The sequence below is a fragment of the Buteo buteo genome, chromosome Z, assembly GCF_964188355.1.
Source record: "Buteo buteo chromosome Z, bButBut1.hap1.1, whole genome shotgun sequence".
In the NCBI taxonomy this organism is placed as follows: domain Eukaryota; kingdom Metazoa; phylum Chordata; class Aves; order Accipitriformes; family Accipitridae; genus Buteo; species Buteo buteo.
The window spans coordinates 67,018,126-67,090,214 of record NC_134204.1 but is presented as its reverse complement, the minus strand read 5'-3'; the positions used below and the strand labels follow the sequence as shown (position 1 = coordinate 67,090,214).

The following is a 72,089-nucleotide window of genomic DNA, read 5'->3' as shown; positions in this document are numbered from 1 at the left end:
TGCCTTTTTGGTTACTTCTGCAAGCATGCATCTAATTTTCTGTGCCTTTTGATCTGCTCACTATTTTCTCTATATTTCTTCCCAGCTCTGCAGGATTTTCTTTCCTAAGGAGAAGGTATATTTAGGTTATTCTCAGTTCAATCCCATATCATGATAGAAAAACGGCATAAGCCATGGCTGAATATGTATTCAGAAAATCTGAAAACGTTTGAAGTGGGATAAAATAAATAATCCTGAGGCAAATGACATGTTAAAGCCTCCAATTCTGCTAATATATTCCAGAAATGAACAATGACTTTAAAAATACATTGCAACCTTCAGATAATTGTTAATGCACGTAAGTGTTTTGCAGGAAAAAAGACATTTTGTGTTATCTGCAAAAAGCCCTCTTGAGTAAGAGTCCATATCTCCAGGTATTTCTTTTAAAGGGGAACAGTTTAATAAAAATAACAAAGCTAGAAACCAAGAACATTAACTTTCACTTTGCCTAGCTACATGCTAGTACTCTTGCTGTAATTATAACACAGAGGTCATTCCAAAGGAATTACCAGCCTTCAAATGATATGAGACAATTATTCTCCAGGGAGTCGGACAAATTTGTAAGACAAATACAGTTGAAATTTCAGACATCAATCTCTTTTTTACCATAGCATGGGAACAAGGGAGCTGTGAAATGTAATTTTACCCTAAGGCCCAACAAATGATCGCATTAAAATGATTTAAAAAAAAGGCTTTACATCTATTATACCTCAGAAGTGAATGTAGCGTTAGATTTTTCTAAGGCTTCCTGTGAATAAGAGTATTTAATAGAATCTGTAAGAAACAATTCACATGTTTTACATGCCCGTGTTGTTTGCTAGCCTACAGGCTAGCCAGCTGGGCAGTCACTGAGGGCAGCCCCATGCATGATGGCACGGGCATGAGGTGCCATGCCGGGGAACAGCGCGGTGCTGGGAGCTGGCTCCCGCTCCCCATGCATCCTCCCAGCTGCGGGGGCCCAGGTCGGACCCTGCTGCACCACCTCCCAGCTGCCGCATACCTCTTCTTGTGGTAGCCCTGTACAGGATGGGTTTTCCCCACGTGGCTGTGTTTAAGGTGCCCCAGTATTCCCCAAACTGGAGGAAGCTGAGACAGTTTCGTGCACACCTGCGGCAAGGAGCTGTGCCGGGCAGGAGCCTTGTTTCCCTGGTCCTGGCAACCACAAGTGAAAAGTTTAAGGGAAAAAAACTTCCACCCATCTCAAAAGCACCCTGAAGGACTTTCAGTGATCACTCCCAGGCAACTGTGGACCACAAGTGCACCCGTTAATGGTGTGCATTGCCTGAGGGTGTAGGACCTAAAGGTGGTAGCTGTGGACCCACTGCTTTCTACACTTCAGTTCATCAGCTTTATGTAGCCTCCCATCAGCTCAGTTTGACAATAACTGGCATGGCTTGAGCCCATCCAGCAGAGAAATTTGCAATTCATAGGACCCATCCCAAAAATCAGCTCACCTCTCACATAGGATTCATGTGCCCAGGCACACCAGTACTGGTATTCCTGTGCAGAAAGCAGCAAACCCTCCTGGTCCTACTTCCATACATATCTTCTGCATTTACACAGCGTCAGTTGTGCCGACATTGATTGGAGTGGACTACTTATGTGAGCTGAGCAGGATTTAGCTCAGTGTGTGTGCCATAGTCAAAGTGGTGAAGTGGAAAATGCATATTAAGGAACTGCTCTTTGGCTAAGGTTTGATTTACAGAAACCTATAACAGTCTCATTCTTCAGATAAGTGCATTTCTCCAACTGCTATTACTCAAGAAAACAGGCTCCTTAGAAATCTTTACAGCAGACACATTGCAATGTGACCTTGCACAACTTGGCAACGCAACTCTGCATGTTTTTATTGTATTTAAATGGTACTATTAGTTTTATTCATATGTGGAAGTTAAACTTTAGTTTCAGTGTCATTCTTGCATTACACATGTGTTGTGTCCATGTGTGTCCATGTAGGCGCAGGGTTTCTGTGGAGCAGAAGAAAGAAGGGGTGTGTGAGTGAGTGAGGAGGGTGCACACGTTTGTGCATATGTTTTTCCAAGGATGGCTTCCTATCCCTGTGACACCTACTGTCAATAGCTGTCTGAATGATCTCATTAGGTACAGCCTCTGCAAATATTTAGGTTTACCTACTGACTTCCATTGATTGTATAAGAATGCTTCTCAAATGGAACCGGACAAATTAATGAGAAATGCAAACACATCCTTGTTTAAATGACTGCAAAGCAGAGCAGCACCTGTCTGATTGATGAGACGATTGACTGTGAAGAGCTGTGCTGAGCTTCTTTGGTATTTTAGGTAGGGAAAGTGGTCAAAACATGATGTTTCAATTTACCAGACCAAATCATCTCATTCTACCCCCATAACAATTTTCTAAGGTACAGTAGCTTTCCCAAGAGATATATTGAATTGTTATGAAAAAATAGAAAACCCGCATGACGAGTGATAGGCATCTCAAAGTTGCCATGTGGTGTCTCACCAGCAAACACTTGGTCCACCTTATTGTGGGAACACTTTGAGTGCCCCAGCAAGTTCCCAGAAGTATAAAAGTTATGAGTCCCTGATGCTACATAGTTTCCTAAGTTAGCTTTAAACTAACACACTGTTGTATTATTAGACAGGCAAAAATGAAGGGAGTAACACAAGCCAGTAAAAAAAACAGAAATGCATATATGTATTTTGTACATACATGTATCTTTTATTTGACTTAAATTACTCTTACGACACAGGTGACAAATCTTTCACCATTTGACTCTTGCCTGTATTTTATTTTAAGGGCACAGGAAACCCCAATTGCTGAATTTGGTGCAGCCTTGAAGGCTGGGAGCAAAGTGGTGGCCTCTTCATTGAAAGAAGGACAAAATGAAAAGTGAATGTCACTGTATAGTAATGACAGAACACATGGAGGCACCTGAGGGAGGTGTCACATGGGGTGCAGAGATGATAAAATTATGTGAAGATTCCTGTGTATTAAAACCAAAACTAAACTAAACTAAAACCCCATCTCACCAGGTTCTCTTGCTCCTGACAAGTACATCACAAATTTTAAATAAAAAACTGTCATACCTCTTCGCTGCATTGATTAGGAGGAGTAGCTTCCTACAAATATGGAGGAAGTCTTTGCTCCTTACTCTTTCCATCATTATCTGATTTAGGAGAATCTTGAAGTAGATATCTATTGCTTTTTTTGTATGTAATCCTATTTCTTCATAACCATTGCACAGTCTCAGTTTTTTCCATCACCTTTTACTCTATTTATATGAAATACTGATTTGCCATGAGACTGATTGGGGGAGGTGGGTGGGGAATTACCTAAAAGCTCTGGAAATGTCAGTCTAAACAACAGTCAGAGCCACGTATGTCCACAACGACTCCAGAATTCAAAAGAAAGCAAAGCAGTTTAAAGATTTTATTTCTTCTTCTGACAGAAAAAGAAGAAAAACTGCAAAGAGCCATTGAAAGACTGTTTTCACTGTAAATCAGTACAAACAGATTCAAGAACTGCTGTACTTGGATCAAGAGAGTATCTAACCCATAGTCAACCCAATAGTTTAATTTTCAAAACTTGGCTTCCAGTATTGGAAGCATGAGATCAAGCCAAGATACATCGCCAGTAAAAGGCTGGAGCTTAAAGCCAGTGTTGAATTACAGAGCCCAGAAGGTTTACGGAAGTGTTTAGCGAAAATTGTTTGCAAATGGGTTTAGAAAAATTTTCTGCCTCTTGCTGGCTGCTTCAGGATCTGACCCTGTCAGAAGAGCTGAAGTGCTCTCCTCCCGTCATCCTGGCAGAGATACAGAGGATCCGCATGTGGGCAGGCAGGATGCTTAGTGCCCAAACCGACGTCCTCAAATTAAGCTTGAGAGTCTTTCTGGAAGATGTGCTTTAGCCAAGGCAAGTGTTCTCCAGCCAAAGAGGCTACTGGGCCCCATCCAGGCATAGCTGGATGAAATGTAAAGCCCTCTGATACACAAAAATGAGGTTGCATGATCTAATGGTCCCTTCTGGACTCAAATATTCCACCCAAACTGGCTTATTAAGTGCCTTTTTTTTTTCCTGTTTATCAGATGCACTGTTAAGTGGAATAGTTCTACAAGGAATAGGAGTAAACTATGAACAGAGGATTTTGCCCTGAGCAAGGCAGATTTGTATTTGATTTCTCAGCTTTGTTCTTGTATCTGATATCCATTTAAAAGAATTTCATGGGGCCTGCAGGAATTGTGCTAATCAATGGGCAGTAAATTTATGCTTTTAAACAGCTTTGTTGTCCCCATACCCAGTACAGTCATCACTTACGTCAGGACTTGCAGAGGAGTGGTTTTGGCACTACCTCTGTTTCAGGAAAGCCCTGGAAGTAGGTTGCTATTGTTAAATGTATAGTCCCAGCTCATTTCAGAGCAGAACAGAAATACAGATACCCAGCAGCATAAGCAGCTCCTAGAGGTCACAGGGAAACATATTTGCATCTCGTTGAGACGCACTTATTTCTAGTCCCTCACTCACGAATACAGGCAAGTGCTTTCTAGTAAAACTAATTATGTTTGGCTTGTAACAGTATCTGCTGATTTGTGATTGTTGCTTTCTGTGGTTTTTTTGTCATTTGGAATCTTTTTGAGATTTCCTGCTCCTCTTTATACTCACTGAGCTCATGCATTTAGTTTAAATGGGGGAAAACGTACGTTTTCAAAACCTACTCCTCCCCTCTCATGAAAGCCTTGAGTTTGGTGCTGTATCTAACATTCATACAAGCACATTCACTGTGCTGTGAAGATAGAGACCTTATTAACTGTGGATGAGGTGTCTTCTGCCAAAAGTCCCTAGGGAGTCTCTCAGGAGTGCTGACATAGCTCAGATCAAGGGTTTTCTATGAGAATTTCTTAAAATAACTCTGGGGACTCTGTGAAATCATTCAGCTGGGTCCCTTTGCCCGAGACACTTACTGTATCAGGAGGTATTATTATTAATGGCTTATTTCTCTCCTCTGCATTTGTTCTGCTAGGCCTGTTTAGCACCCATTTGTTTCCCAATGCGGTATCCCTAGGACCCAAATTGATAGAGGAGGACCTTGCTGTACTGACAACAATGCAATAGGATATCAAGATTTCTTCCTACTGAAAGACTGAATATTGCAGCTATGAAAGGCAGCTGCTGGTCCCAGCCATGCAAAATGAGGTCCTGTTTGTATCCTTGGATATGTATAGGAACATGTGTTGCAAGCACCCTGCCAGTATGAGTTAACAGGGTCTTATCCCATTCTTTCCTCATTTTTTTTCCTGGAATTCTCCGCATGGCACCAAAACAGCAAGGAGAGTCTAAGGTGCAGATATTTGTACTTCTTAAACCAAGGCTACCTAGGCTGGTAGCACTGAGCAAACAGCCTGGCATCTGTCATCAGCCTGGTCTGCATCACTTTGAGGGATGTAAACCACTGAACATTTTGTTTCATGCTCAGCTTGGTGTGCAAAACAGGTTCTGTACATGATACTGTATTCACCCAGGGTCTTACCGAAGTATCTTGGGCTTTTCCCACTGACCACAGTCTAAAGGGACCTCCTAGGAGCTCAAACAAGCATCTGAGAGGATAAGACATCAGCACTTGAGCTACAGACTTCTGCTGCGCTCAGAGAAAATGTCATTTAACCACTCTACCTCCACTTCCCTGTCATAAAAAGCTTACCCCCCTCTGACCCTGGGCAAGATGCAAAAATACAGCAGAGAGAAACTTTGCACTATTAGCACAAGGCAACAGTAGTGGGCTTTGAAAATCAAACATCAGCTGGAGCCATGCTGCTGAATGCATCCCGGTGATTGCCATGTGGCAGCACCTGTCTCACAGCACCCCTCAGCTTGCCTGTGCAAAGCTTAGCTTCACTTTGGCAGTGGGGTCAGCTCCTGCTCTGAGTTTTTAAGAAGAAGATGCAAAGAAGTCAAAACTAATCACTTGCTCCCCAGCAAATAGTTCCTCACTGGAGGAAAACCCCAAGGCAAGAGCACCCTTCCACATGAGTAATCAATGCTGAGCTGTGCCGGGCAATCTCTTAAAGCTGAAACCTTTTAGCGTAACAAAGAATAAGTGAGACTATCTCAGCAGCACTCCATATGTTTAAAGCCAGCTGTGCACTTAAGTGCTTTCCTAAATAATGGTTTTAAGGAGGCTGGTAGAGGTTGCAGGATCTCACTGATCACAAGCATGTTCTGGTAATGCAGTATTTCTTCTGTCCTTGAAAAGGCATGTCTAATATTACGTGAAAGTTAGGTTTAAACTTCAGTGATGGGCTGATCAGCTGCCTGCCTTTTTATACTGAAAAACACATTGCATGCTTACCTGCAGTACTGTTCTCCCTAATTGATTCTTTCCTGAAGGTATTTCCCACTCCTCCACCTCCTTCCTTCGCTCTGATTAACAATCGTAGCATGATCTCATCAGACCTCGACAAGTATTGATGGGCCGCAGTATCATGAGGCTAATAAAGTGTGTTACCCAGTATTTTCTGGTGACACATAAAAACTCCCTTATGAAAGATGCAGGAGACAGAATATAATATAAATGCCTTTCTAGTAACAGCAGAGTACCGCGGCCCCCGTGGTGCCGGGTGTGAGTGCATTATTTAATGGAGTTCTGTGGGGCAGCAGTGCATGGTGAGGGAAGGCAGGGGAGTGGGGGCAACGTGGGCTCTGGGGCTGGGTAACCTGCCGTGCTGCGGCCGTGACAGAGGGGACAGGGTCAGGCAGGACGCGGAGCACTTTATGGGAAAGCAAAACCCTTAGGCACCCTCCCTGGGTGCTGCCCTAGTACCTGAGCAAAGCCCTCGGAGATCAGGAGACTTCTGCCACTCTGTGTGCGCTGACTCCACTTGCTGTTGCTGTCTTCTTTTCCTTATTACCTCCACAATGCCCTGTTAATATGAGACATTATTAGAGTACGATATCAAACATTCACTGTCTAACTCCATTCCTTTAAAAAGGATGGGTGGAATCATACACCAGGTATTTTGCTCAATTAACCTTCCTCCTATTTACAATTATTCCCTGAGTGTGTGTCAAACTTTAAATGATAAGGGTAAAAAGGTCAAATCTTTTTCCCCTCTCTGCCATGTCACAACACAAGTGTGAAGCCCAGCAAACCCACACGCTATGAGGGCAGCAGCATCAGGTCAAGGCCCTGAGCGAAGCCATGGTCCCAGCTCTGCAATACTCTGCTGAGCCCTCTGGACCCTCAGCTGCACCGGGGCTGGTGGATGCTGGTCACCACCCCAGGGCAAGGCGATGGGGCAGCCCCTCCTCACTGGGCAAGCAGTCGGCACCTCTGCAAGTGCCTTGTTTGCACCAGCCTCCCTGGGGTGACGTGCTTTGGGGTGATGTGCTCATGGAGCCCTGAGGGAAGCTGGGCTGAGCCACTCTCTCTGCCCCCCCCCTTTCAGGAGAAGCCTTGCAGCTCCGTCTTGCAGGTAACCCTGTCTCCCCTTCTCTCCTGTCCCCTCCCCACCCCTCCCCTCCACCACCTTCATTCACCAGTGAACTGATGGCTCCTTATTTTAAAAAAAGTACAGATCCTGTTGCTGAGTGAAAGACAGAGGAGAGTCACAAGGTTAACATGTTGGGGGCTTGCTGGGGCCACTCTTGTAAAGGAAGGAAAGAAAAAAAAATTCAACAAGAGGTACAGTAACAAAGAAAATCCCTTTTCTATCTATCAAGCCCTCCTTCCCCAGCCTCTGTGAATGCCTCACCTCCTGCACAGTCTCTGAATATAAACTTTGCTCAGCACACTCAGGGTAATCTTTTCACATCATAAAACTTATAATCCTCCTAAAGTGGTTTCCTAGGGTTTGAGGTATGATGCACTTATCAAATAACTGAAACAAATAAATCAGCTTATTTAGGCTGTGGTCAGTGTGCATGTAGCTCTGTGTACGCAGGGAGGAAGCCAGCGCCATACCAGCATTTGTATACATTAGCAACAAAGCTGTCTGTGACAAGCTGTCCTCTGCACAACTAAATATTTAGTTGCATATCATAAGTAACTTCTTAAGCGATTAAAGCGAGAGGGTGCTCTCGGTCCGCTCTGGCGCAGGGAGCTGGGGCGTCAGGGCAAGCAGCATGGCAGGCTGGGGAGGAAGGCCCTTGGCACGGTGGTGTGGATGCACTGCCCTGGGACTCAGTGGTGCAGCTATACTGCTCAGGGACAACCCTGGCTCCAGCCAGGGGTGTGCGGTCTCGGGCATGCTCTGCTGTCACCCGTCTCTGCCTAGAAACTGGCTCCGACCAGGGTCCACGTGGCTTTCTTGCATATTTGTACAGAGTTCAAGTTTTCAAATATTTGTTGCTAGCTTTTATTGGTGTTAGAGCAAGGTTTATTTTTAACCGGGCCTGTATTTATGGATTCCCGCGGTTGCATATTTTTTGCATGTGCAAAATTAAACAAATAAAGCAATTTCATATTTAAGAATTATAGCGTATATGCTTCCCATTCAATATAAACACATTGTTAATAAACTCAAAACCTATTAGCTTGTAAAAATTAACTTTAACAACAACAAGCTAGAAAAGCCATCCTAAACTTGCTCCCTGTATGTTTTTCTGCATGTACAATAAGTGCTTTCTTCAGTGTTCAAGCACCATCACAACAGTGTTCACTTAAAATGTTGGGGTTGTTGGGATATAGATAGGTGCAAGAACATCTTGAATTTGATATTTTACCTAGGGAAAAAGGGAAGGAAACCAGCCTGCCTTAGGGACATGGGACCAGTTTTTGGATGTGGGGGTCCTTCCTCCTCTTGCTGCCTCCTGCCCCTTCCCTCACGCTCTTGCTGCCTGGCTTTTGCTCTCCAGAAGGTATTTCAGTTTTTCCTTACCCTGAGGGGAAAACTCCAGAGGAAATTGAACTATTTTCAAGAATATTGACATCATTTCTGTTTTAGTATGCGTCACGTGCAGGCAAAGGACAGGGCAGGATTGGGCCATTGCCCTCCATGGATGAACCACATGTGGGAAGAAGGTTGGAAGCATCTGATGGCGGCGGCACTCAGGGAGCAGGGATGGGGCTCCCCTGCACCCTCCAGTGCCTGGCACATCATTCTGTCTCCCAACTGCCCCTGGAGGGGAGCCCCTTCCCATCACAGTCCTCCCTCCGGTGCCTTGGCTGCCAAGGATGCTCCAGCTGTGCCAGGACTGTCCTGGGCACCCAGGGTTGCATTTTGCATTTTGCAAGGGCCAGTGCAGGGTTTGGGCAGCAGGTGCCACTGGGAGGGCAGAAACCTGGCCCTCCCTATTCCTTGTAGAGGTGTTTGTTTACACCCAGATGCCAGACTGACAAAATGGCTTCAGCTACCAAAAAAAATGCTGAGTTTGCTCTGGTGTTGATGGTGTGAGAAATGTTTAAGACCTTGCTTCCACAAAATGTTTCTCAGCAATTTTGTTACTTGCACCTGGGAGAATAGCATGAGGAAAACAGTAGCACTATCGTCTTCTTTTCTAGAACATACTGGGTTAATAAGAAAATTAAAGCTCAAACAAATATTCACCAGAAAGTAATTTCAGTCTGTCATGGAAATAATCTACATTTATAAGTTATCTAAAGTAAAGTGAGCCATACTAGCCTCCAGCAGGTCTGAAACCATTATGAATTATTGAATAAGTCATCTTTTTTTTATCGTTATTGACATAATACATATATTTGCTTGAAAACATCCGGAGCTGCATAGGCATAGAAGTATTTATGAGCCTGTGCTCTTTATAGCACTGTTTTACAGGGTGCTGTCAACTGCAGAGAGGAAACAGAGTGAGAAGAAGGTTTCACCTCTGATGTTCTTTTCAGCAGATACAGTGCTTCAGTCAGCCCCATCTCTACAGTCCCTTGTCTTCATGGGCCACAAAATAAAATAAAATAAAAAAAAAAAAAGAAGGTGCAAACGGTGTGGCTGGATTTACTATTTTTTTAATGGTTAATTCTTAAACCACTAACAAATCTGCAGTCCTGCCAACTGAAACAATACTGCTCTTGGTAACACAGAGCAGTTTAGGCTTTAAGTTGCCACCAGATGAGCTCTGGAAGTCATAAAATATTAGAGAGCTTGGGACCTAAATACACTCTCAAAGTGACGGGAGATTTGTCAGGCAGTGCTGAAAATCTTTGCATGCAGCAGCTGGGGAGAGGGGCAGCGCCTGCAGCCACAGCAGAAGCTGCCACTGCCAAAGATACCCTCCCAAGCGCTGGGTGGGATCTCCTGTGTCACAGTGCACAATTGCATAGGGGAAGATCTGCCTGAATGACACCGAAATGCTAGGTAAAAAATAGGCGGTGGGAACTGCTGTGTGCAAGAGTGTGCCCACACACAGTGAAAGTTGAATCAGTCCTACCACACTGGGCACATTTGCAATTGGGATGTCATCACTAAATCCTGTCCTGGATGCTTGGGCACCCCTGGGGCCAAACACTGATATCTTCTGGGAGACTTCAGGCTCCCCTCTGGACAGTCCAGGGTGCAAAGTACTTCTGCAGTAAAAACTGCATTATATTTTTTGCCTGTCTCCTTAGGCAGTGAATATATCATCAGTGGCTCTTCAATTTCCCTAAGAGAAAAAATTAGCAATAACTAGCTATGAATTAACAGGAGTGCTTGCTATAAGCGAGAAAAAACAGCAGCATATTTTGAAGAGTTCTTCTACCTGGAATGCAAGCCCAGATGAAGATTTAGCCTGGTTTTTTAATTTAAGTCTGGTGGAGCAACAGACATTGACAACAAATCAGCCTTTATTCAAGTGTGAAAATTAAGGCATAAATTGCTGGCTGCTTAGCTCTCAAAACAATGTCACATTACAAGAAATTCGATATTTTGAAGAGAAACAGGAAAAAATTTATCAAAGTTTTTGTTATTATTGCATTATCCTCCTGCTTGGTCTACTAGCTATAGATACTTGGTGTCTGCTTAAGTGCTTTCCATTCTTCCCATAAGCAAATTCTGGTTGAAGACTATATATCATTTTACTCTTGATCACTGCTAGTATCAGTACCTCATTATGGCAGAGCACTTTTTGAAACTGAGCTATAGCCCAGATAAATGATTGTATGAAGTTTTAAATAAACATACAACATTTATGTTATGTTGTTTCACAGGGTTGATTTATAGTCATTTTCTTCTTCCAGTCCTGAGCTCTGGACATAAAAGACACTGAGCTCTCTGCTGTTTATCCAAGCTAAATCCTCTGTTTGTTCTGCATAAGCGTTCTTGATTCTTTAATATATTGCAGGCTTTAGCTTCAGGTTTATTCCCTCTGGGATTGTGGAATTAGATACATTAACTGACAAAGATAAGGTACGGACATTGTAGCTTAATAGCCATTAAAATAGATACTGAGATAACAAAAATGGAGCTAGAAAGGGGAGTCAAGGTTGTGATATTTTAAAAATATGTATTTATGAGACTCAGATGAATAAATGCAAGATTTCAGAAATCTCCATAAGGAAACCCCCAAATGATGGTGGGATTTTGTTTGGTTGGTTTTTATTTCATAAGGATATGAGAATCAGAAATGAAAGATATGGTGAGACAGGTTACATATTGCCTCTGGTGTCCCCAAAGACAACTTTGTTTCTTCTTACTAAAATGACATTATGTAATCTGGATGCTGAGCCACTGAAATACTGCTCTGTGCTACAGAAGAAAATCAAGAAAGTGCTCTGAGATAAAGCAAGTCTCTTTGCCTTAAGAAAACCCGGGTGGATTTTGTTTACCATGTTCCTTCTTTCATCAGTGTATTTAAATACAGACACACACATATATATGTTCAAACCACACAGGGGTAGTCTATTTTCTTCATACCGCTTTTCTTCATCACAGCCCTTGTTCTGCTATTAAAAAAGCAGACAACACTAAATGCCTGTTTTCTCTTCTTTTGTGAGCTTAAATAAAACAAATTTTGAGCAAAGCCCACTAGTTGCTTTGTAGTTTGACTCTGTATTCATTCTTAAATTTTTGTGTAAAAACAGTGCTGGCATTTAAAGACCTAATAGTTGACACAGAAAAAAGATTTTAAGAATCATAGTCTTTAATGTGACATACCCTAAATCATCTCTTAACCACAGTATAAAAGTTAAGCTAAGATTTTAGAGGCCCTAAATGGACTTTCATTTTTTTCTAAGTCAGGATTAACTTGGTGTATAAGTAACAGACTAGGCGCTTTCACTGCCAAAAATTATCTAACTAAAAGTTTGAATCTGGCAGTATAAACAGCAGCCCTGCCTGTACTCATACAAGCTTGTTATTTTGTGGTACACAAGTTGGTATGTTGTCCGTGCTCTGTAACAGATTGCATTCCATAAAGCATGAAACACGTTTTTATCTGAAACTTGAGTGGTAAAATAAGCAGCAAGCAAAATAAAGACATGGGCAGTCTTTTTAATTTTTTTTAATTCTACAAGCATTTATTTTAGCTAAGATACTTTCCTTTTATAGTGGTGGGATATTTCCAGGAGTAATGGCGCAGATGTTGTGAATGACTTACTCAATGAGCATGAAAGGAAGGGCAAAAAAGAAAACTCAAAACCCCCTCAGCTCTTTGTGAAAGACTGCTTGAATATGCACAACAACTATCTTTAAAAAAAACCAACAAAACCCAAAACTTACTTTTCTGTAGTTGCTACTTTTTAAAAAAGAATTATCTGATCAAGAGTGCTTTCAATATAAAGTATATAAAGTAACATGTAATTTCTCTGCATATTTAATTACCAAAATTTTTATTATTTGTTGTAAACAAACTATTCCAATTTGTTTGTTTGCTGGTGAAATCTGCTATTGTCTTCATCATGTGTATGTGTGGTAACAGAAAAAAGAAAAAAAAAAAAGAAGGGGGTGGGGGCAAGAGACCACTCTGGCAAAAAACTGGGAATTTGTTGCTATACAGGGAGAGGTTTAGGTTTAGGTTTTGTGGGCAGCAGCAATAGTGTCTTTTCCCTGTGATGGCAAGTGCAGTGGAGCAAAGCCTCTGCTTCTCCTCCCACTGCCCTCTGTGGCCCAGCAGCCCCTGAGTTTTTGTGCTGAGCTCCAGACCTGGATGGAGAATTTGTGACCATCTGGTGGGCACAGCCACATTTTGGCATGGGGCTGTGGCCTCCCACTACCTTCAACACTCATTTCCAACAGTATCTGTTGTGTTTGTTAGGATAATAGGGATTTGCTTTTATTAGTATTTCAATACTAATAAGTCATGAAATGATTTTCCTATAAAAGTTTCCACTAAAACCCTTGCAATTACTTATTTGCTCAATAGATGGGATATGGCAAACAATGCTTGACCTTTTCTTTTCCAAACAGCTGTAACAACCAAGCATTAACTAGCTATTCATCAAAGCATCAGTATAATGAGAAATCACCTTCATCTTACCAAGAGAGAGACAAAAGTAAACAGTACTGCCCCATACTACACACCATGGGTCTTGTTCAGGGCAGCCCCAAAACTTCAGATACTTTGCCTTTTTCCTGCTCTCACCAAGTGATTTTATTTAATTCATCTCTTAACAAGAAGATTAACCTAGCCTTTCTTGGAAGGCTGCAGCCTTGGGCTCGCTTAATTTCCCTAGAAATTAGAGAGTTATATGTAAGGATTGAACTATTTTTGCTTTTTTCTAAAGCTTTTGGATGAATTGGTAATTAGCCAGAAGAATGAAAGAAGATACTGATTTATCTACTAAAAAAAGAGCTTGTAAAAAAGAGTAAATAGCTTGTACTCATTTGCTGAAGAAGCATCCCAGTAGAAGCTAGTAAGTACCCCTTTTAGGGCATTAAGATGACTGTATCCAGCACAGATTGAGTTTAAAGCAATTTGTGAATCACTTACACAGAAAAGCTTTTCCCACATTATTCTTGTTTTGCTGATAGGAAGTGGAGGCCCAGAGCCCTGCTCAAGATCAGTCAACACCCCTATAACCAAGATGGGCAGAGAAACCACAGACTTTGTGCCCAACCCTCAGCCTACCTGTGGGACCCCCTTCACCAGCAATTCAGGAGAAATTTGGCCATGTTGCACCAAGTACTGCAACACAAGCTTTTGGTCAGGATGGCAAAGTATTGCTTTTCCCTTGCATGGTGTTAGAGAGAGAACGCCTTCCAAGATATCCTCTTGCTAAGCCTACCTATTTCTACTCAGCCTGTTACAAGCCACTTGCATTGATGACAATATATGTAAATGAAACAGGAACCTGTAGCACAAAAATATTTTTTCTCAGGTAGAACTTTAAGACCATTTTAATGATTTGCCGTATATATACAATAAGAAGATACAGTCATGGGGTGAAGAAAAAAAATCCATCTGTTCTGCAAGATGTAGTAGGATGGGACAGGTAAAACTTGCTGTAGAGGCACATAAGGATGTTGCTGAGGTATGCAAGTTTTTCCACAAATAGCAGTGCCTTCTCATGGAGATATCCCTATGGAGATACACTTACCAATTCCTTGTGGTAGTCATGTGGTCTTGCTTTTTTCACATTCTGCTTAATTTTTTCATTTATTTTGGGTTATTAGCCCTATTTCTTCAGTGCAATAATTGGATTATTATCAGAAAAGCCAGGATAAATCAATAAGCTACAGTATTTATAAGATCATATGCATCCACATTCAGGAAAATTGCAGTAAAAAAATTATTGCTATACAAGCATCAAAAATGTTATATACTCCAAACAACATTTCCTCTACATCACCTGAACCATGCCTGTAGAAGCAGGTAGGCTCTGTGGTTTACAGCAAACATGCATTGATATTCATGAAAACATACCCACAGTATTGGCTTAAAGTGCTGGCTATAATAACAAACTATTAAGCTGTCTTATTTATTTGGATGAAAAGCATCACATCAACTTCATGCCTGGTATGAATGGGACTCAATCTTCACATGTGCATATCTGATTATAAAGCAACTAATAGCTTATGGTGACTTTCAGCCGTGATCTGGATGACCTACTGTATTACAATACTAATCTTGTTGCCAAAAATAGCCTTCTCAGGTGAACACACTGATGGTCTGGTGTCCTGTACAACCAATGCCTCTTAACACAAGATCAATAAAGTTATTTTCTGTACATCCAGAGGTGAAAAACAAAACAAAAAATCCCCCTCACTTATGCCAAGCTACTAAGCAAATACAAAAGTGTTCAAGACTTACCATTGCCACTTAAACCTAAATTCTACAAAACATTTATTAGCTTGATTGCCTGCTCAAGTCAAAATCCAATGTTTTAATTTTGCTGCCCCATTTACATTTGTATTTGTAGACAAAACTTATGATAGTCATAGTAAATCATAGTTCTCTGACAACAATTTTTACAGGTTTTGTCATAGTACAGTTAAAGCTATGAGTGACATGCAATAACTGTTGAAACAGTATTAGGATGTGGACTGTTCTATTAGACTCAATCTGTCCCAGTAAACCCACTCTAAATTTTGATGCCATATTACTTTCTCAATGCAGTTATGTCTCGTAACTGCATCAAAACCCGTTGGTCAAACATTCAGTAAAACTACACTTCCATAATCATCTACTCTCTGTGTATATTGTTAGAATGAAACTTTTTGTAGTAATACATAAATTGTTTAAAATGCTGTCAAGCTACTACAAGTATTTCACTCAGGAAAAAGAAAAAAAGAGTACTGGACTACAAAGTAGTGGGTGTCACTTTTCCAGAAGCATTATTAATGGGGACTATTTTAGTCTTCAGTGATGGGGAACAACACAGGCTGTAGCATTACTTCAAGTTAAGAATAGAAAATAACTGTACTTGCAAGAATTCAATTACTCTGCATTAAAGCCGCCATGGGGTTACTGTACATTTATACATCAGAAAGTCAGTAAATTATTTTTCTATAAATTAGTCTCTCAAAGTTGACATTTTTTTCTTTCTGTTCTGAATGCCAAACTCCTGACTGCTTCTCCACCACAGAGACTTCATATCTGGATAGCCGACATCTGTAAAAACATTTCTAATGAAAACACTACTAATACAACCCCCTGGAGAAACAAATGAAATGAGATCTAAGTATGCAGCCGCCTTTCTACAGTTCTGTCTTTAACAATAGCGGGGCTAGTGCTTCCTATCCAAGCCTTGACACAGGTCATGATCATTTAGGCACAGTAGTAGCAAAATAAATAATTGTGTAAATATGTAATAACTGGTATAAATACTTCAGTAGCACTTAGAAGATATGATAAAGGACTTCCGTCTTTAGTTGTGCATTAAGGTTTATCTCAGTGGATGGAAGGGAGAAGCATTTAAACAGCAGTGAGGGAGAACTATGGATTGAATGCTTGAAAGCTCAGTGCCAGATAAAACATTGCTGCTTTTCTGCAACAGCAGTTTTGAAAATGTATTAGTGTTAAAAGTATTGGATAACTGCTAAAATATTATAGAAACAGTGGTTATAGCTTCACCCCAACAAAACAATGTTTTGGAAAGATCAATAATGTAACTATGTATTTTAAATAATCCAGATTCAAAGCAAAACAGTGCCATCTTATTTTTAAAATAATTTCTCATTTTTTTTCAGAATGCATTCCACTGCTTAAGTAAAGAATTTAGAGACAATTTTTCTGATAAACTATCTAACACCAGGGAAAAAACATTTCTTTGTAATAGTTCTCAAAATCTTAGCTAATGCTCCATATCAAGGTGTATAAACATATTGCATCCAGATTTGCTGCCTCACTTTTAAACCTGTACTAAATAATTTGAGGTAACTCTTTGGTAGTAAAGATTGGTAATAGCAAGTACCCACCACTATAAGAATAATTAGCACATACACAGACAGGAGAGGATCCTCTGCCTGAAGATTATCAGAAAAAAAGAACAAGTGTTTCTAAATGCCCTCATTTTTAGATGGGCTAATGCTTTTCTTCTAAAAGACCACATTGAACAAATACACAATATAGTCAAAGTTTCCTTATCCAAAGCCAACTGCAAAAGTTCTGGGCCTGATTCATAACGCAGATGAAAGCTGGAACTGATTTGGCACGCAACTGATATAGAACAGCCCCCCCCGCCATGCCTCCCATTTCCTAATTTTTATGGGCATTTGGGTTCATGGAAACATATTGGTAAGAGTACTTGTTTTGAAATAATTCCATCAACTTCCCTAGTGAAATCTGGGTGCACTAAAACCAATAGCAGCAGTTTGCCAGAATGCCAGGAAGGCCTAGCTGTTGTTCCTCTTCCCCACCCCCTTTTCTAAGGTGTACTGAATCAGGACTGAACCTGTAAACACAGGTTTCATTTCCAGCAGTTTTTATGCTGGGTAAATGAAAATAAGCTTGTTACCTCATGCATCTGTTTCAAATGGCATTTCTTTTGCCATGAAGAGAGATTAAGATAAAAATTTTAAGAGATTTTTGATTAAAAAACAGTATTTGGTCTTTCCAATGAATAGCTATGAACTTTAAAATGGTTTTGAGAGAATAAAATGGCAAATGGAACCCAACATAAAAATCTTTTTTTTAACAAAAGAGTAATATTGAGCTTATCTCTGCTATAGATATCTACCACAAGTACAGATTTTGTTTCTTGAGTACTTCAGACTGAAGCACATAGACAAATTGTGCTGGAAAAAACCAAAACTGAAATATTAAGCTTAAAGTACTATTCACTTTCTCATTCTAACACAAACAATGAACACTAAGACTAATGAGTATATAACAAAACAAAAATGCTAAATAAATTTTTCAATAATCACAAAATTCATGCTTCTCACCTTGTAAGTAGCAATCTTTCAAGTGACAAAATGGAACCAAATAGCTTAAATTATCAGGCTTACAAATGTTTTGTTTAAAACATAAGTGTTTTGTTTAAAAACATAAGTGTCCTACCTTTTATTTTACTCAATACTTTTATTTACTAGAAAGCTCATCCTAGTAGTTTCTTTTTAAACCCCGCAGCAACATCACTGCCATTTGCTTTACAACCCATGGAAGAGCCTCAGTTAGAAATTAAAATGTGAAATTAACTTTGAAAGTGAGCTTGCCAATTCTATGGATTCAAACACTAAAGACTGCCATATTACCACAAATAGGAAACAAAGATTTTTGTTCAAATACATAGTCAAAAAATAAACACAAAATCCTTAATACTTACTTAAAATTTGAATTTTATTTAATAAAGTAACACACCTGAAAAGTCATAGAATACCACTTCAAAAAAAATCACGAGTTACGAAAATTTAGTCAACACAATCTTTGTGATCTTTAAGTGTAAGGCACCCTCCAGCGTTTGAAGAAGAAACTACACTTCTAGCAAGTGAGCAAGCATTTGAAGCAAAACAGCATGAGTCTTCCTGTCAAGATAGAAGCTCCCTGATTAATTTACAATAATTGCATATGATCATGCACCAGTGGTATGACAAAGCCATGATGTAAAAAAAATTGTAATTACAATTACTTTTCATGGATTTGTATTGGATTTATGAAGGTGTTACTTGCATTGTTAGTGGAGAGGGATCTCTTGAAGCACACTAATTTGAGAAATACCGTAGAGTGTGCAAACTATTACAAAAGCTTTTCTTACAAAGTCTGGTATCGATAAGTGATAATTCCTCAGAGAATATGATCTCTTTGTTTAGAAAAGTTTTAAACAACTTTATAAGGAGCCTAAACAAATAGTTTATTTAACAGGAGATACACCCATGGTATGAAGGAAGAAAAACAATGCACCTAGAGGCAAAGCCAGATACAGTATAGAAAAAAATTTTATAATTAATACCATACAAAACAGGAAGATCATATGTATACAGCCATGTCCATGGAAGTTCACTGACTTTATGTAAAGCAAAAAATAAAGGGAATTTTTGCATTGGTATCTTTGTTCATTCTAAAAGTAACAAATCCTAAGATGTTTTCAGTACTTGTCCTTCAAATAGAGAAACATTTGTGCCTACAGGACAGACAAAAATGCCTGTTGAAAGGACAGTGTTGTAAGTTAATTAGCTTGATCCACACAAATTATTTTAAAAATACTGAAATAGAATGAAGACTGGAAACCAAAACTTTTTCAACTGTGATTATGCACAAACTAACATTTCTTGTGGATTTCTCTTCTGGCATTTAACACCTTGAGACTGCGCCCTGTTCATACTGCCACAAGCAAATAAAACCTTACCTACAATTTAAGTGGAATGAGATAACATACTTTAAAATACATGTTAAGTAACTGCAAAATGGTTAGGGCTTGATTAAGGAAAACATCTTTAATTAAAAAAGTTCTTGTTTTATGTATGTGTTCAGAATTTAAAGTGTATAAATTCACGGAGTTAGTGCTTCAAGCACCCTTCCTCATTAGGGATGGATGTAAGAATTTTGTATTTCTGAACTAGGTCTTTAACCTCCTGGGTTCACCCTTACAGGCCTATGTGCAAAACTGCTAGGGCAACAAAGGGATTTTCATCCTGTACAATGAGGCTAGTTACTTAATTGATTCAGTTTCAGTTTCACAGGGTTTGAGAGTTCTGCCCCCCACCAAAACCCCCCTTAATTTATTACAGAACTTAGTTATGTTAACTACAGTTGGAGAAGCAAGAATTGATTACTTTGTAATTTAGTAAAAAAGTGCCATTTGGTTGGTGCTGCACAGAATTAAGAGTTCTGCCAGGGAAAACAGCTGATGCCACTTTTCCCACATATAGCTGAAGAGATCCTTTTAAAAACTGAAAGAAATTATGACAACATTGACCAAAATATTAGAATAATAAAAATATTACAAGTAAACCTAGCCAGGGTGATGCAAAAAGAGGTAGAAAACATTTCAGAAGAAAGTACACAAGATAAATATATTTACACATATCTACATATGAGTATAAAAACATTTAAAAACAGCCATTGCCCCCAGAAAACTTACAACTGTGCTTAACTTCACACGTTGCAAATATTTACATTGACTTCAAAAAGAGCTAACAATAGTGTGCAAAATTAAGCATGACTGTACATATTTTGCAAAGTAGTATAGGTTTATAAAAATCACTTTTGGCTCTTTTTAACAACTTTTTGTATGCTTTTATTTAGCAATGTTCCTTTTCGCAATAGCTTCTCTGATTTGACGATCAAGTTCACTTACAATATGGTCTTCATGATTATATACTCCTGTTCTCAACAGGGTATCCCTCTCTTCTATCAGACGAGAGAGATAATCATCCGTGTTTTCATTTAATTTTCGAGAATGAAGACTATCCACTCTACCAGCAGAATTATCTCTAACATCTTGCAATTGCTTTCTCTCTTCTTCTTGTTGTTTTAGCCTGATGTTGATAAAAAGGAAAGAATCAGAGCATGAGCCATATTAAAAACTGCTCTGATTATTTTCATATTAAGTCCTTAGGTTATTTATCTGCTGAAGTACTTAGTAAAATAAAGAAATCTATAAAAGGTAACGAATTATCCTCTCTCTAGGCAAAACCAACTGTAAGTAAAAGAAATGTTAATATCATACTTAAATTCTAACAATACCTTTTCTACATGCATGTGTAACTATAATGCTTCCTACCAAGGCCCCTATTTTGATAATGCAAACGGTACATAAATTAAAAGTGTTCAACACACAGAACTACTGCAGACAATTTTTGGAGGACAACATTAGGTAGATTCAAAATTTTAATGTATTTGAAATATGAATATTACATGTCCCTTTCTTTTTTTAATGCAGCAGTTATCTTTAGAACTGAAAGTTTAAAATAGAAAAAAGCGTGGTACTGTACAACTATGACCATAACATAAAAAACAGGGTACAGTGGCCTTAAACATAGATTTTCTGTACTGCAGTAGTGTTGCATTTTATAAATGTGCAGTCTTTACCTAAGGGACACTAAACTGTGTTCTTTCACTGGAGTGACAGCCAATTATAATCTTGATTTAACTGAACCTTCTACTATTTTGAGACAGACAGCAAGAAAAGAGAAGGGGGGAAGAAAAAAAAAAAGGAATCTTACAAATGCTTTTATACCTGTTCAGCTCATTTCTGATATCCTCCAGCTCTTGTCGGTCTGTTTTCCCCAGCTCTTTTTCTTCTGCTGCCAAATAGCGCAACCTCATGTGCTCCAGCTCTTGTTGCTGCTTTTTAAGGTGAGCCATTGCATTTTCTTGTTCACGCTAATGTGGGATGGGGTGAAGACAAAACTCAGTTGACTACATGATTACAGGTAAAAGTGCTAATTATAGTGACATGAGTAAAACTTCAGGAATGAAGTCATGACAATTAAGTCTCCAGCAGTATTAGAAATGCAGGAGTTAAACAGAATATCTTAGCTGTTGATATCGATAATGCAGTAAGACCAGTGACTATGACAATTGCAATAAACCTCTCCAGGCTGGATCAGCTGAAGCCCAGTCGCAGGTATCTTCCCATTAACAAAATAGCAAAAATGTTACAAACCCTTTTACAAACTCTGGCTTCAGCTGGTCAACATAAAACTTAGGCTTGTGGAACTGCTCAAGATACTGAGATTTATTCCTTTGCTACATGGTATGTTACATTATAACCTTTTTTGAGAAAGAAAACCCAGAAAAATGCTAAATAGCTGCAAGAAACTTCCATCATCGGCCCCATAGGGCCTAGTGTCAAAGCTTCAAGAACTATTTTCTGAAATTGCAATTTGTGGTTTAAAAAATAAGGCTTGAAAACAAAACTCTGGTGACATTTCCTTTTACATTTGTCTGGCTCTATGCGAAACCTTAGAGAACTGATTCTGTGGATTTAATCCAATTAATCTCTCCATTCTGTAAGTTTACTTGGTTCTATTTTTTTTTTTTTAAGCTCTACACAGACACTGTAACAAAACTATGGTTTGAGTCCACTACTACTTTGTGACATTAAAGTGTCTTAATGTGAAGCGTGGTCCTCTTTCCACTTGTTTTCCTCCCAGTTGTTTTCTGTATGACCTTGTGCACTAACTCAATACAGTCAGTCTTACACACTGAGTGAGACAGAAGACTTGAGGTAAAATAGCATTCCTTCCTGTAGCTAAAAAATAAGGCAGGAGGTTACAGAAACATCCTGGATCTAGACATATTGTGAAGTGCAAGGTTACCTTTGTAATTTTGACATTGCTTTCATCTGAATTATTTGATTGTTAATATAATCAGTTTAATATTTATTATAGAGGTAAAAAAAAAGATAATTTTGTTTGATATGTGTGAGCTTCTTCATTATACGGTCCACCTAATAATATCTGGAAGAGTCTAGTCAGACAGTTTCCTGAATCTCAGCATCTTAAGCACTCCCTGTTGATAATCAATAAGTGATAAGAAAATCTGAATTTTTCAGGGAATTGGTATAAACAAAGACTTTAATTGTTAATGTGAACAGGCAATGCAATAGAGAAGTACTTGACAAGAAATCTTAGCATGTATATAACCTCCAAATACTTTATTTTTATACTAAATCCAATACACCAGCCAGGCAAATTAAATGTTAGAACTGCAGCAAGACAGGCCAGAAAGCCTGGAGAACAACTTGCTAAAGAGATACATACTAATAATAAACCCAGAAGCAGGAATCCTGCCAAAGAGTCTACAGCTGATAGGTGACTGAAGCATAAAAAAAAGGCACTCAGGGAAGATAAGGCCATAGCTCTTCCCTCCCCATCAAAAGTTCGTTGCACAAGAACATTCCCATGTGAGAGGCACCCTTTATGTGGGACAGGTTTGGAGAACAAATCTCAGACTGAAGTAGAATAGGTTTTAGAACAGCAATCTACAAATACATATAGGAAACATTAATAAGTCACTACAGCCAGCTGATATTTATACAAGACTTTTCATGAGTTCTAGAGAAATTAAAACACAAAGTTGCAAGACTAACTGGAGGTGTAATCAGTCACCAAAATTGGTGTTGACACCGCAGGAATAACTATTTCCCCATTTTTTATTTTATTCTTTCTTTAAACAGAGGCCTTAGGAGTATCCAGGAACTACCAGCAGGACTTACTTCCACAGTGTCCAAATTGGTTGAAATCATAACTAAAACCAAAACTAACAGGTTATATGGGTACACCAGGAAGAATTAATCCAGCTTTTGTGGAAAAGTCATGGTTCCAACTAGTCTTAAAAAACCGCCAAAAGCCAACAAAACACCACACCGAAGAAGCCACCTACAACCAAACACAAAACTAAGCTGCCACGGAGAAAGTCCTCTCAGATTACTCAGGGTTTAGAAGACCAGAGAAAGGATAGCAATTGATCATTTCCAACAGCAAGAAAGTAACAGAGGACTCCAGCAGAATCTATCTACTCTTTGCCATATTCATAAACGAGGAAGTCATTCTGGAATAAACAGTTTGCTACGAATATAAAATTATTCAGTGGGGAAAGGTATGTGAAAGAGTGGGATATTATGCGGACACAAATACGAATTAGTTTGAAAAGGAAGCAGATGAATTAAGAATACATTCACTGATGTCTGTTAAACATGACAGCCTAAATGCAACTGCTGGCTCATAATGTACTTAACTAACTGACTCAGGGCAGCTGGAGGATATTCAAAAGATATCCAAGCCAGTTTCTTGATCTTGTGCACCTACTGCTGGGCCTCTGTACAGGCTAGACTGGTATTTCACATCAGTTGGCTAGTTTGGTTTTTTCCATCCAATGAAAAGCACTGGCTGAAAGTCAAAACCAGGTAAATTCCAACTAGACACATGATTCAAGTTATTAAAACAGTGGAAGTTAATCACTTACACAATATAACAAACATGTTAGGAGCTTCTTAAATCACAGAATGTTTTGAATTAAGATAGACTTTTTTTTTTCTAAATCCCAGCAAATATCACAACAGTATGCTCTGATTTCCAAATAACTGGATAGGCAACAGCATCCAGACAGTAAAGCCAAATTTCAAGTATACAATGGGCTATGAGGAGGAATGGAATTATTTTAACTATTTTGATAGTTGTACTTATCTTGGGTTGTTCGCTTTGCTAAACGCAGGCAGTAAGATAAAATGCTGAGCATGACCTAGTTTCAAGTAGGAAGGTATAAAAACAGTACAACCTAAGTTATAGTACAAGTAAATAAATGGACAGCAAATCTAATTATCTGAATTATCCAAAATCTAGAAGTATGAGGACAGGCTAATATTTACTTCCACCACTATTCGTGGTGCTCTCATTTGACCTTTTAAGTTAAGTCCTTTTCAAAATGAAGTTAAGATATTGCTGCATTTCAGAAAAAAAAAAAAAAAAAAAAAGTTGAGAGCAATACCTTAAGGCAATTATGAGATCTAGAATTTTGAGTATGTTAAATCACCTTTGTAAAGTTCTATTTAGCCTCAGGAGAGGAGTAGTTGCCCTGTGCATGTAGAACAAGCCCAGAAATTTCTACTTGTCTGTACCTGCAGGTAAAGAATTCAGTAATTCAGTCTGGTGACTAGCTACTTCTCCCGATTAGATAAGCCTAAAGAAACTTGGTATACATATCCCTGTAGTAGTTACAGTACAGCCTGCATATCCCAAGTTCTGGTTTGGCAATTAATTTGTCTAGTACAACCTGGTTTTCCAGTTGACATTATCTAACAGTGGTAAGAATCTTGGAAGTCACACAACAAATTATATAAGAATGCAATTTACAAGCAACATGCCTCATCTGTAGGGAAAAAACCCTCATTGTTGTGGAGGATGAGGCTGACATCTTCCTCTTAGGTGATGTCAAAAATCTAAATCTTTTACAGAAGAGAGGACTTCTAACTGCCATTATCTCCTTTTCTAGCCTTTCTACCTACGCTGATTTGTAGATACGATTAGCTTCAGTCCAATGCATTGTTGCAGATGGTGAGGAACCTTTCGAAAAAAAATCTCCTTGCTCTGTAGTTTGGTTTATTCATATTCTAATTGTCCCATTTCAAACTGGGACTACTGTCATGGGAAGCTGGGCTATTAATTTTAGTCTGTCAAATTTGTGTATCTCAGTAATTCTATAAGAGAATTTTTTTGAAGGTATGTTGGGCAAACATCACCTAAAAACTAAATACTGGAAAACTCATGGAAAGCAGGGTAGCACGTAGTACTAGCACAGCAAGACTTTAACACGCCAGCAGAAAATGACACCCCTGCCTACTAATGAAATGGATCATAATGTGACATGTAATACACAGAAATCAAACAGGTGTGACTACACTGAGTAGAAGTCTTATAATCCAGTCCTTCAGTTTGTGGAGTGTATTACTGAGATTTATAAGGATTCTTACAGTTGCAGCTTCAGAGGAAAGACATAACTGCGTGCTGGCCATAAGCAACACGCGGGACTACAAATTTCATGACAAATTGATATGTTACTATTTGAGGCAGGAAAGTTCAATGATCCAGAGGTTTTTGCTGTTCAGCAACATGCTCACAATGGCAATCCAATAGCAAAAAAAGGCATTTTAAACAAACTCATAGCAAAAGTATACATTAGAAGTACATACAGTGAAGGTTAATAGAACAAAGTCTGAAGCTCAATCAGACCAGGAAGAATAATATTCCTAATGCTTTCCTATTGATCAGGATGGATCTCATTTAATACCTTCATTCCTTACGCCCTCACTAAACTAGTTAATTCCAGAGCCGTAAATTTTTTTGATTAAGAAACATCATTAGTGATGTTTAATAAAACCAAGAAAAGGACAAAAGAGAGAATGATGCAAAAGCCAAGGAGAAATGTTGGAAAAGCAAGGCTTTCCTGAAGAATCCTTTGTTCAGTTCCTGTTCCTTTTGATGTTTTTCTCTGGAAAAATGTCCAAGAAGAGAAAAATAATCAGTGTCACTAATGAGCTTGTCCACTGCTCAGGATAATATCCCTAGATTTGTAGGGAAGTGAGTTTGAATATAGAGTGCTAAATCCTTCTTTTCTCCACAGAAAAGAAGAACTCTTACCAGTACGTTTTTCCTCCAAGTTAACTTTGGGTAGGACTTCCTTTCAGATAAATGTGATTAGAAATTCAATTTGATTACCAATACCATTGTGATGTATACATGACAAATATTTTGCATTTCCTTGTTTGGGAGGGGTGACAGAAAAGATGAATTTTAGTCCTGTAACAGTTAAAGTCAATAATGTCTGTAGTGTGCCATGCCATGACCCCGAGTAACGACATTTAAGCCCAATAATATTAAATTAAAAAAATAAAAATCAACATTTTCTGAGGCAAGATTTCCCTAGCATTCAATTTAAGACAGTCCAACTTGAAGAAAAAAACCAAAACATGAAAGCCAGTGAGAAGCAATTTTGCAGATTCATTTGTGATGGATCCTGTGTGTAATTTAAGTTACACACTTCATACTCTGTGATTTTCAAATGTCCTTCCCAACATTAGTCTCTGACAATCTGTAGGGTGCATAATAGCAAGCTTACTCTATGTATACCATCCATAGCAGAGCAACAGAAACCCATTTCCTAATAATCCATCAATACAAGAAGATGGTGAAGAATTTACAACTGTTGTTTGAGAAGTGAGGTATGCTGATTTTGAATTCATTTATATACAGTTCTGTTATGATTTGTTGAGGGACCATAAAAAGACTGTCTTTTGTTACCGTGAGAGAAGGAAGGATTTCTTATTCATCACATTGATGAAACTGGTGCCACTTTATCAGAGACATTCAGGTATTAAATCCACTTTTTACTTCAGAGTTTAGCAACAAGCACTATTTTTTTTTAAACCGGAGAAGGAACCAAACTCTACTGCATAGTAGTACTTGAAATGTAGCAGAATTTACTGTAAGATCTTCCAAAATGAAAAAAACCCCAATATTAATAAAACACTTCTGCACATTTAGGGTACTAATAAAGCAAAGTCCAGCATTTCTAAACCCACTTGTAACATCTTCATTTTATTCTGTGTATACTGAAAAACTAAGTTATAATTGAATACAGAGGTTTTTTAAAGTGTACCTCAGTGCACACAGGTTTATACATACATACTTACAGACTTAAAATTCTCAGTCAAGACTTTCTGACATACTTTACATTTCCAGAGAGAATATGCTCCTGTAATATATCCTGAAATAAGGAACATTTCAGACTTATCCCCAACTGCTTATTGTAGCCAGCCAGGCTGTTTTAAGACTCAGTAAGAACTATTAGAATTTTAAATTTTAAACTTATAGAATTTTGCATTTTAAAATTTCAGGTAAGGAAACACTCTGGAACCATCAGCTGCTGGACTAAAGGCAACTTTGTGGATAGAAAATAAGACCCACTAGAAACTCAGAACACTTGGAAACTTCACTTTTGCATCACCACCTAATTATCATCAGCCACTATCCCACAGCCAGGCAGCCACAGATGAACCAAGAGTATCATGTGCAATTACTCTGACAATTATTTTTGCAATATAGTCTCAGTTCGCCCAGGTACCTTCTCTCCACTATTTCCTCAGCACTGCTAGTCATGCTATTCCTTTTGCTCATTTTCTTTCCATTTCCCCCTCAGTAAAACTTATCACCAATATTTCTTTTTCTTATTAATTTGTTATTTTGCCATCTTCCTCTTACATCCCCATAAACAAAACAAATCCAATCCAAATAAAGAGACATACTAGTTATCAGATCATTTACTTCAATGATTTACTACCTTTCTTCATTAGTTTGCATCTCTAATGTAGTGCTTGAGACATGGAATACTGTTTTAGGAGCTCGCATGGTGGGAACTTCAATCATGTTTTGAAACCTATGATACTACAGGAATACCAACATTAAAAAAAAATTAACCAGTAAAAAAACCCTCAAAATTTCAATTATAATCAGATCATAAAAGAATCCCTGTATGACGCCAGGTGTTCTAGTTAAGAGGCTCTTCAATCAAGGAAGCACAATCTTTATTTTGCTATAGCTGCCTATAAATCCAAAAGGGAGATGTAAACATACATACACTAGACTAAACAATGGCTAAATAGCAGCCACTATTCACTCTCCCACTCACACATACCATGCAAGTCTGTGGGAAAAACTTACAATTGAAGCTAAGGAACTCAAGTAAAGTTTTCTGAAAATAACCCAGAGCTGACAAGTCAGTAGGAGGGCCTGGATGGTTTCAAGACACAGTTTTTAACCAAGGCTTGGACCTCCAACTGTTTTTTTAGTTGTTTTTTTTTTCTGTGCCCTTTTTTTTTTTTTTTAAACAAAGATTTAGATCCCATCCTTGGCTAAATTACTTATAAATTAATCAAATTAATTACTGAGTGGATAAGCAAGACACTGGACATGACAGAGTGAATGTCAGCCAGCCGACACGGTCTATGTTGTTTTAAAGAAATGCATCATTGTGGGTTTTAACAGATCTGTAGGGCACAAACACATTAAAAGACTAAAATAATAGTTCTCCCAGAACACTGAGTAATGTATGCATGTACATTTTGAGATTTTGGTTTTCTAGATTATAACAGAGATTATTAACTGCTGAAAATTACATTTCTGCCAGCTTTAATTTTTGTTTTGATACATTGTTTCTTGCACTCCAACAGGTACTGAATTTAGCATCTAAGATCTCTGTAAGCATATATGCAATTTTGTGTAAAAGGTTTGATTGCTCTCAAAAATAATGCTCACATACATAAAAACTATGGAAGTCTTATTTGTGTAGTATTGAGATCTTCCAGTCAGCAAACTTTGAAAGACTGTTTTTGAAACCTCTGGAAATAAAATCTACCTGGGTGCATAGATACATAGCTAACTTGCTAACATTTTTGTCTTCCTAAAGCTGAACAGCGGTATTAATACAGACTTGCACTGAGTAACAAAGAGGGAAGAAAAGTAAGCTGAGTAAAATCTATTTTCATGCAGCTTTACAAACTGTGTTTAAATTCAGCTAACTTCTATATTTTGTTAAGCACAGGTAAGCATGATGTATACGTGTCCTCATGTACTTTTTTTGGTTACCACTGGCACTACGTTTAGCATCCAAAACCCTAGACACTGAGAAGTTTAGAGCATTTTCTATTAACAGTCCCATACTTTTCTAAATTATATACTGCATATCTCATATTCTGCAAAATATAAAACCATCACAGATGTGTGCTAAGAACTAGTTCCAAAGTAAAAGGAAACTTTTTAATTAAGGAAACATTGACTTTTATGGTTGCAAATCAGAAGAGCATTTTACTAAATGCTTAGCCTGTAGATTATGCTTCTTTAATTCACAAATTGACTGTACTAGGTCACCTTTGAGTAATGGAAATCTCTGTTTAAACATTTTTTTGGCAATGGGCACAAAGCATTAGATCTCATTTCCAAGACTTACCAGCTGCGTTTTGTCATTAACATTTATTAACAATCTAAGATATGGCTTTCAGCGTCTAATCCTCACTACACAAATGTTTTGTATAGTTCTCTAGAGAGCTTTGGTGTGACAAATTACTGGCACAGATTACAGCCCTGTGGCTATTCACCAGAGGCAATGCAAAATTAACATGGTACTAATCCAATTTAAACAAGAAATTGGTCAAACTATGCACAATTGCACAAATCATCTGAACTAAAGCAAATCTAGAATTCCTAAAGCAACAGTTTCCAAATTCATATATAAAACACAGTAAATGGTTTTTGATCAGCTCTGCCTCAACTTTTATTTGGCTCTTTAAAGTCACTTAAATCCTTTATCAATAGACTAAGTATAAGATGAAGCACAGGAGTATAAAAACCACAAGAAACTAGTTTGATAGTGTTTGTTCTGTAGTAGAAAAGTTTTAGGTAGCATAATTCACTGTACATGCCAACTTAGTTTATGTTTCAGACTTTCAGCAAGAGGCTCAGCTGAAACCATCTACATATGTTACTAAATCCAGATAGTCAGGTCTATGGTGATGAAATCTATAATAAAAATCTGGTAGTGATATGAATCAGTGTTAATCCGGCAAGCAACAATCTTCTCTTTTATTCTACAGGAATTTTTAAATACGGCAGTAAAGAAAAAATGGCCTGGACATTTCATGGCTGCTGAAGAAAACTTAATCAGAGAGATAAGACTTATATTCCTCCTTCTATCATCTTGTCAAGCATCGATGTTTCAGAAATTAGGATGACAATTCTTGACTCCTTTTATCACTAGGCAGAAAAGGACCAATTTGAAGACAGCAAATAAAGATGAGTTTTTAAGTACTAATAGTGATTATACAGCACATTCACTCTCTTCAAGGAGAAATACAGATTAAAAAAAGTAATTATCAGTTAGGAGAGGGTGGGCTTAGGTTCTTACTCTCCAAAAACTAAATACTCTAGCAGTAAGAATGAAGTAGGAACTATAATCCTTAAAAAAAAAACAAAACAAAACAAAACAAAGCCACTTTTTCCTCAGTCAGGAAGTAGGTGTAGCTACAGGTAATAAACAGTTACTAAACTTGAATTCTGAAGCTTTATATCTGTGTCAAGGTTTGTTCAGCAACAGGGATTAATGATTTACTAATTTGTTTGTCAAGGCTGATGGAAATGCTCACCATTCTTAAGTATGCTGTTTAGCTAATGTTTACAGTAAGTCATGAAAGACAGGCAATGACAGAAATCATGGAGGCATATGGATTCAGCGAGGGTGAAGCTGCTACTCCTGCAAGTTTGAACTGAGTATTTTCAAGGCATATGTTGTCTAAGACTGGGTCTGATTCTATCTCAAACCACTCAAGCAGAAAACATCACAAGCAAGAAAGCTGTGGGAGGAAGACAGACCAAGCTCTGCAGAGGCAGGATGGTGGACTGTTTTTCAAACCTTGCTTTCCTCGGCAACTGCAACTACCCCTGCAACCACCAGAGGGGCCCCTGAGGGACAAAGCTCTTGATTATGCAAGTGCGAGGTAGCCCTTGATTGACAGCACCCCCTCGAAATTTCTGGAACCCCTGACTGTGCAAACGTGAGCTAGTCACCACCTCTTGGGTAGTCCCAGACTGACTGGACCCTATAAAAGGTGAGCGCATATGCACACCTTGGTCGACCCACCACCTGAGGACCTGAACTGCTGAACTCCAGGTGAAGACGTCAATGTGGGATACAAAGGGTGGTGAAATCCTCTCCTTTTTCTATCTCAGCTTTTCTTTTCTTTCTTTCTCTTTCCTGTCTCCTTCTTGTTCTAGGTTGTTTAAGATAAGGAATTGATATCAGTACTGCCTATTACTTAATAGCATCTTTACACCTATGGCTTCCCATTGTCCTTGTTAAGGTAAGGAGTTGCCATTGATACCAAAGCCTCCATGCCTGCAGTGTCTGTTCATTGTTGATGAGTGTTAGGTTAAGGAGACAAAAAATAAACAATTTTTGTCTTGAACCATTCCTCTGAGTCACATGTGCGACCCCACTGCCTTTTTGCAGCTCTGCCAAGCAGAGAGCACCCTCTTGGGGGATTCAAAAGATTCACCTTCCCCACCACCCACCACATGGGACAGGACATATGTGTATGACTATATATACATACCCACACAAGCTCTGTTAAAAAACAGCAGTAAAAAAGCATGCCACATTAGTATGAGATTAGGATTTCCAAAATCAGGAGAAAGTTTCACTTCCAGTTTAAATTTTCTGCAAGTTTACTTCATTTTACAGCATTCAGCAAACCTTAAACCATTGTTTCTAAAATCTAAGATTTTTAATCTTTGATCTTCATTCATTTTACAATTAAAATACAGAACAGTTAGGACTGTGACTGACCAAGATGGCTGGGACAAGAACAAAATATTTTCTCTGGAAGTGCTGACTGACCATTATAGAGAATGAAATTAATAAAAATGCTTTCCATTTTTAAATCATGCCTGCTTTTAACTTTGCCAACCTTCTTTGCAGACCTGATCCTTGGTCTTTTCTGAGGTCAATGTCAAACTCAAATCAGTTTTGCTGTTCCATTTTTGTAAAAAGCATAGCTCAGAGCTTTAATTTTGCAAAGACAAACACTAATAAAAAGAAAACTGCCAGTAGTTAACAGTAATTATAAATAGATTCCAACACTACGTTAACTTGGTTGTCTCATGTGACAAAAGAAAACCTGCATACCTGTTTTAACCTTGCAAGTTCTTTCAAAGCCCTTGTCCATTGTTGTTTGTAGTGGAGCTTTGACTTGGTAGCTGACTCTAATTTTCTTTCAAGTTCAACCTAAAAGCAATTAAAATCATATCAGCTGAAGCAATAACAGCAGTAACAATCACTGAAAGATGTATATATACAAAGGGTCTGGTTTAAGAAAAGTGTTTATGTAGTGTAACATACAACATCATCTAAAGCTGTTATATAATATAACATAAATATTATGGCACATGAACATTTTCTTGTTTAAAATATAGCCTTATTTTTATTGGATAGCCATCTATACAAAAAGAAAAAGATTAGTTTTTAGCACTAAATCTGCTGACGTAACCTTTAAATTTAACATTCTCAAATTAGCACACACCCCCTTTTTTTTCTTCTTCAAAGTAAGATTATAAACACTAATTTAACAGAAACACTGATGGATAAATCTTGCCTTTAAAAAGCGTGTAGATTTTTTTTTTTCTTTCCTGTAGCTGATGGAAGATATGTGCTACATCCTTTTCTCTGAAATAGATATCTGTTCAAACCATTCCTTAAAATTTATGTATCTAGTATGAATCTTTGATCTTACTGCCTAAATGTATCTTTGAAAAAATGCTACATACTAAAAAAATTAATTGTATTCTGTGCAAAAAAATTTAGTATTAAAAGACAAATGAAAACAGTTATGAAGCACATAGAATACAGTAACCTGAAAAATGAAGCATTTTTAATTAACAACTGAGGCAATGATATTTGCTTTTAATCAGACAAATATTATTTACCATTAATTTTGTGAAGGTCTTAATGCACTGATTTTTTTTTAAATCTAACAAAAATAGCCAATCTAAAAATATTTAAGCTAAGAGCTTAAAAAGTCTGTAGAGATAGAAACATATTTTGAATCATTTGCTTGCATTATTAGAAGTCATTCAAACATACAGTAACATGCAAACGGGCCATATAACTGAGTGAATTTTATGCCAAGAAACCTGGTCCAATCTTTTTCAGTTTATTCGGTCAACAATTTGACTTAAACCTCATAATAATTCTGAGCATAAAATGCCCATATCTGTGGTTTTCATTAAGCAAATATCCTCTACTAAAGGCATGTATGGTTTCTAAGAAATCAATTTACGACAGTGATTCCATTCCACTGATAAGTAACACAATCTCTTTTCAGAAATACTTAATAAAAAAAACAGTGCACATAATGGAATGCCAGTCTAAATTAATTCTCACAAGAAAATCTTCATCCTTATTTAGTTTTATAAACAGAATGCTCAGAGTCCCCAGCATAAATCATGATGGTAGCAATTTAAATATATAGGTCAGGTTTTTTCCTGCCTTAGTCTCTAACACTGCTGCTTCCTCTATAGAAATAAGGCCACTCAGCCTTATTTGTGTCTGAGTATTTAAAGTCTGAAGAAATTGTTGGAAAAAGCCAAACAAAATGGACAAATTAACCAGTTTATCATGCAAGTTTATTCTGCATCTCCCTTATCAGTGAATGGACCACTGTGACAGTTTTTATAGACTAGAAAAATCCAAGATACCTTTTCTAAAGTAAGAAGATTTATTTCTGATTGTAGCTGGATTTCTGGTTTGCTACTTTGCTGTTCTTTGTATTGCTGGAACTCCTTCTCCAAAATTTTATGCTTATTTTCTGCTTCATAAAGCTACATTAAAGATATCAAGATATAATGCAAGTTAGCAGAAAAACCCATTCACAGACAAAGAATTAGGTTACAGAACTTAAGTTACTCCTTAGTCCCTGGAACAAACATCTTATGGTCAATTATCCGACATAAAACAGACACTGAAAGCTACACATTCATAATTAATGTTTTCTTAATGATGGCATACAGTAATGTTTTAATAGGAAGAATTTTAAAGAGGATCTTTGCTCAGTACTAGAAAGAAAAAACAAGTCTGTCCTCATATATGGAAGATCAAGAATTATAAACACTGCTGTTCACATTTCTAAAATGACTTGCAGAAGAAACACAGGAAACAAAACTATTTAGATTTACACACATCTTTTAAAGAAAGCCAACAGTGTTATCTACTATATGAAGTTTTATTACTTACTCAATTTCACCAGCATGACTTGTTTAGGAACGTCTGGAAGAAGAAACAACTAATACTTTGTACAGCCAAATAATGATTTAGAAGAAAGGCTCAATGTGACTAATGACTTAATGTACCTCTGTCCTACTGTGTACTTCCATGGTCTCATGAAGATTTTGTAGAGAGCTTTGCTTTTCATCTTAAAATGGCCAATTTGAAAAATGATACTAATACACAATTACTTTGCTACAAAGAAAATAAGTCAAATGTTTAACAGCATTTTTTCATTACACTGTATTAAAAATAAGAATTTTTTATGTTTTCTAAGAGTAGCTTACATACTTCTTCTGTTAAATGTTATTCACCTATAAATACCTTAATACACCTGATTGAACTGATGCATTCCATCACACAATATGATCTCAAATGCTGCACTTGTATTTATGACGAACTACTTAATGCAAGTATTTCCATGAATTGTATCCAGCAAAATACTGGGTGAAAATGCTTCAGAAAATGCATTTCTCTTTCAAAGCCTACAACTTCTTCTATTAGTACATCAATATTTTAATTCTTTGGATCTCCTAATTGGGCTCCTCTATTTTTCTTCCAAAACTTCGCTTTTTGTGTCTATCATTTTTACAGCATTGATGTGAGAAAGCAAAGATGCTTCCTAATGAGCCACACAAAAACGTGGTTCACTGCAGTTACTTCTCAGGTATAACTGCAACAGCCAACTTTGACAAAAGATACTATTGTTCCTCACCTTTCCATTTTTACCAATAGCAGACATACAGACATGACACCTATAACAAAGACAGTAACTAATTTCTTTAGCTATAAAAAATGCCAGGTCTCCCTAGAACTTCTACAATAATGTTTAATTTGTTGTTTGATTCTGAAAACACTTTCAAAAATTGAATTTCTCATGAGACCTCAGGTTGTGGACTGTTAGGGAACTGCACAGATCACACAAATAAAGCACAACTTCCTTATTCAGGAAGTAAGAGTGATGTTCTTTAAGGTGGATGCTTCAAGGATATCCTCTTGCACATAGTGGGCCTTACCTCCAAACAAGTCAGACAATTAGAGAACTCTACAATTCAAGTGTGAAAATTATGTATTGACACATCTCCTTAAATGGTAAGGAATAAGTCAAAGCATACTGTTTAGAACTACTATAATTTACTCCAGAACATTCCTTGTTAAAAAAACCCAAAACACACAAACAAAAAACCCAGACTCAAAAACGTAAAAGAAGAGGCCCATCAGAACTGGTACCAACAGGAATTTTCTGCTTGTGCACATTACAATAGGGAACCATCCTACAGAGAGACTCCAAAGCAAACAAACAAAACCCCACCCCACACCCAGCAAAGCAAAACAAAAAAGATTGTCTTATGCAAAATACGTGGTAACAACCACCTCATACTGAAGCATGAGGGAGATTCAGAATAGCAGGAACAGCACAAAGAAGGACAGACAGGATGATCAGCTGGAAGGAATGGCCTTCATACAAAGACAAGACATAGCAGGGCTCGTGTTTGGAAGAGACAGTATGACAGACAACTAAGCAACCACGAACGGTATGTAGCACAAGCACTAAAGGATTCTTCACAATTATTAAGCAACAAGCTTAATGTGAACAGAAAGAAGTTTTTAAGTATACAACACATAATTAAACTTTAGAACTCACTGCCACAGGATGTTGCAATGCTAAAAATAGAAATACTTTTTAAAAGGGATCAGATGAGTTCATGAAGAATACTTTCACTGACGGCTAGTAAATACAAAATGCTGCCTCTGGCTAAGGGTACCTGTAACTCTTGATGGCATTGCTGGATATACCAAAATTTTATTTTCTCATTGTCCCAGTTCTTATTTTCTTGCTCTCTAAATCCAACCATTGCTGCAACAGAACACAGAACTAACTAGATCTTTGGTCTGATACATCTGTTCTGAACAGGAAAAAATAAAGTGATAGTGATGGTATTGCAACCTAGCTAAAAAAAAGTTACTGAGTCAAAAGAATGAATTTGGAAGATGTGGCCTAGGTGGTGGCATTTGGCCACTTGAGGCTGAAGAACTTAACTTACAACTTACAAATTGGCTATCTTGTCTGGACTGATACAGCATTGGTAGGTGCCCACAACACATCTACGATGCAGAAGTGATCCACTTACCTCTTTAAAGAGGATTGCATTCTGCAGTTTGAAACTACTCATCTCAATTTAATGATTGTTCAGTAGAACTGCCAAAATTAGCATCTTCTAGATTAGCAGCATTTTTTGTACTTATATTTTAAAAGTTCACTGTACTGTGGTTAACATATGCTGACTTGAAAAGAAGTAGGTTAATATCAGTGTTTAATATTAAACTAAAAATCCCCCCCAAAACCCAGCACGACTCTTCCTAATACAAAAATACGCGTTTGGCTGATACAGTTCTTTAACTAGTCAAAGCTATGGTGGGATTACCACTATCACATATCATAAATGAAAAGCACCAGAGCAAGCAATTCATCTACACATGCACATTACTAAGATTTAATCTACTTAACAACAAATTGTCTAATATTGTGACTGCTCAAAAAACCTAGTACTAACTTGTAGAATTTTACAGTATGCTTTAACAGTCAAGAAAAATAGCTAGACTAGCCTTGTCATTAGTGCAAAAGCTATCTTCCAGGACAAAAGAACGTGGTCTAGATTTTCTCAGTTCAATGAAACTACAACTTTCTGAATAGAAGGTCACAATAACAAGATAATTCCCCCCCCAACTCCCTCCTCAATAAGGATAATAGAAATACTCTTTTGCAATGGAAGAAAAAAATGGACAGCATAGTCAACCTACCTGGATGTTTTGCTAGATGTTAATTGCTAACAATTTATTAAGTTACTGAAATGTATACTACTGTTCAGGTTCCACATGTACATTTGTAATTGCAGTTTTATCTTCAGTGTTAAAAAAAAAAAAAGAACCAAAACCAAAACCACTGCATTGCAAACTGGCCCTACTACTGAGCAAGGCTGACGGAGATGGATCCCAGCACATAGCTCACCAAACAATGAAGATAAAATGTTAATTACAAAGTTGCCAGAATGCACTTGGCTCAAACTCATTGCTCAGCTTAGTGTACTTATTTTTAAAAATGGTTACTTAAGTAAATGGTTAAGACAGAACATTTGAGTGTACTTACCTGCTGCTGTGAGCGAAGCTTGTCTTCTTCCAGCTGTTTGATTTTTGACCTTTCTAGCTCAACCTGGTGTGCACATTCTTCTCTGGCTCGCCGCACAGAATCCTGTAGCTCCTGTAGAACTCGTTCATGCTCTGCTTGCAACTCCTTCTTTACTCTCTGAAGCTTAAAAATGAGACATATTTATATTAATCCATAGGTGCAAGACCTTTATTTTAAGAGCCTTTCTTACAACTGTTACTACTATTCATGACAGAAAAAACTGTTACACATTTTAGAAATTAAACAATAGAAATTCCATTGTTATCTCTATGTTTGCTATATACTCTTTTATTGGCTTTCAGTTTAACTAATGACCTGCAAATTACTGTATTTGGGCTACAAATATACTCTGGCTTGACTGTTTTAAAAAACGGTGCTATCTGTATCCCTACTGTACTTTCTATGTGGGATTGCTAAAAGCAAATTTTATATCCACCTTTCTCCTACAAACTAAAAAGCTAAATATACCCCTTAACTGCAGAAACAGTGAAGTCATGGCTACAGCTAAGATGCCTTTAGATCAGTAAGATTGCACTCTTCAAACTGAGCATGTTGAGAGAATTTGTCATTGAGCTAAACAGGAAAACAGTCCTTGACATGTTTGAACTTTCTAGAATGATGTTACTGGCCCAGATAACTGCTAGCTGAATAGAAACCTCTCCAAATAGCCCATTTATCAAACTGTGTAATTGCTAAATGAACCCTACATCATTTTGTCTAGACACTTTTGGAATCCACTGATTTTTACTATCTCTAAACCCTCAAGTCAGAATCTCACTAAATTTAGAGCAAGTTTTGAGACAAACACATATGAGATTCAAAATAAATACTTTTACTCAGACTGAAATGCACTTGGCCAAACCTAATCACCAGATTTTTAGCATAGATAGTATCTGACTTTACATTTAACATTTACAGCACAAACTGCATCCTGATAGCTTGAGATAGCTTGTGTACAGACAAGGACACAGGCTCAACCAGCCAGTCTCTGTGTTGGGAGCTTTCTTAACTTTGTTCACAAGCATTGGAAGGATTGCTATGGTAAAAAGATTAATCTGAGCTACAGGAGAAAAGGGAAAGTTTGTTGGACTGCTAAATCACCACATCTGTTTACCTATATAATTGTGAGTTTGTTCTGAAGTACAAACATAGGCAGTTTATTTTCTTTCTTTCTCTTTTCATATGACTAGCTTCCCTGAGGACTTGCACCCCATTTCCTCATCTTGAGGGTGTTCAGTGGGATCTAGAAACAGTGGTAGTTACTGGTTTCTCCCACATCTTCTTTGGCCCTGTCACTATAAAAAAAAAATACGAAATGGGAACTCTTATCAGATTGCTGGATAACAATGGACAATTGCAGTTTCTCCCAGCTCTCCTTGTTACCTTCTCCTATTTCAATGGTTAATCTAGCAATTATTGTTTGAAGTAAGGCACTCTTGTACACATGCACAATGTTCACGTGACAATACTAAACTTAAAATTGAGATATGCTAATGTTATATAAATGTCTCCACTGACACTGATTCTGTTAAGAATAGAAAATATACAGTTCTGTAATTCTAGCAACCCACTTAAAAGTTCATTGTATTCCCTTTTCAGTAAAAAAGTGTAGTTGTAATAGAACTTGGCTTAAATTATTAGTGCTTCTCTATATATCAGTAGGAATGCGGGCACTTCAGTTCTTATACACAGGTCACAATTGTCTCTACATGAAACCTTAAACCTTAGAGAAATAGCTCACGTAACTGCATTGTTTAAAATCACCAAACACTATTTACCTCTGATTCAGCACTAAAAAGCTGTCGTTCTCGCTTATCTAGATCTCTCAGGGTTTTCTGAAGCTGTTCTTCCAAAACAGTATATTCTGCTACCTAAAAGAACAACAACAACAAAAGAAAAGGCATTTTTTTTCTTGCAATAATGTTTAAGGTGGGTGAAGAATTTACTCTTGCTATGGTATAAAATATTGACAATTTTTGTTTGGAAGTTCACATATAAAACAAATCGCTAGCTCAATGAGGAAATCACAATGGAGAGCCTTTCTTTCTAATAAAATAAAATGCACAGCTGGGCTGTAGAAGTGCTTTTTGACCATGCAAGTGAAAGGCAATTAAAGTTAAAGAGCCCCCAGAGAAAGCAAGCTAACCAAAAGGATTCCTAACAAGTATTCTATGATTAAGGGTTGCTTTTAATTTTTTGCACTGTTGTAGACTAGATGCATGCATACCAGTAGGTGTGAAGACTAACCACAGAACCTCTGTTCTACGTCATACTTACAAAACATCTTGTCAAATTTTATAGTGATGTGAGATTTATAATGAGACTTTCAGCAAGTATAAGAATGAGTTTCCTTACCTTTTTCTTCACTACTGCTTCTCGCTCTCTATCTCTTTTCTTCCATTCTTCTGCAAGTGCTTGCATATGGGCCACTTCCTTCTTTTTAAGCTTTTAAGAGGAGAGAAAGGAAAAAAAAAAAAGGAACAAAACCCCCAAACCAGAAAACCAAATCACAACTGTTGGAAGTGCAACTCTAAAGGAGAGAGTACTAGCAGAACTAAGCCTTGAAGCAAAAGAATTAAAAACTAAGTTTTGTACACTGACTTATATAACTCAAGGTATGATTCTGATAGTGAAAGATATTTCTTACCCTTAAGTATAAAATGCAAAGCCAGCCCAAGTTTGAGAAAGTACCCTAACAGACACAAGATTCTTAGTGTCTTTTTAAAAGAAGCATGCAAATCTAAGAACACCTAGAATGACTTCAAGAGTAGAAACACAGTGATAGATTTGGACTAACAATAAAGAAATGCAGTGTTAATATTTAACATCAATAATCTGAATCTTGAGTATCTACTGTACTTCATAAACAATAAGGGGAAATTGTGAAGGCGGTATTGTGTATTTCACGACCTATTTCAGTCACTTAACAGAAAAGAATTAACCTTCTTCCTTAAGATTATGGAAGATATTTGTGTATATCTGAAGTTTTAATATTCTACATGAACAAAATTTAGCTCTTATTTGAAACAGTGGCAACGTTTAAGAAAAATGCAGTTAGTATTCCTCTCACCAATTCTGTTAAAGCTTCTCTGGCAGTCATGCAGTTTAGAAAACTGAAAGAGTAAAAACCTGATTTTCAAATATGTCCTCTTGCATTTCCTTCCACATTTCTAACTCCAGTGCTGCTTTGTATTCAAGAGTTTCCCGAGGTTCTGGATGATTTTCTGGGGTACGACGAGGCTGAGTACGAGGGACATGCTGTTGTTGACCAGCACCTACACACTGATACAATAACAGTAGATTTTTGACTGGAAACCCAACTTTTCAAAGAAGTGTTCAAGGAAATAGGATAAGATTTATGTAAAATTTACTTGAGATGAATCTGACACCAGAACTTCTTGCATTTTGACAAGCCCGTAGTCTTCCAAAGTGATAGCATATGAAAGCTCTGCTATTCTGTTGCCTGACCTATGAAAAGCATTAGAATGTTATTTTAATGAAAACTGTCTTAAAAATACAGAAAGTGAATTATAAGACAACACACAAAACACCAAAACAGAAGTGCCAATAGGTTCCATGTAAGCTCAGAAACTCTAAACAGTTGCCTAAGTCCGAGCCCAAACACGCTCTACCATGTATATTGTTTTAACTTAGGGACTGATTTATACACCTAGAGTAAGCTTTCTGAATTTAACAGATAGCTTGTCATTGGGAACCTATTTAACTAACAGCTTACTATAATCAACACATACCTGTAACAAGAGAATGATCAAAAATCTTTCTAACAAATATACCTGTTGACTACACGCATTGCTGCTGACTTCATTCTAAGATACTCAATGAACCTCATTAGTCTTGCTTTTTTAAATATTAACAGTCACTTTCTAGTTATCCACACTGTAGTAAGTCACTTAGCATATCATGTGTGGTATGCCATCCTTGGATTACTAAAAAACACATTTCTGGAAGCTTCAGCACAGAGAACTGACAACTTTAAATCCACTTACAGGTTAAATAAAGACCTGCTCTTGTACAGTGAAAAAATGTCTAGGTAAGAAATATTTTAATTAACTAATTTGAAATTAGTTGCAGTTTCTGCTTAAGTAGAAAAGTTTGTCTCTGGCTGTCTCATCTCTAATCATAGACAAAATGTAGTAAACAACAGTGGTTTTCTACACAGATATTAAGAAATATGCACAAATCATGTAACTGAAAGTCATCACTAGTCTAACATGAAAGTACACTGCAGTGTAGACCTGTATTTGGTCAGGAACAAAACTATCATTTCAGTTATAACTACTCAGTGATGCAAAGGCAATTACACAATCACTTGAAGCCTGGAAGCTATAAAATTAGGTATCAAGCAATTTGCAACAAAAGGCTGTAGGAATTAACCATGGCTGTAGTTTTCACAGAAATTCTCTTCCAGCAAATATAAATAGACAACACTAAAATATTTTTTACAAAGGCGCAATCTTCTATGCAGCTGTTTGCAAGGGAAAAAACCAACCCAAATCCAAACATTTGTACTTCACATAATTTAACATAAATTACTGCATTAAATTCTTACAACTTTCTATCAGTCACTGATTAAAAAACAAAACAAGATTCAAGGTTGCGGACCTCAGAAATCTGAGCAATTAAGTCAGTTTAACATATAAGTGTAAAAAGAACATTACACAAACAAGAGCAAAGCTAGAAAGGAATCAGCATAGCAAAATGCAGACCTAATTACATTTTGAGAATGCCATCTAGTGGTTATTTTGTGCAAAACCAGGTTTCATTTTAATGAACTTCCTATTCGTGAAAATCTGAACATTAATGTACATTGAGATCATAAAGTATAAGTCTCTACAGAATCAGGCCATAATGGCTTTCACACAAAAATTCAGAGATCAATTTTCTATCAATTAGGGAGAAGGGGGGTATCCGTCTTTGTGTCAGTATGCTGACACATGGTTTCCTGTGTGTCAAATATAGCATATTTTAATTATCTGTAGGATTAGAAGTTTAAAACCGACCTCAGTCTTAATAGCAATTATATTTATTTCTAAAGGCATAATCAAGTTCCATTATCACAAATTAAAGATGAGGGTCCAGACACTGATTGATAGCACAGTTCACATCTTCAACAATGACACAGAACAGAAGTAACTATAAATTTAAGTTTCTTCATACACTTAAAGAACGTTATTCCTCTGCGTAAATGAACATTTATCTTCAGACACAATATTAACCAATAACCCTGCTCCTTCTGATGTACACAAGGTCAAACGCCTGCTACAGAGTACAAACCTGAAACAGGAAACCTCTCTATTCTCTGGATGTGCATGTCCTCCTAACTTTCACTGAAATCGGTTGCTACTAAAAGCACAGTTCAAACAAACAGTCTTAACTATTTTCTGGAATATCAGCAGCTTTTTGTAACTCTTAAGTAACTTACTCAGGAAAGTGAGTCAATAACATTTTTTCCAATTATTTATTTCTTTACTCTGTCTGTGAAGCTTAGCCAATATCATGATTATATAAAGGTTTATTACTATGACTCTGGTAGTGGTGTGGGGTTGCACAATATGCCTGTGGCAATTTAACTTTTAATCTCTTGGATGCCTATTCCCACCCCATATTGCAGTACTCTGGAGTCTGTTTGCTTATTCAAAAAGGTAAACAGGAACAGCTTGCCCTTTCTCAGGGAAATACTAAACAAACAACTCTACAAAACTTGCTACAAAGTAAGTAATTTTTTAAAATGGTTTTACCCTTGTGCTGCTATGACACTGACTGTTTCATTACAAGTCTGACGCCAGCATTGTTCACCATTACCACCCAAGAAACGGGTTTTTTCCGAAGCCAAAACATTTGAAAGCTGAAGTCTCGCCACTCCTAGAAGTAAGTCTTTAGCTGTTTTATCCTTGTGCCACAATTCAACCAGTAGAGGTAATCTAAAACAAAGAAGTGATTTTAGTGTCAGGCATAACACAAAAGAGGAAGCATTCCTATTCATTTGGGAAAAGGACCTCATGTTCTAAAAGTAACTTCTCATATCAGTGATGGTCACAATTGTCAAACAATGAGATGGGTTTACTGTCTGTCTCACAGAGGAATGAGACTGAATGACTTTGTATCTTCTCCATCGCTTACTCACTTTGGTCATATTATCGTTCCTTTCTCCAATTATTAGAAAGAACAATGCTGCAATGGAAGTGATTGACTGAATAATGTTAATGGACCTAGATCATCTACATTTATAAATACCTATAAATAAATTTTAGTCACTGCCACTCACAGTACATCTCCATCACCTCTTCTTTCAAAATGCCACTATTTTGGTGATGCTTTATTCCACATCTTAATCAGTTATCGAAAGCTGGTGGGAGGGCTGAGAAAATTGTGCCACAGCCCTCAACACTGTACTCGGGTTCCTAGGTACCTGCTGTATTTTCAAAGTTATCAGACAGTCATTGTGTATTAAAAAGAAAAATAAAATACCTATTTCATTTGAAGTAATGCTTTGTTAAAACCATGCTATTGACCTTTAATTTAACAACTTACAGCAACAGCACTTGTTTCTGCAAGCAATGATCCCTGCATAAGTACTCAAGAGATAAAAGCAAGAATTTTAGAGTCCCTGACTTTAAATATAAGTAACAAAGAAACTGGAAGAGCAGTGTATTAAATATTCACTGGCATTAGCACTTTGATTCTTTACTAAATTCTCAAACTGATGATCAAGTAAAAAATTTGAACTTGTGACTGCATTTACAACAAAAAAATAGAAGAAGTGTAATTAAGATAAAAATAATGTGAGTTATCACCTAAAGAATGTATCTTGAAGCTGATGAGGTATAGTTGCAAAGTCAAATGCACAGTAGGACTGTGGAAGAAAGACTTCCATGTTCTTTCTGACTTCTACAGGTGGGCTGGTCATAATAGGCACTGCACTGCCAAAAAATGGGTAAGAGTACCTAATAAAAACAATTAAAAGAAAATCAAATAATAATTTAATAAGTATACTTTTTTCTTATACCTTCTGCAACAAGGAAACCAGTTTAGACATCTTTTACTGAAGCATGACTTGTATTAAAGTTAGTAAAATTTGCACAAATACATTCAACTATAGAATTTAGTTCTCAAATATTCATGTCTTCATTTACTTCAGCACTGATCCAGCTTCATTTATATTTGCTGTTATTTTGACAAAAAAGCTTTAATGACCTGTGTGTTCACAACCATATGAATTAATCTTTTATTAAAATTCTGCAATTATTATATAAAGTGAGGAGAGAAATAGAAAAAAGGAATATTATATTCAGATGTAGATTGCTGCTTAAGAACATTTGTAACTATATTTCAGCAAAGACTGGTCTAACACACAATAACTGATAACTAAGCATACATATACACAGTGTCAGAACTATTTGAAAAATTCAGTCACATTTGAAGAATTTAGGTTTTAATTCCCACAGTTTTAACACTAAAAGAAAAGTCAAATTGTTTTACAAATATGATTTACAATGTGGCCTGAAACTACTCTACTGGAACAATTCAGTGTATGATAAACTACAACAAAGGGGAAACCAAAAGCCTCTTGAACTTCACTTTGCTCAAATTGATGATGCCAGCTGTCAGCTAAGTAACTAATAAAATAAATGCTGCATCAAATGCTGCCACTTATAAATGTTGATACTTCAACTGTTTGTGCAAAACCATTTAAAGAGCTTGATTAGACATGAATGAAATAATGCTCCCAATATAGAGTGAAAAGGCAATTTTTTTACCCTGCAACTTTTCTTAGCATTTATGTGTTTGGATGTTTCTCCTCTTCAGTTTCTGCCATATTCATCACTGACTGCAAAAACTGAAGCGCCTGAAACAGCAAAACCTATTTGTTGTCACTGTTCTGAAAAAAGTTAGTTTTTGGAACGTTATGTGAAAAAGCTTTTTATGTGACAAAATTCCATCCATTGTACGTTGTTTTCCACATACTATTTAATAATACAGCCTATACAGAAAAGCACTAATGATGCAATCTGTATTTGTTGTGTTTTGAACTATTCCAACCCTCTACCCCAAGCCCACCTTTTCATCCTAGGTCAGCGAAAGCTTAAACTCTTAAGATTCATTAACATGAATAGACTTCCTGATGACTAGTTAAAAACATATTGAACCAAACTGTGTCAGAACAACAAATGCAAAGCAAATACAGAAGTGCCTCCACAGCTACAAATATTCAACCCTTTCAAACAGAATCACCATTTAAAGATATGTTTCATCACGTACACCAAAAGGCCCCTAAAGGAAACTAGAAGGCAAACTGTGAAAACTGCTATGAACCAGTAAGTTCACATATGCCATCAATAACTAATATTCCATGAGTAAGAACCTTTTTTTTTTTTTTTTTAAACAACAAAATCATCCCTCTCTTTACAAACTCTTAATCCTATACTCTAGGGAAAACCTAAAACAAAACAAACAAGTTGTCAAAAGAAACTTTCTTTCTTCACTGGCAATGTTAAAAAACCAACCAAACTCCAACCTTATACAGATACTGGTTTCCATACCCTTACTGTCAATTGGTCCTTCACCTTTTTAGTTCTTATTCCTCCAACTTAGCATTCATCTCCCAGCTAACACCTGCTGATTCTCCAAAAGCGATCCCATACTTTTCTTTCATGTTGACATCAGTAACAAACTAATCTCTAAGCAATTGCTCCAGCCTAGCACTAGTAGTTTTCTACTTTTGCTTCAGACACAAAACTCACGTATCCAAAAAGCTTGTCTTTTTTTTAAGTCCACAAATTAATTTAACAAAAAATGCTACTTCTCCCTAGTAAGCTTTGCTTCTTGTATGCAAAGACTATCAAAAAACCCCTGATACTATCTCTCACAATGATAATGCATTTGCTACACTGGTTCTTCACTTTAAGACTAGAATGTACTTCCTTTAGATTCATCATCACACACAAACAAGGCAACCTGTCTCTTATTAAAACACTACAAGGAGTTCTTGGTGGTCACATGGAAAGCTACAGAAATCACTCCTTCGATCATCTGCAAAGGCAGCCAGAAAGTAAGGAGATGAGTAATCCTTTTCCTCTAAGGACTGAATGATGATCTATATTGTCTGAGGTCAGATATTCAAATGAGATTCAATACAAATTACTGTGCAGGTTAAGTGTTACATACTATCTTTAACGCTGTAACGCTCAGAAGTTTAGTGATGAGCCAGATGAACATTCCGAAGTATTTCGCTATTGAAAGTCAGCTACATAAAAGGCATCAGGCAGCATGCTGCCAGCAACCATTCATATTATGAAGGTTTTGTATTCAAAAGAAAAATACTGTTATTACTAAGAATAAGACCAACAAAATAAGCCATACCTTAAAATGCAATTTATTGGAAAACCAACTTTCAGACCACGTAGACTTCGTAAGTCTATTGAAAAGCAAAAATGGTGAGAGGCTGCTGGAATGACAATTTTCTGTGCTGACACAGGCTCAGAAGAACTGGATGCACCCACAGGGTTGGGCTGAGATGCAGCTACTGGACCATTATCAGCTGAAAACACAGAAGAGCATTTGTGCACATTTTTAATAATTTATTCTACCCAAAATAACAAAATATATTAAAGATAGGTCTCACATTTTAAATGCAAGTATAGATAGGTTGCTTCCCCAAGAGATTTCAATTCCTTGTAATATAAGCTAATACTATGAAAAATAGTCACTCTTTGTAAGGTACTGCTTCCAAAGAAAAAACACCAAAACCCCAATAATCTTTAAATCTTCTTAAAAGATTCTGTAATATTTTTTTCCTTTTTTTTTTATTACTCTTCAAAGGTATGTGTGTTTATCTCACTGAAGAAAAGGTTAGATTAAGATCCAAATATTAAATTCTTCAGAAGGATGATATAAGACTTCAGTTTCAAGAGTTTACATAATTGTTCCTAGCCAACTTGAGGGCATAGAGAAGAGGGGGGGCTTACAAAAAAAAACCATTTGTGGGAACTTAGCTTGCTTTGAATTAACTAACCTCTTTAGTTGGGGACTGAAAAAGACAGAGCATCAGGTCAATTACAGTGCTCATGTAAGGCAGCATCAACTATTGGTCCCAAGCTGAGGTTTAATTATTGAAATAAACAAAAAGGCTCTAGCTAGGTCTGTAAAGCACATCTGCTTATGCCCTTTGATCAGAACCCACCTACTGTGACATCCATTTTATAATTTAGAAAGCAGAAGCTACAGTGAGTGCCTGTCCAATTCCATCCAGGCTTCCCAAGTCCTTGCACTGGGACCCAGTACTGCCTTCAAAGAGTAAAAGGTCAAACTAAGAGTTTTACAGACAGGGTCTTCAAAAGGTATCCTCCAAAAATGTTTAGGATAGTAAAGCAGAGAAAGAGGCAAAGAAACTGTCAGAGAACTCAAATGCCTTTTGTAATTGCTAGGTGTTCTGATCCTCTTCGTAATTATCTAAAATATTTCCATTTTTGTCATTTTTAAAGAAATATATCAGTGCTAGCATTGACTTTATTTTTTTCCTGCTTGTTTTTGAGTGTTTTATTTGCATTAACAGTAACGATACAAAAAGAAAAATTCAGTAATATTTCAACATCAGCTAGGTAGCACAACATAGGAATGATAGTTTTCAGTGATTCAGGTAAAATGTCACTAGATTGCTTGGTGCAATGAAATGGCTGAATAGAAGCTTAAGGCTGTCACAGACAAGAAAACACAAGTTGCGTGCAGCCTACTGTTAAAATTCATCTAAGTTGTACTATATTCAGATTTCATTCACTATACTAAAGTTGATAAATTTTGCATTACTGGAATGTTGCAGATCTGGCAATAGAGGTGACTTTGCTCTGCTCTGCAATTTGAAAACTGGAAGCTCTTCGGTATACTCTTTGTTAACCTCTTGGCAAGATTCAGCCACCAGCCCTGAAAGATGAACATGAAATGACATGTTTTACACCTCACCAAACCAGAGAGTTATAAAATTATTATTACTATTAACAAAAACAGCACAGTCCTGGATTTCTTAACCACAGATTCAAACTAGCTGCTGGGCTTACAATACTTTTTCTTGACACATTCCGTATAAATGGAAGCCATTGCTTAGATAAGATCAGTTAGGATTAAAAGAAAATTTGGCTGAACTAGCAGGCAAATCCTGAAAGCATGTTCTAGGACACAGATTTTCCTCTACAGAACTGCATAACTTTAGGACCAATCTCAAAAGAACAGTTATACAAATATCATTCAAGAAATAATTATTTGGCTTTATTCGTAAATCATCTCTTAGGAAGATGCCTGTTCAGTAACATTTAGCGAACCAACATTCTTTCTTCTGAGCTTTACTCTATCATTATACCATTTCTTCCCCTCTCATCTCTGTTCCTCTTTGAGTTCTCCCCAACCCAGTCCTCAAATCAAAAACAAAACAAAGGAAACCTTCGAAGGTTACGTGGGCTACCAAGTCCCTACAAAAGGATAATTTAAAAACAAATAAACAACAAACCCAGTTGCTTGGTTTTGTCCAGGAATCTGCAGTGTGAACATCTGTTTTCTCAATTTATTATCCACAGAGTAAATTCCTTAGAAATCTTAAAAATCCCACATTTCCCCTGCCTTTCTATTTAATAAATGTGAATGTTAGACCATTTCATATCCTCATTGAGCAAGTCAGTTCCTTCATGGGTATTGTACTGAACATTCCCATTCCCAAATTCCGGGAAATTCCAAACATTTCTGGTATTAACTTTCAAGCTGATGACCATCCACATCACTTGTAATCTACACACCACCAAATCCCCAATCTGGCTCATCACAGCACTTTCAAAAACCACTGTGTTCAAATGAAAACATTTATTCTCCTCCTGTTACTTGTTTTATGTAAAAAATTCTTAATTACCTGAAATTCATCACCACAAATGAGTAGTACAAGATCCAAGACTACACTTGACAACTGGGGAAAAAAATTATATAGCACATACCCTTTTTCTTTAGTTTCATGCCTTTTTCAAACTTAAGAGTTTCCACTTCACTTTCTGTTGCTTCATCTTCTATTGAAGAAGAATGGTCAGCTTGAGACAGGACTTCCTGGGATCTCTGCTGCAGGCTCTCTGTTTTCCCACTAGTAGGTGAAAGAACTTTCTCCTGTGGCTGTTTAGGTTCAGTTGGAGCATTTAAGGGAATCAAAGGCTAAATGAAGTGATACAGTTTTCTTATTGATCATGGCTTGCACTGAAAAATTCTGTCTACAACATTTCTACAGTTTGAGATGATTTTTCCAATGTAGAAAAAAGAAGCACTGAAAGGTTTATTCATATAAAGCAACTGACTCTTTCAGGTTTTCTTTTACATACTTAACTGTCAAATATGGCTTAGAAATACAGGGGGTTTTAACATGAAACTGCAACAGTGTCTATACCAACAATAAACAAGTATGCTATACCTGGGCATTCAAGCTCTCCCTTTGCAGAATTACAGACACCCCAACAGCAGGAGCCATATCCAAAGGCAACTGTGGCAGTTTCTGTTTAGCTCTATTTGGTGGAACAAGGACAAATGCTCCTTCTATTGCCACAGGGTGTTGATCAATCTCAGCATTTCCTTTCTTCAGTAGTCCAGACAGGGGTATTTCAGTGCTTCCAAGAGACTGGTCCCCACAGCAAAGATGTATCTGTATACATACAGAAGTGCTAGAAAGTAACCAGCATTGCATTTCCTCTTGAACTGCCTGTTTACTCTCTACTAAAGGTAGCATAAATACAACAAATTAAAATGATCATCCCTAGTCCTGTCCCTGTATGCTCAGAACAAGTGTTCTGAGCAGTAGAAGAACAACTACAAAATTTCGGTATTGAGCAGGTTGGATTTGCTAGCACAGTAGCAGATCACTGCACTGGCCTTCTGAGGGCCTGTCATATCATCCCTTCTGGAGGACAAATTCAATAGTTTGTGGCTTCTAAACACAGCACAGATTCTTGTCCTTGATGTATAGCCATATAAAATGCATGACTGCAAGGTAAAGAGAAAAAGTTATTTGAAAGCTCAGCCTTTGTGCCCATACTTAGACACCATTTAAATAGCAAGGATTTTTGGTATTAAGTAACTGTGTTCTTAATTCCTGACAAGAATCATTATTCGTTTTTCAAAACTTGACTGAACTCTTTCTTCCTTCCACAGCTTAATATTTATACACCTAAGTAAAAGAGAGATCTTAAAAAACCCCAAAACACACTCTAAGGTAATTTATTTTCCTCAGTGAAAGTTACCCTTTGAAACTTACATACCAACTTGCTCTGTCCCAAATAAGAGTCACTTCAGTTCTGTTTTAGCAGATCAGAATACTGTATTCTGATTCTTAGTATTTATTACACTTAATGAAGACTTCAATGCTAAAAGTTGTCAGCTGCCAATATACACACCTGTGTGTGTATATATACAAACACACACACATATATACAAATACAATCATACACAATATATATATCCCCCGTCCCCCCCCCAGTCTGGCAGCTAGTACTTTTTATGACTAAAGTCTTCATTTTCAGAAAAAAAAATATATTAAATATTAAGGAACAGAATAGAGTGCTCTGATCCTATATCATGAATTTTAAAAAGTTGAGTGAGAAGTCAGAGAAAGAAAACTGTAAATCAAGGTGTAGATCTGACCTCATGACAACTTTTGTTCAAAAAGTCATTCTTTAACATGATGAAAACATGTGTAATTATCTGTATGTGTACATACATGTAATATATGCTATATTAATACTTTGTTTCAAGACCATAGACTAAAATTAAATGCCTAACACATCAGTGCATAAGTTTCTCCAAAAACTGTCATTAGAAAAACACTTGAAGTTGAGACAAAAAAATTCTGAAACAATGTAAGATTTAAATAGAAACATTCTTAAACTAATCCAGATAACAAAACTAGAATGGCCTGTACAAGTTTAGAAAAAAACCCAAACTTTAAAAGGGTCCAGTTCCAAGACTTCATATAACAAACACTGTCATATTTACCAGCTATGTTATTAGAAACCCTATACCACACTCAACCAAATAGTCTCTTTTTTAATAATGAGTTAAGTGTGAGCCAGACACAGATTGCCATAAACACTTTCAATACTACCCAATATTTAGAATCATTTAGGTTGGAAAAGACCCTTAAGATCATTGACTCCAACTGTAAAGCTAACACTGCAAACTCCACCACTAAACCACATCCCTATTTAAAGGAATAGCTAAAGATAAGCAATATCCCCTAACAGCCCAAATACAGCTGTAGTATATTTTAAAATCATATTTGGCTAAGGAGTGGGGAAAAAAGCCAGACCTCCCTTATTATTCACAAAGCATGCTGAGGACAGTGATTTTGGAACTTCGGCAAGAGTGACCTGAGCAGCTGGTGTGGCTGAGGTTATCACAGGCAGCATGAAGCAAGACTGTGGGCTGCATATGGTCTGATTGCAGAGCAGGTCCCACAGCTCAGAGCTCTTGAGAATGCCACAAGTTCTTTGGGAATATAATGTTTCAGCAATACCTTTCGTCATGACATGTAATGCAGCTTACTATAGCAACCATACTAAAGAGACTGTGCTCCATCAGAGCTAGGAAACTTGCTGCTAGGGTTTCCCTCAAATCAGCAAGAGAATCAACTTATATTTGACCCAAAATACTGTAATACAATCCAGTTTTGGAAAGAGAAATGCTTTGCACTTTCAGCTGAAGCCATATTCCATTTATTTTATTTTCATTATTTATTTTCATTCACATTTGAGAAGGAATGGCTTACCTGCAATTTTGACTGTGCACAAAGATAAGCTTGAAGGACATCAGCTGTACTACGTATTCGAACTGAAGCTCTTTCTGGCTCAAAGTTTGGATTAATTAAATCAGTGAAAGGTTCATTTGTGACATCATTTCCCAGTAATGAGTAGTAGAAAAAAAACTCAGGCTGTCGTTCAGGAAGCTTCATAGTACTAGGAACTAACTAAAAGAGATACAGAGAAGAAGAATGTATCTCTTTCATTAATGTACAGTCAAAGTAATCCTTAAGCATTAGCTTGGAAATTAAAGAGCTTAAAGTGATCTCAAACTACCGAGCAGCTGACCAATATCCTAGCTTGCACTACACACAGAAAATAAAAAGAAAACTTCTATATTCTTACTCAAACTGAATCAAAAAAGAAACATCTTACTTTACAAGCATACCAGTAACTTGTAAAATGACTCATTTTTAACTACCTTTAAGATTTATCAGCACCAAGGGCTGTAACCGACATCATATATTCAATATCAAGCTCTGCACAAATACTCAGAAATAAGCAGTGCCTCCACAAAATATTTATAGTGTAAATAAACAATGCAGATTAGATACCAAGTTACTGTATAACTTCTGTGATTGAATAAAAGACTGGAACAGCCAGAAACAGCTACTTCCTCCTGCAGCCACTGCAACTGTGAGTTCAATGCCTAAAAAGGTACAAGGTACCCCAGAGTGATCACTGTAAATTTACTTCACAAAGCCTTATAATTCTGATGTGGAGAATTATTTTCTCTGAAAAAAGATGAGAAGACTGAGGAGAGTTTGTCATGCACTGTGATAAAATTATATAAGATCAATTAAAATCATGCTGGCTTGGAGTCGTGACTTTCACAGTAACTCGGGCATGCCTATATTTTTTAAATCAGACAATGTGTATCAGTGTGCTACAGTACAGCATAAACACAGCAGCTGAGGTCTAAAGCTGAAATAATCACATTAGCATGGCATTTCATCCAAGCTAATATGTCCTTCCCTTAGGCAACATATAATCTCTACTCTTGCACATATCATATGGATCTGAAAGGTATTTTGTTTGAACTTCAGCACATGGGCATCACATTGAAAACTGATATTATCCATACACATACTTTTTATACTATATTGTAATAAAAATCTGTGCATTTCACAAAAGTGCATAATTTAAAGTAAATGCAGTTTTAGTGCTCCAAAAGAATTCTGATCTTTCATCTGTAACTTGACATGTAAGCATTACATAAAGTTTTAAAATCCAAATTAATGTATATTAATTCAATATGGGACAAGGCTATTTATTGCAAGAAACTTACAAGACAATAAAAAATCCTAACTAGAAATAAGGCATGGGAGGGAAAAAATACAAACATAGGATAGTACTTCTTAAAAAATACACATAGCAAAGAAACAAACCTGTTCCAACTGTGTGGCAAATGCAATGGTTACAGACAGGACAAAGTAGTCTCTGCAATACTCTGCTGGTCCAATTTGATGATAGCCCTCTTCTTCATTCAAGATTGGTACAATACTTTTAGGGTCTAGTCCAGAAAGATGGGCAAATGCTCAGAGAGAAGAAAAAATTAAGTAACTTTTGACCTAATTAATTGATGCAGGAATCTTTATATATAGTTATAATTTTACCCTTAATTATTGTACATCTAGGAAGAAAAATTACAATAAAGATCTTGATGCTTGGTTCCAAAGCATTTCAACACAGAGAAATCCTTAAGTATACTTAGGTATAGCTACAGTGGGCACAGATGTTATTTTGAACACTATGCTAGACAGAATGCTAGTGCCTACTTTTCTTTAATGTTACAGTGAGTAACATTACATTGACTGGAACTTCATTTCATTAGGTTAGAGTCTACCATGCTGTTTCTTTATTGTACTCATGAAAGGAAATGCAAGACAATAACTGCACAGAACAACTTGTTCAACTATTGAAAGAAGTATGCTGTCTCACTCCACAGACCTCTGGAATGTTTCATTTAAAGACTTTTCATCTGAAGTCTTCAGTGCATAAAACACTGTTTGTATTCTGGTTTACTAGTTTCTACTCTCCACTCCCAGTAATTCAATACATTTCAAAGCACCTCAGGTTACACCAAATAGGAATAATCACACAGCACTTTTAGTTATGAACGAAAAGGCTCCATTTCAAACACCGGAAACTTTAGACCACTTAGGTCAGTGAAACAAACAAAAAGATAAAAATCAAAGCATATGAATCCTAAAAGGAAAACATCTCCTTAACTATTTGACTAGACTAGAACTGGGTAGTCTAACTTTGTCATACCAATGCTTGGAACATTAACTTTAAACCTGCAATAATCTACATGGTTTTTTTCCTCCATTGCCTAAATATGGTATAGACTAATCTGGAGATGACAAAAGAAAGGGAAAGCTGGCAAACTTGTTTGTAACAATTATTCCACAGAAAGCATGAAGGGGAAGACAGTGGTAGGTGAAGGCAAAAGGGATTTCTTGTATTTTCTGCCAGTGTCATGAGGGTTGGAGAGCTTGTGGGCAGAAAGATCACAAGGGAAGTGTAGATTAACAAATCATTTACAGTAGTTCCTTGCCTCCTTCACAAACTTTACAGCATGCAAAATTCCCTGTGCTTTGTTGTGAACCTGAAAGGATGGAGTAAGCTAGGCAATTACACTGGAACTGCAATACTGCCTTGACCACTCTTGCAATGCAGCCAAGTCATTGAAGTCTGGGCCAGAAACGTAGTGAAACGCTTACTGCCACTGACAAATGAAAATATTGCACTACTTTATAATTCCAAGCCCAAAGTACGGAAACTGCATTCTGTAAAGAAGCTCCTTTCTTATTTCTTTCGTTACAGAACTTTCTAAAGCCCTGAAATATAAGTAAAATGCCACAGGAGTAAACTATGAGTCCCTGATTCTGATTTTAAAGATCAGTTTGTTTGCAATTCCACCCACCTGAAAGTCACACAATTACCACAGTAAAGCATCCTTGTAAAGTTATTACCACAAGGTACATTAATCAGCTGTAAAGGATTTGCATTGGAAATGCTATGAAATTAAAATTCTCCTGAGACTTAAACCAACACATTTGCAACAAGTGATACAAATTCAAAGTGAGTGATATCCGTATTATGTTACTTACCCTTCCCTTCTCTAGGGGGCGCATCCTTTGCTTTAAAACCATCAACCAGTGCTTTTGAATCAGTCTCCAACACAACACCTACTTGTATTTCAGATTTAAATTTAGTGTACTTGTTACTAAGCAGAGGATACCATTTTGGTGCCTACATAATTAAAAACAAAAATAAAACCAAAAGCATTTAAAAAACCCAAGACAATAATATACTATTGTTACAGAAAAATGAAACTTGCTCTAGCATTTCTACTTCTTCATCTACAGAAATATACCTCGGTTTTTATTTCCAAAAATTTGGTCTAATTTGAGTAGACTATTATACTAAAAGATTCTATAGAATGATTTCTGGATGACTAGCTGAACATACTCTTTTCCAAGTTAGCAAGAAAAATATGCCATAAATCTTTAATTAGAAGAGAAGAATCTTCAAGTTCTCCACTGAAAGTGCACAGTAAGTTATATGGTTCACAAATCCTTAGGAAGTGTGATGTCAAAATAAGACATCAGGGTCCTGTTATGACCCAAAACAGAGTTATGTTTTGATCAAGAACAAGGAATTTTGATTACATTCATATAAACTATTCTATTATGTTTATTCTATGTTGTGTTAAGGGGCTAGAACTTCAGATAATGTAACACATCTTCCATTGAGGCCCATAAAAGCCTTAAGGCTTGATTTGATGATGGACACTCAATTCAACTGCTCAGTATCAACTGCTTTGATAATTTTTTCCAGGCAATTAAATCATGGAATTGCTTAAAAGTATTGCTTTACAAGTATTCCAATTCTCAAATTCGAAAGTGCAAGGTTACTACACAAGTATTTTCATTTGCCCATGTTCTTATGTAAAGTCAAGATGTCTCTCCTCTTTAATAAATTAAAAAAAAGAAAAAAAAAAGACAAGTACACAATCAACTAGGAGTCATGCTCCAAAAGAAGACTCCAAAGTTTTGCCGGTGCCTTAGTTAAAATTCTATCTGTAACAGTACTGTTGTCAAAACATAAGTTTTTAAAGCTTTATGCCCCATAACATACCTGTTTCTTTTCCTGCACAGCTCTTAAATCAAGTACAATATAGCCTATATTCTCTTTAGCTGAAGATACAGGATCCAATGCAAAACACTGGAGTTTGATAGGTGTACGCTGCAGCCTACAAGAACAACTCAATTGAAATCCAAAATGTAAAATTTATCTCTGCAATTAGTTCACAAAAAAAATTCATAAGTTTCAAGCATACCAATGATACAAAGTTTGTTACATAACTAGTTTTAGTAGGTCAGAAACTGAGTTTATACTGAACATTTAAAAAATCATCATTAACTGAGCGAACAAACAAGTGGATTAATTTTGTAAAAGTGTATTGCAGTTTCACAGAGCCTCAAGTGCTATTAAAAAGACATTAGTGACAAATAAATTCAATCTCATCCGCGTACAAGAAATAAGCACTGCACCTCACAGGAAATGGGAATTTCACTTTTGAGGGTATCTTAAAAATAGGACTTATGCAACAGATTATTGTGCAAAGCACCTAACAATACTTAGAGGCACAAATAAGGTTCTAGCATAAGGTATATTTAGGCATTTTTCTTTCGTCAAATGTCAAAGATAATATGGCTTTTTTAACTTCTTTGAAAATACGGAGGTAACGCAATCTGTCAGTCAAAACCAAATGACAGTTATGGAAACCTTACTTAATTTCTCAGCTCTTCTATTTGACATTTCCAAAATTATTTTACATAGGCTTTTCAGGCTTGAAGTTAAGGTAATTATGTATCACAGTATACATAAGAAAGCCTGAATCCAATGCTTGAACTATAGCATTATTAATTTGCTGGAAGCTGTTGGGTTTATTTCAGTTGTGTAAAGACATACCCTTTAGAATTTTTAAACATCACTTATTTTGCCATGTACTACTTTTCTTAGTTGAGGCAACATTATGGTAGATCAGCATACAGCTAAAAGAAAGTTTCTAAAAAAAAAATAATCAGATGACAGTAACATAAAAATTGTATTTCAATAGCTGTAAACACAAGAAAATGAAATTTTATCTCCAAATCAGACTTAACTTTCTGATGTTACCTGTGCTGATGAAGTGCTTTCCTATCAAGTTCCCAAGCCAATTCTGTAGCAAATTCTGGCTGATTGGTATGCTCTACAGGATCAGTAGCCAACTGTTCACCATCAAACTTGGCTTCAACTACAAGCACATGCTTGGGTCGTTTTGGAAAACAGCGTCCTGTAAAAGAATGTAATTGCCAAACACCATCACTAAAAAAAAGAAATGAGAGCTCAAATTCATGCCATAAATCAATTACATAAAAATACATTTCCCATATCATCTTCCCTGCACTTACTCTAAAGCTATGTTCTTCATATTTAAAAAATAATGTCATCCCACTATGCAGAAGAAAGGAAAACACAACATGAAACAGGCTATTTGTGAAGCATCCAGAAATAGCAAGACATTAAGAACAAAGAACAAGGAGAGAAAGAAACGAGGCAACTAGTATGATTTCATTTTGAGAAATCTATGATTGAGAATAGATCAAGTGAACAGGTGAGAGACAGAGATTGAATGCTTTACCTCTACTGCAGAGTTTATCACTGTCCCACATCAAAGCAGCAAAACACGGTCTAATGAAAGCAGTGAAAAGTATTTTTCCAATTGTTAAAAAAAAAAAATAATCACTCCTTGTCATGGTTTAACCCCAGCCAGCAACTAAGCAGCACACAGCCACTCACTCACTTCCCCACCCATCCAGTGGGATGGGGGAAAGAATCAGAAGGAAAAAGGTAAGACTCATGGGTTGAGATAAGAGGAGTTTAATATAACAGAAAGGAAGAAAAAATAATTACAACAATAATAAAATTACAATATTAATAAAAGGATCGGAATATACAAAACTAGTGATGCACAATACAATTGCTCACCACTCACTGACTTGATGCCCAGTTAGTTCCCGAGCAGTGATCCCCCAGGCCAACTCCCCCCAGTTTATATACTGGGCATGACATCATATGGTATGGAATACACAGTTGGCCAGTTTGGGTCAGCTGTCCTGGCTGTGTCCCCTCCCAACTTCTTGTGCCCGTCCAGCTTTCTCGCTGGTTGGGCATCACAAGCTGAAAACTCCTTGACTTAGTCTAAACACTACTTAGCAACAACTGAAAACATCAGTGTGTTACCAATATTCTTCTCATACTGAATCCAAGAAATAACACTATGCCAGCTACTAGAAAGAAAATTAACTCTATCCCAGCCAAAACCAGGACACTCCTAGATTAGGAGAGTGCCTAAAGCTGTACAGAATTTGTCCTGGGTCCAGCATCACCCAGTGTTCTGATTAATAATTTAAACGACAAAATGAAGTGAACATCTTTAAAATTTACATGTGTCACAGTGTGGGGAGGGGCTACACGCATGTCAGAGGACAGGATCTTATTTTAAACCCACCTTGCCAAACTACATGAATGGACAGAGATCATAGGATTTACCTGACAAAGTGAAACCACTCAGCCAAAAAAAGGAAACAACTAAACGACCCAAACCAGAAGAAAACACCCAAACAACCCAAACCCCCACACTCACACACTAACTACACCTCAGTAAACATAATCTGTAGAAATATAAGATGAGGAATGATCAGCTAGGTATTCAAGTCAACGCTAAAATGAGGTTTACAGTACGTTGGTAACAGGGGATAGAAACACCAGAACATCTACCTAAAAAAAAAAAAAAAGGAGGGGGGTGGGCAGACACGTGAAACGATCCTGATCATCGTAAGACATCGGCTGGACTCCAATGTTTTGGTCCAAAGCTTTCCCGAAGTGTGGCCCAGCTGAAAAGACTCCACAGCCAGCCAGCGAGAACCGGGCCTCCACAGCCGTAAGGAAGGGCTAGCGATGCTGCTGCCTGTAGCTCAGGGAGGGAGAGAGCACTAACGCCATGCGGGGCGTCTTTGCCTGCATACGGGCTCGATCCGGCCGGAACGGCGGCGAAGGACTGCCTGCACCCGCGGGGAACGGCAGCGGTACGAGGTTTAAACGGCAACACGGGCTAGGCGAGTTTTGCAACGCAAAAAAGACAGATTCCCCGCCTCCCCCCGGCAAAAAAGGATGCTTTCATCGTTCATTTCTAATAATGTTTTGGGAAATACGCCCCGAAACAAACCGGGGGTGGTCCACCCTGGCTTTAAGATACGTACGCCCACAGCTTCATTAATACAACCAGTGTATTAGATGCAGCTTGGCTTATCCTGCTCACTCCATCACAGAAAACACACCCGGAGGCAGCGACCACCCCCACTTTCCGCCCAGGACGGAGAGGACGACCAGCCGCCAGGAGGCCGCCACCCCGTTTACCTTCCAGGACGGAGACGACGATCAGCAGCCGCTCGCCGGCTCTGGAGACCATCTCCCCGCTCCGCCCGGGGGCTACCGGGCCGGCGGACGGGAAGCGCAGCCGCTCACAGAGCGGAGGACGGACGGGGAGCCGCCGCCGCCGCCGCCCCCCCCCCCGCAACCCCGGCCCGGCCGGGCCCTGCCGCCACTCACCACCCTTTTACCGCCTCAGAGCCTTTAAACGCCAACCGCCGCCTGCCGCCTCACTTCCGCCTAGCAACGGCGGCCCCGCCTGCCGCACAGCGCGCCGCTTCCGACACGGGGCGCGGCGGCCCCGCCCCCGCCCCGCCCCGCCGCGCTGGCCCCGCCCCGCCAGGCGCCGTTACCTGCCGCCGGTGCGGGCGGCGGGGGCGCGCAGCTCTCCCCGGGGAGACGTCTGGCCGCGTTGCGTCATCCGTCTGTTTTCTGGGGTGGGAGTGGGGCGTTTCGGCAAGGCCGGGGGTGCTGCCAAGCAGCTGCGGGGTGGGCTGTGGCGCAGCGCGTGCGTGTGGTGCGCTGGTTTTGTCATCGGCAGCGCGCGCCGTGCGCGGCATCGGCTCCAGAAAAAGCGGTCGAAAACCTCACAAACAAGAATGTAATTACGGCACTGCAGTTTCCGCAAGCGCTTTGTAGTGCCAGTCGACAAATAACCAGCTACTTTAAAGGCATCTTGCCTATTACAGCAGCGAAGTTCCATTATTTTTTCCCCACTGCGATGAGTGGCAGGGCAGGACGATCTGAATCTAGTTCTAGCAAAACGCAGCGTTGTTGTGCTTAGATAATTTTTAAGGGATTCTATCTTCCATGTGAAGTAATAATCGGTTAAGCAATAACACCAGGAATTAGTGTCCCCTGGCATCCCAAATTACTTGTGTAACTTGACTATGAGGCAAAAGAAACCGTTTTTATGTTTACAATCTTAGGGTTATTAGATAGCCTAGCAAAAACTTTGTGCTTCCATAAAGTCCTTGTGTTTCAGTAACAGGCCTACTCCAGAAAGATACCGAGTCACGATTCGCAAACGTCAGGAGAGGGAAAACCCCTTTGCTTTTGCACTTTATTCTGGTTCTGAAGCACTGTTCAATGCATTTTCTTATTTCTGTGTTGAAACTGCCTGAGGTCAGTTCAGGCTGGTGCTTTTTGTTGTGGCATCCTCTATTCTGTAACACTGCATTTGGCACGACAACCCTCTAGGTTTACAGTCTGAGTTCTTAAATTTCTATTACCGCCAGCTTCTGCAAACCAGGTTGTAGATGGTTTTTAAAGAAGACCTAAAGGCAGACCTCTGAAAAGTAATTTTGGCTAGGCAGGGAACATGATCACAGAAGATGACAAAAAATGTACAATTTACCTGGAAGCTTTTTTTTACTTGAAAGTTGATTTCTCTTGGTGTGATTCCTGGAAATAATATCTTCTGGTGACTTACATGAGTTTATTCCATATCATAGTGCTGCAGTTTGTAACCAGAATAAACTGCTGTATCAGTAAATAAAGATTTTAAAAAATAAGTTGTTTATTCTAGAAATTAAAGCCAGTAGTGCTTTCTGGCTGAAAAAAAAATAAGTAAAATTATCCCTTAGTGGGCATGTCCTTTTCCTTACAACAGTCACCTATATTTCATCACTTTTTGTTCCCTTCTATTTTTGGCCTTTCTTCACTTCATATTTTCCTGTATTTTGTCTTTCTAACCTTCCTAATCCCGTGAAAGATTTTTCCACTTTCATTCTTTCCTTCTCTGCAGCCCAGTGCCCCAGACTGGTATCCTCCTCTAAGGACAGTCTTCATAGTCAGCTTCTTTCCTTTTTAATTCTTTTTGCTTTATTATGTACTGCTTACCTGAATAAAGACTCTTGTCATTTTATCATCAGTCTTTTTTGGAAAAAATAATCTGAAGTCCCAGAGTTCTCTCTGTTAGTCATGTTTTCTGTGATTTTATTAGTTTTGGTTGCCCTTCTCTGAACTCTTAATTAGCCCTCGCCCTTCTTCATTGACAGTGTCTGTAGATGGGTAGACTACATCAGGGCAGGCTGCTTTAGTGTTTTCTACAACAGATTTACTGCGTGTTTTCCTGCATGTTCTCTACTTTCTTCTTGTGAACTACTGATGGAAAAACAATCAATTCTTCTAGTAACTGTTCCTGGATTTGCTTTTTGCCCATTTAGCAAGCTTAGCTGGTTCAGCACAGGGTCAGACAAATCCCAGAGCCAGCACAACAGAATGAGAGAATGTGGCTAACAATGCTGGTTTATGGGTGTTTGTGTCTGCACACGGCAAAGCATGTGGGATCTCCCCTTTTGGCAACTGCTAGCCATTAAATCAGGTCACCTACCTCATGAAACTTTATCCTTAGACATTCTCTCCTGGCCCTAGCCTGACTTTTATCTCTATGTTACAGGTATTAACTGTGCCAAGAGCCTCATCACCATTAACCTTTCTCAGTAAAGACTTTTTAAAAAAAAAGGGGGGGTGGGAGGAAGAGAAAAAAGACATTAAGAAGACAGTAGGACCCCTTGGTCTTACCAGCTTCATTTGTTTTGCAGTACACCAAGTCTTTCTCTATTCTTCCTATCGTCACCAAAGACTGTTTTCTTTTGACCCTTTCATAGTCTTGCCTAGTTGTGTCTCATCTTACACATTCGCCTGTCCAGGTGCCAGGCTACAGGCTGTGCCCTACTCTTACGCCAGTACGGGACAGCAGCAGCGAGCAGAGCTGTGGGAGGTGTGCCCAGGGAGAGAAACTCCTCCGCTTAGTGACAGAGCTCTGGGAGGATGTGAGTGGGTTGAGGAGTATCAGGGAGTACGAGAGAGAGAGAGACTACTGGAATCACACCCCACCTTTGCTGGTACACACCTGTCAGGAAGACAGGACACATGATACAGGGGATTCCCTATCCTCTCTTCACCCAGCAGAACATGGTGACTTAAGGGATGGGGCAATGGTGGCAAGTTCCTGCCAGGCACAGCAGGCGCATCTCCTCTGTGACCACCCCGCCTTCCCTTGCACAGTAGGTATGAGGCTCTGCAAGTGGAACCGAACAATGATGAGGACGATGGTTCATCTAGGTCGCAGGTGTCACCAAGGTTAAGGTGGCCTATACCCTGCGTCAAAACCACTTCCATAAAGAATAAAAGACAGGTCATTGTCACAGGAGACTCTCTTCTGACTCGAACAGAAGGCCCAATGTGCAGACTGGCCCACTTCCTAGGGAACTCTGCTGCCTCCCTGGGGCCCAGGTTAACGATGTGACGAGGAAACTTCCTACCCTGGTACAGCCCTTGGGTTATTATCCATTGTTGCTTTTTTGTGTAGGTAGTGATGAAGTTGCAATAAGAAGTCCAAGGGCAATCAAATAAGACTTCACCACCTTGGGACGACTGGTTAATGGATCAGCACAAGACGCATTCTCCTCTATCCTTCCAGTTGCAGGAACTGATGAAGGAAGAAACAGGAAGGCCCAGCAGATCAATACCTGACTCTGAGACTGGTGTGACTGGCAAAATTTGGGGGTTTTTGGTCATGGGTCAATCTACACAACACCAGGCCTGGTGGCGACAGATAGGGTACACCTGTCTTAAAGGGGGAAAAGGATTTTTGCGGAGGAGTTAGCAGGGCTCATTGAAAGAGTTTTAAACTAGGTTTAAAGGGGAAAAGGGTTAAAACCAGGCTCGCTAGAGATAAGCCTGGGAGCAGCAAGCCTATGTTTGAGGGATGGTATGCTAGCGAGGTCCTTTGGTCTGCTCCGCAGTGTGTTGATGTGGTGGCTTGACCCTGCCTAGACACCAGGTACCCACCAAAGCTATGCCAGCACTCCCCCCCTCAGCTGGACAGGGGAGAGAAAATACAATGTAAAACTTGTGGGTTGAGATTAGGACAGGGAGAGATCTCTCACTAATTACTGTCATGGGCAAAACAGACTTGACTTGGGGAAATTAGTTTCATTTATTACCAATCAAATCAGAGCAGGATAATGAGAGATATACCCAAATCTTAAAACACCTTCCCCTCACCCCTCCCTCCTTCCCAGGCTTAACTGTACTCCCAAATTTCTACCTCCTGCCCGCCAGTGGCACAGGGGGACAGGGAATGGGGGTTCTGGTCAGTTCATCACGCGTTGTCTCTGCTGCTCCTTCCTCCTCAGGGGGAGGACTCCTCACTCTTCCCGTGCTCCGGCGTGGGCTGCCTCCCATGGGAGACAGTTGTCCATGAACTTCTCCAACACGAGCCCTTCCCACGGGCTGCAGTTCTTCACAAACTGCTCCAGCGTGGGTCCTTTCTACGGGCTGCAGTCCTTCAGAAGCACACTGCTCCAGCCTGGGTCCCTTCCACGGGGTCACAAGTCCTGCCAGCAAACCTGCTCCTGCATGGGCTCCTCTCTCCATGGGGCCACAGGTCCTGCCGGGAGCCTGCTCCAGCGCGGGCTTCCCATGGGGTCACAGCCTCCTTTGGGCACCCACCTGCTCCGGCGTGGGGTTTTCCACGGGCTGCAGGTGGAGATCTGCTCCACCGTGGACCTCCATGGGCTGCAGGGGGACAGCCTGCCTCACCATGGTCTTCACCACGGGCTGCAGGGGAATCTCTGCTCCAGTGCCTGGAGCATCTCCTCTCCCTCCTTCTTCACTGACCTGGGGGTCTGCAGGGTTGTTTCGCTCACATATTCTCACTCCTGTCGTGGGCTGCAGTTTTTGTTGCACAGCAGTTTTTTCCCCTTCTTAAATACGTTATCCCAGAGGCACTACTGCCATCACTGATGGGCTTGGCCTTGGCCAGCGGTGGGTCCATCTTGGAGCCAGCTGGCATTGGCTCTGTGGGACACAGGGGAAGCTTCTGGCATCTTCTCACAGAAGCCACCACTGTAGTGTCCCCCTGGCTACCAAAACCTTGCCACGCAAACCCAATACGACTGAGTACACTGGAGCACGTTTGAAATGTCCCTGTACTAATGCCCACAGCACCCTAGCCATCTCAGTGGAGGCAGGGGATGGAGATTCATGCAGCAGCAAAGACACAAGGGTTGTTGAAGTGTTAGAAACCATGGAAGCACCTGAAAACAGTCACACAGGAATTAGAGCTTCTCCCCCCAAAAAGGCGGCAGGATCAATACCCCAGCTGAAGTGCATCTACACCAATGCACACAGCATGGGCAAGAAACACGAGGAATTGGAACCCATTGTGCAGCTAGAAAACTATGATGCAATTGCAATCATGGAAACATGGTGGCATGACTTACACAACTGGAGTGCTGCAATGGATGGCTATAAACTCTTCAAAAGGGATAGGCAAGGAAGGAGGGGCAGTGAGGTAGCCCTACATGTTAGGAAGTGTTTTGACTATCTAGAGGTTGACGATGGTGAATAAAGGGTTGAGTGATTATGGGTAGGAGTCAGGGGAAAGGCCAACAAGGCAGATATGGTGGGAGTCTGTTACAGACTACCCCACTAGAATGAAGAGGCAGACGAAATATTCTATGAGAAGCTGGGAGAAGTCTTGCAATTGCTAGCCCTTGTTCTCATGGAGGACTTCAACTTAACAGATGTCTGCTGGAAATGCAATACAGCAAAGAAGACAGTCTAGGAGGTTCCTAGAGTGTGTGGAAGATAACTTCCTGACACAGCTGGTGAGTGAGCCAACAAGGGAAGGCACCCCGCTGGGCCTGTTGTTTGTGTACAGAGAAGGACTTGTGGGTGATGTGATGGCTGGAGGCCATCTCAGGCATAGCAATCATCAAATGATAGAGTTTTCAATTCTCGGGAGTAGTAAGGAGGGTGGTCAGCAGAACTGCCACCTTGGACTTCTGGAGGGCAGACTTTGGCCTGTTAAGGGGCCTGGTTGACAGAGTCCCTTGGGAAGCAGTCCTGAAGGGCAAAAGAGTCCAGGAAGACTGGATGTTCTTCAAGATGGAAATCTTGAAGGCACAGGAGCAGACTGTCCCCATGTGCCAAAAGACGAGCCAGCAGGGAAGAAGAGTGGCCTGGCTGAACAGAGAGCTTTGGCTGGAACTCGGGAAAAAAAGGAGAGTTTATGACCTTTGGAAGAAGGCGCAGCCCACTCAGGAGGACCACAAGGATGCTGTGAGGTTATGCAGGGAGGAAATTAGAAGGGCCAAAACCTGGCTAGAACTCAATCTGGCTACTGCTGTAAAAGACAATAAAAAGTGTTTCTATAAATACATGAGCAACACAAGGAGGGCTACGGAGAATCTCCATCTGGTTTTGGATGTAGGGGGAAACACAGTGACAAAGGATGAGGAAAAGGCTGAGGTATTTAATGCCTTCTTTGCCTCAGTCTTTAATAGTAAGACCAATTGTTCTCAGGGTACCCAGCCCCCTGAGCTGGAAGACAGGGCAAGGGAGCTGAATGAAGCCCCCATAATCCAAAGGGAAATGGATAGTGACCTGCTACACCACTTAGACACACACAACTTGTGGGAGCAGCTCAGAACACCTGGCATTTGTTTTCAAGAGTGAACGTTAGCATTTGTTGTGCTGCATGTTTGCCAAGCCTTTGAAGAACTAGCTTTACAAGGTCAGGTTAGAGGATGGCCTTGCATATGCCTGGGAAGATGTGGCTGAAGACAGGCGCGCGTATGTGTATGGAATGTTTTTATCTTTAACTGTTCTAAGGACTGGCAAACATCCCAGTTGAGCTAGGTATGTGCTCCTGTGTTAGTAGTATTGGCTGTATGCTGGTAGTTCTTTCTAGATCTTTGTTGAAACATGTATAAGTTTGATCATTTTAGTGAAATAAACAGAATCTTGTACAGATAGCTTGAGCACTTAATTCAGTTACCACACAAGTCTATGGGACCAGATGGGATCCAGCCAACGGTACTGAGGGACCTGGTGGAAGTGCTCACGGAGCCCCTGTCAATCATTTGTCAGCAGTCCTGGATAACTGGGGAGGTCCCAGTTGAGTGGCAGTTAGCGAATGTGATGCCCGTCTACAGGAAGGGCAGGAAGGAGGATCTGGGGAAGTACAAGCCTGTCAGTCCGACCTCAGTGCTGGGGAAGGTTGTGGAGCAGATCGTCTTGAGTGCCATCACGTGGCACGTACGGGACAATCAGGTGATCAGACCCAGTCAGTATGGGTTTATGAAAGGCAGGTCCTGCTTGACTAACCTGCTCCCCTTCTATGACAAGATGACCAGCTTAGCGGATGAGGGAAAGGCTGTGGATTTTCTTTACCTGGACTTTAGTAAAGCCTTTGACACCATTTCCCACCGCATTCTCCTGGAGAAACTGGCTGCCCATGGCTTGGACAGGTGTACTCTTTGCTGGGTAAAAAACTGGCTGGATGGCCAGTTGCCCAAAGCATTCTGGTGAATGGAGTTAAATGCAGTTGGTGGCCGGTCATGAGTGGTGTTCTCCAGGGCTCAGTACTGGAGCCAGGTCTGTTTCATATCTTTATCCATGATTGGGGTGAGGGGATCAAGTGTACCCTCAGTAAGCTTGTGGATGACACCAAGGTGGGCAGGAGTGTTGATCTGCTCGGGGGTAGGAAGGTTCTACAGAGGGATCTGGACAGGCTGGATCGATGGGCCGAGGCCAACTGTATGAGGTCTTCAACAAGGCTGAGTGCTGGGTCTTGGGGAAAAGTGGCTGGAAAGCTGCGCGGTGGAAAAGGACCTGGTCGTGTTGGTTGACAGCCGGCTAAATACGAGCCAGCAGTGTGCCCAGGTGGCCAAGAAGGCCAACAGCATCCTGGCCTGCATCAGAAATAGTGTGGCCAGCAGGAGCAGGGAGGTGATTGTTCCCCTGTACTGGGCACTGGTGAGGCTGCACCTCGAGTGCTGTGTTCAGTTTTGGGCCCCTCACTACAGGAAAGACATTGAGTTGCTGGAGCGTGTCCAGAGAAGGGCAACCAAGTTGGTGAGGGGCCTGGAGCACAAGTCTTACAAGGAGCGGCTGAGGGAATTTGGATTGTTTAGCCTGGAGAAAAGGAGGCTGAGGAGAGACCTTATAGCTCTCTACAACTCCCTGAAAGGAGGTTGTAGTGAGGTGGATGCTCGCCTCTTCTATCAAGTAACCAGTGACAGGATGAGAGGAAATGGCCTTAAGTTGAGGCAGGGGAGGTTTAGATTGGATATTAGGAAAAAATTTTTCACTGAAAGGGTTGTCAAACATTGAAACAGGCTGCCCAGGGAAGTGGTTGAGTCACCATTCCTGGAGTTGTTTAAAAGACATGTAGATGTGGCACTTAGGGACATGGTTTAGTGGTGGACTTGGCAGTGTTAGGTTTATGATTGGACTTGATGATCTTAAGGGTCTTTTCCAACCGAAATGATTCTGTGATTCTATGATTCTAATGCCATCTTCTATTTTTGGTTGCTTCTCATACTCCTCCTTAGTAACTAGCCTAGACCATTGAAGAGATAATTTATCTAGAACTATTCTTCCCTTTTCTTGCATTGGAATACTTTGCTTGTACATTCTTAGTTTCTTCTAGGACCTACGAATTCTCCTAAACCACTTCTCTAAAAAACATGTTTTCCAAAGAAACGTTACCCATTTATCCTTTCAGTTCAGTAAAATCTGCTTTCTTGAAATATATTATGCCTTTTTCTAAAGGCATTTTTTGACCCCAAACTGGGACAACCTAATGACTGTCAGGCTTCAATAAATATATTAGAGTTGGAAGGGCATCTAAACAGAACCATATAAAGACAATGATTGCATTAATAAGATTTTAAATGTTATTGCCATGCAGCGCGCTCCTTTTTAATAATTTGTGAGATGGTTTTTAATCTGTCTGAAAAATATATAATTAAAGACCCCAGGATATAACAGTCAAAAAATCATCATTAAGAACAATCAAAGTGTTTTATTCATAGAACAGACTGTGTTTCAACTGCGGTCAGTTTCTTTAACACTATATGAAAGTCAATGTGTTTTTCCATTTTCTGAGTTTGTTTAATGCACATTAGACAAATTAACATCATTATGCTTCTCTTCTAGCAATAGAATTAGAACTGTAGCACTTTCAAGATTCATTTGTCAATTTATAATCCAATTTCCATGAGGAAGATAGAGTTCATCCAGTATCTTGTGCTTCATTACTATCTTCACTTATCCCACATCTCTAAAGAAACAATGTAACTAAAATTGTGTAAATACAAATGATAATGTGGCTTATAAAAGCAAATCAAGTAGTGAATATTAGGTACAATATTTAAGTTAGCATTGGTTATGAAACTTTCTTTGTACAGCCAATGGTTAAACAAATTATTGAATTAATAAATTATGACTACCATTATTAAATGCTTTAGTCAAAATCATATATTCTTTATATTCTTGTTTTAAAGGCTATTGACTTATAACAGTTCTTCATAATTATTAACTAATTTTCCTTGGCTTGGCTATTTTTTCAATCCCAGCTTCACTTCCCATTGATATCACATGTTAATTTTGTCTCCATATATTAAGTTGTCCCTCATTTTACAAGGTTACTTACTCTGCCTTAACTTCATTTTCTTAAATAAGCATTTTAAAATTTATTTCTGTTAACATCAAAAGATCTGTACTTGTTGCATTTCTGTCTAAATTTACAACTAAGAGGATTGAGTTATTCCTGAAAAAATTACCTCTTTGATCATTTTGTTTATCCACATGTTATGTATCTGTTCCTACATGGCTTTCATCATTCTAGTGGCCAAGCCAAATTAAGGCATTGGATATTACAACTAGCATGTCTTCGATGTTTGGCCCTCTCCTTAATAAGAATATAGAGTGACAATGTTTGCTTTGGTATTATTTTTAATAATGTATGTTTATACTAAAAATGCTAGGGGTGTGAGCTTTCAAATAAGGTCAGAGGGTGATGAGATTGGTAAGTGGTCTATACCACTTGCAGGTTCACCCCACTCAAGGCAATCAGTCCTTTCTCATCAGGCATGCATTCTGTTTCCCAATAGAATGGGAACATTCCATTTCCCATTACAGATCAGATGAGTAGTCAGTCGGCTGTACTGTGGCATCACTGAGGTTCCACAGCACGTTATGATAGCTTCAGAGATTTCCCATTGTCACCTCTAACAAGATAGAATAGCATCATCATTTGCATAGCTGAGAACAGGTCATATACAATTCAAACAGTGATGAATTATCCTCTCCTTTCAGGCATCTTGTTTCATGGTAGCTTAGTCCTGAAGATCCTTCTGCTTGGAAGCTTTTATTGTTTCATTCACTATTTGTGTTGGAGGGTGTTCTATAAATATAATCCCAATTAAAAAATAACTGGTACGTTTAACTTAATGTTGTTTCCAGCGTTTTCAGCTTAAAATGCATCATATTTGTTTCTGAATTAATGAATGAATAACTTTAGGGTAGCTATTAATTGACTTAGAATCATTTATTTAGTTCTTATTTAACTTGTCTTGCATCAGTTTTAACACTTGCAGATTGTTCATGCACAGAGTATGGTAAATAGCTGTATCCCTTTGTAGCAGGGATTAAAATGACAGGCAAGTATAATGTGTGTTCTACAGGGGTAACTTGAATTACTCTTCTTGTGGTTGTTTGGTTACACTTTGGAATACTTTGGAAGTATTCTTAAATGTTTTGTTTGTTTTACCATAAAACAGAACTTCAGTAAGAGCATGCTTTATATGGAGGTTGAAAATGAGAAAAGGATATAAAATACTGTCTTTAAGGCAAACTTTAGAACTGGGATCACTGATCCTCAGTGCATGACCTGATATGCTGAGGAAGAGCAAAACCATCGTATAAACAGACAAAATTTAAATTTAAGAAGAGGGGCACCTGAAGGCTATTTTAAAGATTAGATTGGAAGAGCAATAACCTTTATTATTCTGGAAAAGGGAGAACCAAATGGTGAAATATATTTCTTCAGACTAGGTAGGAAGATTATTTCTTCTCTGCTGATACCTGTAGTACATGTAACCAAATAGTATAGTTGTCACTGGAAAGTTTATTGTAATGCCTAATTCACGTAAACTGTAGTCATGAATAGTACTATCAATGAAAACTAGAAAACTGTTGTATTGGGTTTGTGTGGCAAGGTTTTGGTAGCGGGGGGGCTACAGTGGTGGCTTCTGTAAGAAGATGCCAGAAGCTTCCCCTGTGTCCCACAGAGCCAACACCAGCTGGCTCCAAGTCAGACCCACCACCAGACAAGGCTGAGCCCATCAGTGATATTGGTAGCGCCTCTGGGATAATGTATTTAAGAAGGGGAAAAAGCTGCTGTGCAACAAAAAGTGCAGCCCACGACAGGAGTGAGAATATGTGAGCAAAACAACCCTGCAGACCTGCAGGTCAGTGAAGAAGGAGGGAGAGGAGATGCTCCAGGCACTGGAGCAGAGATTCCCCTGCAGCCTGTGGTGAAGACCATGGTGAGGCAGGCTGTCCCCCTGCAGCCCATGGAGGTCCACGGTGGAGCAGATCTCCACCTGCAGCCCGTGGAAAACCCCACGCCGGAGCAGGTGGGTGCCCAAAGGAGGCTGTGACCCCGTGGGAAGCCCGTGCTGGAGCAGGCTCCCGGCAGGACCTGTGGCCCCGTGGAGAGAGGAGCCCATGCAGGAGCAGGTTTGCTGGCAAGACTCAGGACCCCCTGGGGGACCCGCACTGGAGCAGTGTGCTTCTGAAGGACTGCAGCCCGTAGAAAGGACCCACGCTGGAGCAGTTTGTGAAGAACTGCAGCCCGTGGGAAGGGCTCATGTTGGAGAAGTTCATGGACAACTGTCTCCCATGGGAGGCAGCCCACGCTGGAGCACGGGAAGAGTGAGGAGTCCTCCCCCTGAGGAGGAAGGAGCAGCAGAGACAACGCGTGATGAACTGACCACAACCCCCATTCCCTGTCCCCCTGTGCCACTGGCGGGCAGGAGGTAGAAATTTGGGAGTACAGTTAAGCCTGGGAAGGAGGGAGGGGTGAGGGGAAGGTGTTTTAAGATTTGGTTTTATTTCTCATTATCCTGTTCTGATTTGATTAGTAATAAGTTAAACTAATTTTCCCCAAGTCAAGTCTGTTTTGCCCATGACAGTAATTAGTGAGTGATCTCTCCCTGTCCTTATCTTGACCCATGAGCCTTTTGTTATATTTTCTCTCCCCTGTCCAGCTGAGGGGGGGAGTGATAGCGTAGCTTTGGTGGGTACCTGGTGCCTAGCCAGGGTCAACCCACCACAACTGTTAGAAAAATTGGATCTGAAAAGGTGATGGACAGTTACATATATGAAAAATGAATGGAAAGTATCCAGTGGATATTCCTAAATTAGGTACAAAAGCAATGGCTTTGTTCCCCTCTCAAGTCTAGGACTATCTAGAACTCTATGATTAAAAAGTTAGAGCATCCTGAAGAATACTGGAATATATTCTGGATGTCCCTTAAGTGTGCCTGTGCTGTGATACTTCCAGGACTGTTCATGTAATTTACCAGATTGTTCCTGTTTCTTTCCAGACCTTTTCAGTAAAAAGTATCAGGTCAGATTTTGTATGAAAATG

General features: G+C 38.8%; 1 protein-coding gene across 3 annotated transcripts; it reads right to left on the bottom strand.

The window, feature by feature from the left end:
* Window positions 1–18,050: 18,050 nt before the first annotated feature.
* On the bottom strand, window positions 18,051–59,787 carry CEP120 (centrosomal protein 120). Of its 3 annotated transcripts, none has more exons than XM_075019596.1 (21): window positions 59,621–59,787; window positions 57,338–57,494; window positions 56,294–56,408; window positions 55,264–55,405; window positions 53,536–53,684; window positions 52,117–52,314; window positions 49,771–49,998; window positions 49,310–49,478; window positions 48,141–48,254; window positions 46,698–46,875; window positions 44,132–44,281; window positions 43,076–43,258; window positions 40,688–40,784; window positions 40,446–40,598; window positions 39,672–39,761; window positions 39,095–39,187; window positions 37,278–37,439; window positions 33,565–33,687; window positions 31,997–32,095; window positions 21,000–21,145; window positions 18,051–20,298 (listed from the first exon to the last, which is right to left on the bottom strand). In XM_075019596.1, the coding sequence occupies exons 1-21, from the start codon at window positions 59,670–59,672 to the stop codon at window positions 20,058–20,060; spliced, it is 3,039 nt and encodes a 1,012-aa protein (XP_074875697.1). In that variant the 5' UTR covers window positions 59,673–59,787; the 3' UTR covers window positions 18,051–20,057. The 3 variants fall into 3 exon arrangements, with proteins under 3 accessions (XP_074875697.1, XP_074875695.1, XP_074875696.1); XM_075019594.1 differs by having other exon boundaries at window positions 18,052–20,298; window positions 49,310–49,517; XM_075019595.1 differs by having other exon boundaries at window positions 18,052–20,298; window positions 49,310–49,517; window positions 53,536–53,660.
* Between the last annotated feature and the right edge of the window lie 12,302 nt (window positions 59,788–72,089).

Bases quoted from the DNA above. Each gene is read 5' to 3' on its own strand.
- CEP120 (XM_075019594.1), bottom strand. From the start codon at position 59,672: ATGGTCTCCAGAGCCGGCGAGCGGCTGCTGATCGTCGTCTCCGTCCTG. The intron at 43,259-44,131 runs GTGATAACTCAC...TCTTTGTTTTAG, and splicing joins CTTCAAGATACATTCTTTAG to ATTACCTCTACTGGTTGAAT. The intron at 20,299-20,999 runs GTATAAAAGCAT...TATCAACATCAG, and splicing joins ATCAGAAATGAGCTGAACAG to GCTAAAACAACAAGAAGAAG.